The sequence below is a fragment of the Cottoperca gobio genome, chromosome 9 (genome assembly GCF_900634415.1).
Source record: "Cottoperca gobio chromosome 9, fCotGob3.1, whole genome shotgun sequence".
In the NCBI taxonomy this organism is placed as follows: Eukaryota; Metazoa; Chordata; class Actinopteri; order Perciformes; family Bovichtidae; genus Cottoperca; species Cottoperca gobio.
The window spans coordinates 26143793-26211104 of NC_041363.1; the positions used below are offsets into that span (position 1 = coordinate 26143793).

The 67312-nt window shown below is 40.5% G+C and overlaps 3 protein-coding genes and 2 pseudogenes across 3 annotated transcripts; 3 read left to right on the top strand and 2 right to left on the bottom strand.

Annotated features, from left to right (window-relative positions):
- Window positions 1–2537: 2537 nt before the first annotated feature.
- LOC115013938 (trichohyalin-like) lies at window positions 2538–6551 on the bottom strand (annotated as a pseudogene).
- A 6841-nt stretch (window positions 6552–13392) lies between these two features.
- LOC115013562 (cilia- and flagella-associated protein 157-like) lies at window positions 13393–21409 on the top strand. The gene is given in 10 exon segments (XM_029439949.1): window positions 13393–13525; window positions 14424–14686; window positions 15813–15978; window positions 16067–16307; window positions 18949–19043; window positions 19263–19413; window positions 20374–20504; window positions 20993–21113; window positions 21116–21139; window positions 21377–21409. Coding segments are annotated over 10 exon segments (1326 nt in total). The 5' UTR covers window positions 13393–13424.
- A 2640-nt stretch (window positions 21410–24049) lies between these two features.
- Window positions 24050–31036, bottom strand: LOC115013942 (E3 ubiquitin-protein ligase TRIM33). Its single transcript, XM_029440512.1, has 3 exons — window positions 30765–31036; window positions 26951–27819; window positions 24050–26160 (listed from the first exon to the last, which is right to left on the bottom strand). The coding sequence occupies exons 2-3, from the start codon at window positions 27640–27642 to the stop codon at window positions 25911–25913; spliced, it is 942 nt and encodes a 313-aa protein (XP_029296372.1). The 5' UTR covers window positions 27643–27819; window positions 30765–31036; the 3' UTR covers window positions 24050–25910.
- A 20-nt stretch (window positions 31037–31056) lies between these two features.
- On the top strand, window positions 31057–37561 carry LOC115013941 (GTPase IMAP family member 8-like). The gene is given in 11 exon segments (XM_029440511.1): window positions 31057–31132; window positions 31260–31314; window positions 32162–32242; window positions 32393–32510; window positions 32600–32712; window positions 33542–33620; window positions 34008–34067; window positions 34335–34475; window positions 34478–35163; window positions 35165–36215; window positions 36218–37561. Coding segments are annotated over 6 exon segments (2472 nt in total). The 5' UTR covers window positions 31057–31132; window positions 31260–31314; window positions 32162–32242; window positions 32393–32510; window positions 32600–32712; window positions 33542–33601; the 3' UTR covers window positions 36733–37561.
- An 11838-nt stretch (window positions 37562–49399) lies between these two features.
- Window positions 49400–53896, top strand: LOC115013129 (actin, cytoplasmic 1-like; annotated as a pseudogene).
- The last annotated feature ends 13416 nt before the right edge of the window (window positions 53897–67312 follow it).

The following is a 67312-nucleotide window of genomic DNA, read 5'->3' on the forward strand; positions in this document are numbered from 1 at the left end:
TTCACCCTCTGATATTTGCTTTCTTCTAGTTTCACGGCAGCCACGATAGGCACATCATCACCACGCCCACTCGCTGGCAGTGAAGGCTCCGGGCAATGAGCGGCTCTAGTCACACATGGGCTCAATCGGACATTACACGGCCTGAGTAGTAGGGAGCTGGCAGTGTCTTGGTCATTTCAAGGTTGCAGACAGCTATAGGGACTCAGTAATGGCAATGACTACTTAGGGTCTTAGGATCTACACTGGGTTTTGGGTAATTAAAACTAAAACCAACGTAAAACTGTCAACTTTTATTTTCAGTAGTCACTCATGCACTCCCCCACAGCAGCAGCCTCAGCTGGTCTGCTCTGAAGGATGCTGTTCACAATCTGATGCACAATGCATGCTGGTACATGTAGGCAGAATGGCACAGACATATTTAGCTGCAGAGGTTTCCTTTTATAGTCTTTGCTTCAGCAGCCGAGAATCATGTGATGAGATGATGAAGCTCTTCTCTGATCGGCCCTTAACTCTCCGTCTGTCATCACACGGTCTTCTTCTGCAGTGACGAGTTGTTTGTGTTCAATCTAATGAACAACACGGTGAGCTCAGACACACAACTTTATATAACTGAACAGACACATTACATATCCACACTGACATCATTTTGCCTGAAGGCAGATTGGATGAACCTAACATAAGTTTTCGTATAAAAGATATAAGATTCCTCTTGTTCTCTCAATTTAAATCATTGATGCAGATGTTTTGATATTTTCAAATTAAAGTATGATTTACAATCACATTTTACATAATTATAGTCTAATTTAACAAGGATGTTCATCCAAAGAATGTACATTTTTAAAGGTAAGTTAATTGTTTTTTGAGTGAACACAGCTTAGTTTTACTTCTGATACTACATGCATTAAGTTAATACCTGTTACTTAAAGAAGTATTTCCACATTATATTATGAGTTATATTCTAGTATGATATATGTTATGGTAATAAATGATTATGTATTATGACTTAATTGAAGAAATATGCAAAATATTTACATTGCTGTGTATATATATATTTATTTTATTTGTAATGTGCTACTGTATATATTATTAATTCTCAAACCTATACCAATGTATTGTACATATATTAACTACATTTTTCTACTTTAATATGTCATACTTCCATAAGGTTTTCTGAGTTGCAGTGCATTTAAATATATATATTTGCACAAAGATTTGAAGGAAGTCAGGGATATGTATTATGTTATTTATTTCATTTTAATTGTAAATAGTTATTTTTCTGTTTCCTACCTCTTAAGCTTGTTTCTTTTCTCCTATAACATACATTTCTATCATGAACATCAATAAAGTCTTAATAAAGACTTAATAAAGCCTAAATGACTAGACATGGTAAATAGAGTATCTTAAAGCAATAAAACCATATCAGTCCAGTCAGCTGGTTTTACACGTACACATGCTTGTACAGACATTAACTTTCTCACACAGTGATACCAGCCAGTCGCATATTTCCCCTGACAGGTTAGTGTGTGTTTGCTTTCTCAGCCTGGACTGAATGAGGATTACATATTCCCTCTGAGTCACTGCCTCACTTCAAAGACTGCCACACACACACATACCACACACACACACACACACACACACACACACACACACACACACACACACACACACACACACACACACACACACACACACACACACACACACACACACACACACACACAGAGTTTCCCAGACTGCTTCATGATGAAGGTGGCGCTGTCGGCTTTTGGAGTGAAGAGCAAGGTTGAAGCAGAAACTGTCATTATCTGTTTAAACAGTGTTTGTACTGCATACCAGTGTTGAGGAAGTATTCACATCCTTTGACTAAATAAAAGTTGCAATACCACAGTGGAAAAAATATCCACTAAAAGTTAAACTCCTGGATTCAAAATCTTACTAAAGTAAAAGTACAGGATGTATGTATAATTAGGAAGATATGCTTAAAGTAATAACAGTAAAAGTAAAATCGATCCTGTATTTTATGATCCATATTGTTAATCGGATTTTGGCATTATACATATTGAATTTGAAACTTATTGTTATTGTTGTCTTAGACTTTTGTATTTTTACTGTTTTCATTTCCTATCAAAATTGCAGCAATATAATTTCCTTTTTTTAAAACTTTTTTTAAAATTATAATTATCGTTAATGATGCATTAATGTTGAAGCTGTTTTAGCTACTTCATGTAGTTATGTTAGTTAATATATAACAACAAATCATATTTCATAAACTGATATATATTGTGTTAAGTAGACGAATGAAGCAGATGGACGAATGAAGCAGATGGAAATAATCATGTAAACTATGTTTCTCAAAATTGTACTTGAAAATGTACTTTCAACCACCTCTGCACACACACACACACACACACACACACACACACACACACACACACACACACACACACACACACACACACACACACACACACACACACTTAAATACTGATTTATTACAATCTTTACAATTTACAAATAATATTAAACAGTTAACATCCAAAACCTTTTTTTGTTGGCAGTTTTGCAGAATTATTTTGATCAATTTATATTCAGTCTTTTACAAAGAGATAGCACATCGTCGTCAGCATATCAGCTGAACCCGTCGCTGCACTTTAAGTTTTTTGTCCTCCAGGGAGTAACTTCACTCAAACATCAGCATGGCCTCAAAGTTTTTAAGAAGAAGACCTTTGAGATTCAGATTCTTTGGGGACACAAGTAATTGAAATGACTTGCTCCTCTTTCACGCCACGACACATTCCAGCTGAGTCTCTGAAACTCCACCGACCATTTGGACCCTCCAGGGCTCCTCTCCTGCCCATCCCTGCACTGTGCCCAGGCTCCCCTCTCCCTCCTGGGGCTGAGACGCTGCCGTGTCTGGACACTGACCCTGGACCTCTGCAAGTTCACAAAAAAGTGAATTTTGGACAGAAAAAGAACAACAGCTACAACAAGTAATATCTACGATTAAAATCTGAGACTAAATTAAACTTCTACTTCAAGTAGACATGAAGTTAAAAGACGTAATTATGGAGTCGGACTACTTACTTGTTCTGACTCAGCTAAACTCAAAATGAAAAAAATATAAAGTTAAATGACTAAAGTTCGACTAAAACTAGGATAGGATAATTAACTAGGATAATTGACATTTTCAAAAGGCTACGACTAAAATAAAATCTGAATCACATGCCAAAATAAACACGTAAATATAGTGTGTAATTAGTGTTAGACTACCTAGCTAATATGGTCAAACAATAAACAGCCCTGCCAAAGCTGAATACCCCATTACAGTCACGGACATTTCTTTGTATTTTGCTATGTGTAAACCGACCTGTGCAGGTGTGTGTCTCCTCAGTGTAGATCTGCAGGAAGACAAGAGCACAGAGGAGCAGCAGCCAGCGGCAGGCCTGGTCCGGGGCCTCCCTGATGGTTGGCTTCCTGCTCTGAGAAGCTGGGTACAGGACCCGGCGGGGGCGACGGACCCGAGGAGGAGGGAGACGCAGGGAGGAAGATGAGAAACAAGAGGAGGATATGAAGCTGCTGGTTGCTTCCAAATGCCCCAAGGCCTCAGGGAGCTGTCTGCAGGAGGAGGAGGAGGAGGAGGAGGAGGAGGAGGAGGAGGAGGAGGAAGGCATGGTCGATGTTTGATGGTCTTCTTTACTGTTAGGAGTCTTCTGCAGCTTCTCTTTTTATCTCACTCTGCCTTCACTGTTTCACCCCCTCAGTCTTTCTATCAGTCCTGTCTTGACCTGAAAATCTCTTTTGGGTGCAGCTGTAATCATGTAGCATCTTCTGCTCCTCTTTGTCTTTCAGTCTTCTCCAGGTTGTTATCAGATTCTCTCCATCACAAGCCTGTACTCATCTTTCTCAGACTTTAAATTTGTGTCTTGCCTTCTATTATTCACTCTTTTACTTCATGTTCTCTTTGTCAATTTCTCTCTTTCTTGCTCTGAAATTCTATCTTAATCACTAATCTAGTTCTACATTCAGCACACACTCTATATATAGTAGATATGCAGAGTAGGTGTAGTCAGATTGCCTGTAGCCAGGTAAACCCCGCCCACCTCTGGAATTAATATTGTTGGGAAATTATTTTTAGATGCACGCAAACTCCCTCCCCCCTCCCCGTCCTCCTCCTCCTCCTCCTCCTCCTCCCCTTCTGTCTGCATCACATTTCACAGCTGCGGGGGAATCTCTTCTGCAGCTGCACAACAGGCTCGACTCCAAGATTTCTGTCTCTGTGCAACATTTCACATCATCATTTCACTTACAATATGTGATGGTGTGGCTCTCACCTTCTCTTTCACACCTTTCATTTCTGCCCTACCTCAGTTTAACAGTTTGATCTGTGTGACTTCTGACCACATAGGGACCCAGGATCTTATTTTTGCCCTGGGCCTCCCTCTCTTCTCTTCTCCTCTCCTCTCCTCTCCTCTCCTTTCATCTCCTCTCCTCTCTTCTCCTCTCCTCTCCTCTCCTTTCCTCTCCTCTCTTCTCTTCTCTTCTCCTCTCTTCTCCTCCCTCTCCTCTCTCTCCTCTCCTCTCCTCTCCTCTCCTCCCCTCTCCACTACTCTCTTTTCTCTTCTCCTCTCTTTTCCTCTCCTCTCTTCTCCTCTCATCTCCTCTCTTCTCTTCTCCTCTCCTCTCCTCTCCTCTCCTCTCCTCTCCTCTCTCTCCTCTCCTCTCTTCTCCTCTCTTCTCCTCTCCTCTCTTCTCCTCTCCTCTCCTCTCTTTTCCTCTCCTCCTCTCTTCTCCTCTCTTCTCCTCTCCTCTCCTTTCCTCTCTTCTCCTCTCTTCTCCTCTCCTCTCCTCTCCTCTCTTTTCCTCTCCTCTCTTCTCCTCTCCTCTCTTCTCCTCTCCTCTCATCTCCTCTCTTTTCCTCTCTTCTCCTCCCCTCTCCTCTCTGCTCCTCTATTCTCCTCTCCTCTCCTCTCCTCTCCTGTCCTCTCCTTTCCTCCCCTCTCCAATGCTCTCCACTACTCTCTTCTCTCTTCTCCTCTCTTTTCTCTTCTCTCTCCTTTCTTCTCCTCTCTTCTCTTCTCCTCTCTTCTCCTCTCTTCTCCTCTCCTCTCCTTTCCTCTCTTCTCCTCTCTTCTCCTCTCTTCTCCTCTCTTCTCCTCTCTTCTCCTCTCCTCTACTTTCCTCTCCTCTCCTCTCCTCTCCTCTCCTCTCCTCTCCTCTCCTCTCCTCTACTCTCCTCTCCTCTCCTCTTCTCCTATCCTTCCCTCTCCACTGCTCTCCTCTCCTCGCCACTGCTCTCCTTGTTTCCTCCTCTCCTCTCCCTCCTTGCTTCCTCTCCTTCACCCCCCTCCTTTGTTTCCTGTCCTCCTCTCCTTTGTTTCCTGTCCTCCTCTCCTTGTTTGCTCTTCTCCTTTCCTCTCCTCTCATATTTTCTCTCCTTACCTTGTTTCCTCTCCTCTCTCTTTTTTTTCCACTCCTCCTCTCCCCTCCTTTTTACTCTATTCCTCTCTCATATTTTTCCTTTCCTTTCCTTTTCTTTACTCCTCTCCTTTGATTCCTTTTATCTCCTCTCCTCGCTCTCCCTTTTTCCTCTCCTCACATCCTCTTGTTTCATCTTCTCTTTCTCCTTGTTTCATCTCCAAACTCTTTTCTCCTTTCTCCTCTCTCTCTTTCTTGTTTCATCTCTCCTTGTTTCCTCTCATCTCTTCTCCTCTATTTCCTCCCTCTCCTCTCTCTCATTTGTCCTTCTTTCCTCTCCTCTCCTCTCTTGTCCTCTCCGTTCCTCCCCTCTCCACTGCTCTCCACTACTCTCTTCTCTCTTCTCCTCTCTTTTCCTCTTCTCCTCTCCTTTCTTCTCCTCTCTTCTCCTTTCTTCTCCTCACTTCTCCTCTCTTCTCCTCTCCTCTCCTTTCCCCTCTTCTCCTCTCTTCTCCTCTCCTCTCCTTTCCTCTCTTCTCCTCTCTTCTCCTCTCTTCTCCTCTCCTCTACTTTCCTCTCCTCTCTTCTCCTCTCTTCTCATCTTCTCTCCTTTCCTCTCCTCTCCTCTCTTCTCCTCTCCTCTCCTCTCCTCTCTTCTCCTATCCTTCCCTCTCCACTGCTCTCCTCTCCTCGCCACTGCTCTCCTTGTTTCCTCCTCTCCTCTCCCTCCTTGCTTCCTCTCCTTCTCCCCCCTCCTTTGTTTCCTGTCCTCCTCTCCTTTGTTTCCTGTCCTCCTCTCCTTGTTTCCTCTTCTCCTTTCCTCTCCTCTCCTCTCCTCTCATATTTTCTTACCTTGTTTCCTCTCCTCTCTCTTCTTTTTTCCACTCCTCCTCTCCCCTCCTTTTTACTCTATTCCTCTCTCATATTTTTCCTTTCCTTTCCTTTTCTTTACTCCTCTCCTTTGATTCCTTTTATCTCCTCTCCTCGCTCTCCCTTTTTCCTCTCCTCACATCCTCTTGTTTCATCTTCTCTTTCTCCTTGTTTCCTCTCCAAACTCTTTTCTCCTTTCTCCTCTCTCTCTTTCTTGTTTCATCTCTCCTTGTTTCCTCTCATCTCTTCTCCTCTCTTTCCTCCCTCTCCTCTCTCTAATTTGTCCTTCTTTCCTCTCCTCTCCTTGCGTGTGGACTTCAGTTTTGTTTTTCCTCGTCTCTCCTCAGGCTTCGACCACAGAAACTCTCACTGAAACTTCTGGAATGTTTTAGAGTTGCTTTGATAGCCTGCCTCCCTCTCTCTCTGCACGCAACACACACATCCCTGCATGCAACATGTGGAGTATTATTATTGCATTGCATGATGTGCAATACATGTCATTTAAAGCAACATGGATTGAGTCATGATACACGGGTTCCACTCGCACAAACTCACACATACCCACTGTATGTGGATGTCAACACATAAACTTCAACTTGAACTCAGTTTAACGGTTTTAACTGTGTGGCGTCAAGCAGGTTTATTTGACCAATGATAGTGTGCATGTAAATATACTGTACTGCTGATTATGTGTAAAGAGTCTAACTGCAAACAAAAGCTATTTAAAATGTGAGTTTCACTGTTAACCAGCTTGTTATTAATTGCTTTTTCGAATCAAGTGACTCAATTCCTAAAATAACCATTTTGCCACAGTGATTTATTCTGTTAACTAATTCTAAATTAAATCCAGACTGACTGGCTGATGGATCTTCTCTATGACGTACATGCTGCACTAAAGTGAGCAACAAATAGAGCTGGTTAAATGTGCTCCGACTCTGCTTCATTAAATCCTGATTATCTTGCATCTGAACTCTTTAACCCCTTAAATTAAGCCTCCATGAGATCAAATCCATCAAATCATTCCAAGTCCAGGCCCTGGCCTAAGGGAACACATACTTCCTCTGACTGTTGTCTTTGTCCTAAAACTATTAATTGTTTTAAGGTTCATGTATGCATGTTTTTCCACACCTAACAAGATATGAAACCACTCATTAATGTTGAAGATCAAAAGGGAATTTAATCATAAGAGTTGAAGAACAGAAGGAATTTTGCCTTAGTTGGAGATTACAGTTAATAGGCGTTAGCGTTTAGAATATGCAACAGTATGATACACTACGATACAGCTGATTCAATATGATCTGATTCCATTGTACTTGGGCTTATCACGGTGCTTCAAGCTACATGTTAACATTCTCACAATAACAATGCTGATGTTTGGCAGGTATAATGTTAACCATGTTCTCCATTTTAGCTGGTGGGACTGTCATTAGTTCTGCTGCTGTTTGGTCAAAAACTAAAGTAATGGGCATATTGAAATGTTGATCTGATGATGGCACTAGATGAAAAGTTAAGTTATTACAATTCTGTGTCACATGAATGAGGAACCACATTTCATCACAATCCATCACATAGTTGTTAGGATATTTCAGTTAAAACCACAAACCTAACGGACGCAGTAGAGAAAAACTTAGAGGATCATCCAAAACATCAGGATCCATCCTGAGGGGAACATGAATATCTAAAGTTTACGGCAATCTATCCAATAGTTAATGATATATTTCAGTCTGGACCAGTGGTAGACGATCTGACAGCCCTCCGTCATGGGTGGGTTTAGGAGACTAGCAGCAGATCTGAGTCTTTTAACTCCAATGGGAGTTAACGTGAACACAGATTATTTTGCACCATAGTCACTCAAATAAATATTGGACCGATTTTTCACAAGCCAAATATCTTCAGAACATTCTGACAGTAAAATGGAATTTTTCAGATGAACAAATCCGAAGAGAATTACACTTGTTTGATTTGTCAGTTACAACAAACTCTTGTGAGATCTGTCAACACAGTTGTTAATGTTAGTCAAACTGTGGCAACATTTTAAGGTGACAACAACGAACGTTTGTGAACGCCCTAGCTAACTAATAAATAGATCGATAGATAGCTAGAACTTTATTTATCTCAAGGGAAGTTGTTGTGCAACAGTTGCAATACACAGTAGGAAACAGTATAAGATTTACAAAACAAAAATGTACAAATAGTGCTAAATGTTTTATACAAATATATATTTATAGAACAATGTAAGAATAAGATGAGATGGGGTAATGTGCAATATTCAACAAGATGAGGTAAGGTGCAGTATTTGGCAAAATATATTTTATACATTTGTTAGCTGTGTAAATATCTAATGTTAGCTAAATATAAATACATTAGAACACGGCCACTGAGGAGACAGGAAACCATTTCATACCATTGGCGCTGCTTGTACTGCGCCATCTTTAGCTATAGAGCATCTTTGGTTATAACACTAGTGCTGATTATTTTAGGAGAGTGTCCTTTTTTGGTTCACAATTGTATCATATGAATGTATACTGTATGTTCCTAGAGGAGTTAAGAAACGTACAAAGACTTTAGTTTAATTGTAGATTTGCATATTAGTTCAATCTGTTCTACCAACAACAGCATGCTATGTTGCTAGCTTGTTTAGCCAACTACCAAGCGTTGTGTTTGTATGGTAACATGAGTGTTTGTATATTTCTACTATCATCACTGAAGATACATGTTGCAGAACAGTTCAGTGACTGTTTGTCTATTACCAGAATAAACCAACTTAAGTGGGAACCCTGTCCTGTAGTGTCTTTATATCACAGGTGTGTTTATCTGACATACAGAAGGTACGCTTACGTCATAGAAATAAGAGGATAGCTTTAACACACTCAGCTGATCCCAGAAACCAAAATCTAAGATATTTGAAGTGAAGTGTTGAAGTATCAATAAACTCTTTCACACCTATTACATTTCTATCATAGATGTTTTCATTGAGGCAGCCGCTTCTGTTGTTCTAGTGTCAACTTTATTTTTAACACAGTGTGTTGTTCACACAGTGAAATCCTCAGCTGACATGGGTCAAAGCTGTTTTACGTCAGTGTATCATGTTTTCACAGCAGAGAGAGGACACTCTTTTGTTCACACAACAAGCCACGTGAAACTTTATACAAAGAAAGAAGTTTTCCATAGGCATGTTTCTATGTACCAAGAAAACACTTATACGCTGGATAGCAGGCGCCTACACCAAAAATAGCCCTTTGTTATGGTCTGCGTAGCTTTAGAAAACGTGAAGAGATGAAATAGAATCCAAAAATCCAGTTTGAGTAACAAAGCCAATCCCTCAGCATGACGTCTTCTCAGATGCTATTGCTCTATAATACCATGATGCTGATACTTTCCCATCTCAAGTCTTTGTCATGCACCTGCATACCTGTTAAAATCTATTTAAAGACCCAATTGACTGGACATATGGCCAAGAAATCAGCGTTCTCTAGGAGAAATATACCTGAGCTTTCTCATTTAAGAAATCAGCTTACTGGAGAAAGCCGGCTGTAACTCTATTGCTTAAATGCATACAACCCCACTTTTTGTTTCACGTACATATGAACAGTAGATACATGTACCAAACTCCTGCAGGTAGACCTCTAAAGGAAAGATTGGGAAGAACTGTTGCAAGATGAGAATTCCCTGTATTGATCCATAGAAGCAACCAGGGGATCAGTGTGTCAGAGCGGGTGGGGCACACATCCCTGTTGCAACACAGTGAGAAAGTGATGACTTTGAGTGAAGCCGATACAGAAGAATTCCTGAGAAGACGCAAAGCAGAGTCCGAGCGAGGGTCAAAGACTTGATTCGAGGACAGTGTTGTTACAAACTGTAACAGCTAACAATTATGTCAATTTAATAAAGATGTGAAGCTTTGTTCACATCCATCTCAGTCCTGGGAACAGTTCACTTCCTTGCTGCTCTTGATGTTGTGTGATGCTGCAGTAGCTGCTTTCTGTTGTTGGCACTGGCATGGTAACAGAATACCGATGTGCTGAGAGCAAAGGCACGTCGGAGCTTGAATGTCATATTATTACATGTTGACAATACATGAGTGCTTCCCAGAGCGATGATCACAGCAGCTAACACCCTGCAGGAATCCAGTCTCATTATTAAACGTTTATTTCAAAGGAAATTACAGTTTGATTCAACCTGCTTTGTGGTTTTGTTCCTGTTGGTTAAACCAATTATTCAAATTCAGAAATTTAAATTAAGGGTGACCTTCATAACAATTTAATCCATAAAATATTTAACACCCACAAGGTTTTAAAGAGGCACTCCCTTCCTTAACTCTATAATAAAAAGTTCTAAAATGAAATACATGTTGTGTTCACCTGTGAGACCATTTGTATTTTCTCTTTGTCCTGATGATTCTAATGTTAAACGTCTAATCTGGAGCCTAATAATAATAATTACAGCTGCAGGTGGAATGTATTAAAGCCTGATATATCTTCGTCCTCTGTGCCAAAGAGCTCCATTGGGTGACATGCTCCTTCATTACCATAAACACACACACACACACACACACACACACTGCAGTTTACTTTGATTCAATCCCACATAGACCGCCCTGATGCCACATATACTCACTAGAGCAACAAATGCAGAGTAATGTGCCGCCAAAATATGAACTACTGAGCTTTAGTCTTAAAAATTAAACTATATATTTCTGTTTTTAAGGATTTACGTCTCCAGTAGGAACCAATGGGCTTGGAGCTGAGAGAGCAGAATTAAGAGCCGAACTAACTAAAATGTTGTTGGTCTGAGTCTAAACAGGAGATGTGTCGACAATATACAGGGCGCTTACGGTAGATGAAAAGTGGAATTTCTTTATTCATGCATCTTTAAAAGGAGTCTGGGACAGCGGCAGCAGCTCAGTCAGTAAGGACTTGACATGAGAACCAGAGGGTTGCTGGTTCAAGTCCCCAAACTGTCCAAGAACAGAGTGCATCCTGGTACTTACACCCACCATCTCTATGAATGAAAATGTAACAATACCTTAAAGAACTGTCCTGTTTGAGTAATGTTAATGATAACTACAGCGACCAGCTGTTTTAGGAAATTACTTTTTTAAGTTATTTTTAAAGATTGACAACTTCAGTAGGAACCAATGAGTTTGGAGCTTAGAGCAACAGAGAGACAGTCAAAGTATTGAGAGATTGACTAACACATTGTTGGTTTTTCATGGGATTTGTTGACAGTAAAAAAAATAACAGCAGCCTCATAAAGCCATCTGTAGTGTTTGATTGCACTGTCCCTGCGCTTTAATGAAATGTTTACCGGCTGGTTAACAGAGCCGCACCATCTGAGGAGGAGGAGCTCATGTTGGAAGCTTGATGTGTTGAGAAATATCAAATGAATGCTCATGGCAGTCTGCAAGTTTAAATACAGACTGCCATGACAACTGGGGAAACAAACAGCTGACTTACCTGCAACTGATTGTTAATAGCATAATTTAGGGAGCTATTTTGAAGCGTGCCTCTCCCCTCTGCTCTGCAGCCCGAGGCCTGCAGCAGGTCGTGTTCTGTTGATCTGTTGCAGCCACAACACAAACCCCTGCTGCTTATTGAGATTTCATAAAAGTAAATGTTTTGTGAGGACACCAGAAAGCCAATGACAAAATAGTTTTTGCAGATAAATTAGGTTCCCTGCTAAAATGCACCACAAACTAACATAAGTACCTACTTTTAAATGACATTTATCAAGTTCAGAACTTTTCCTAAGCGAGTCAGGATTAGGTTCCTGCTGCCATTAAGAAGAGTGAAATGAACGTCAGCTGAGCCGCAGAGGCAGCAGTGTCATCATAGTGACGTAAACATCCTGAGTGGTTTTATTGCCTTACTTGTTCATTGTGCAATACGTGTATTTTACATTTTCTCCCCATGTTCTGAGGTCAGGATGAGTACAGACGTCATGAATAAGGAGGTCAAGATGTATCCCATCTAGAGACCAAAACCCAAGTCTAACACATTTTATTTATACAGTTCATTATTATATTCCTGCATGAAGTCTTCTCCATACTGCTGGACATAAACTGACTCCTCTTTTTATCTGATTTTTTTCCATCGTTGTTTGTCTGGATTCTGAGTGCATTTTGCTGTAGATGTGTATTTGTATTTCCACATTTAAAAAGTATAAATGTCATGATGTTGTTGAAGTAATATATATATATATATATATATATATATATATATATATATATATATATATATATATATATATATATATAAAAGCTTCAATAATGTGAAGAATAAATGATGACGTGGCAACAGCAGGAACATTGTAAACGCAGTTTTAAAAATATGTGATTCTTCTCTACATTAAAGTTTTGGTTGTGGTTAAATTAATACTTATTTTTGGGGAGTTGAATTCCTGTCGGGAGAGTTGAACGTCTCCGCTCATCTGTCTCCTCGACCTCCACACCCTCACCACAAACTGCTTTGTCTCTGTGCTCATGTCTCCCTCTGTCTAATGCTTTCCTGCTGAGGACACATATTCCTCATACTTTCCGTGCAAAGAGCACATTATTTGTATTTTAAAGTCATCTTCCTCCCGGGCTAAACTCTGGTGGGTGGATGCAGAGGATGTAAATTGAGCCAAGAAAAACAGACAGTAACACAGAGAAAGCTGAGGTACGGAACGTGCCGGCCTCAGGCTGAATACTTGTGGGAGGTGCAGGTAGCGTGCAGGACATCACACAGGTTATGACAATGAGCAGAGGAGAAACCGCAGCTATGAAAATGACTTACTGAATTTGAAGGTGTCCTCACACACGTATGCTGGATTCAGCGAACTCAGGTAAAAAATGTCGATGAATATTGATGATGGTTAGTTATTTTAGAAAATAATATTCCGAGCAGTCCCTGAAGGCAGAATTCCCTATCAACAACGCGAATAATTCCTTATATTATTATATCATATTATGTCTGAATAGTTTTGATGATGATTACAGTTTATTTGTTGAAAAGAGTAGAACTCTCCGAGCAATTCCTGAAGGCAGCATTCCCTAGCAACAATATATTCACAATATTTTTCTGTGAATTTTCTTTTGCCCTAAAGAAGGATAAGAAAAAGCGGAGATAAACTATAAACACAAAGCAGCAAATATATACATGACAAAGACTCTAACTATGGCGGATATAATTGGTTCTGAGGACAGGGAGAAGTCCTTATATTGCATACAAATAAGATATCTGGATGAGCAGTTGGAGAGGTAAGACTGAGCTAGCTTAATGTGACCGTTAGATATATGCACCAGCGTGTAGCTCTTGAGATGTTTGTGTCACATGCAATGCTACTGTGACTGACCACGTTTGACATCATTGCCACGATGTTAATTATGTTAAAAAAATATTTAATGTGAAAAATATTTAGTTAACTGACTAGAAGCTACAGCCTAAACTGAGTGTTTGTATTAGCCTTAATGTTAGATCACAACAAATACAGAATTAAGGTGTGAAAGTAGGTTCAATAAGAATATGCTATAATAAATATACTATACCCCAGAATGAGCTAATATAAAGTGACATTTAACGTTACGTGCTCTTAATATGCAGATTCATTTCTTTATGAATTGTTTTATCTATAGAATGTAATGAAATATGCTGAGTATTATAACTCCCCAGAGCCTGAGGTGATGTTTTCAAGTTGAATGTTTTATTAAACCACCATGTTAAAGTGCAAAACCCAAAGATATCAAATACAGGAAAAAGAAAACAAGCAAATCTTCACCTCTGAGAAGTTGGAAGCAGTGAATATGTTGCAGGACTGCATGTAAAATGACTGAATACATTTTGAGCCTCCTCCGTCTACTGGTTCCATACTATTATTGTATATATAAATACATACATACATACATATACACACACACACACACACATATATATGTTTGATCGATATGAGAGGATATCATGCCCAGTTATATTTACATTTATATCAACTCACAAAAAGTAACTGAAATATGATTTGAAAAGGTTATGACTTGGCTCTGAAGGAAGATGAATGGTGACAAACCTGCCATGGGAATGTCAAACTAAAGGGTATCTTTGAGATGATGATATGTTTCCATGTTTACGTTAGTCCCATAATACGAATACATCTTCATACTGCAGACGTCAGCTTGAGTGTGACGAGCTAACGAAACAGAACAAGAACCTGGCCTCTCTGTACATCGCGCTGGAGATCGACCACAAAGACATCAACGTGTATCTGAAAAGCTGCGTGGTTGCAAAAGAGAAGGAGGTGGACGAGCTGGCTGAGCGGCTGCAGAGTCAGCAGCAGGCTGCAGAACAGGACAGAGAGACCCTGCAGCTGCAGCACAGCCAGCAGCTGCAGGAGAAGATCCATGAATTGAGCTCAGAGAACAGCATGCTGGGTGAGGAAAATGCGTCACTGGAAAAATGTTTGCTACACAGAATTTAGTTGGTTCCCATTTTTATCAAGAGGTAGGAGTGGGGGACAGGCGGTGTTCAGGGGGAGATAAAAAGTCAACAGTATGTCACATAGAAGTGATGTACATCCTCTGAAAGCTGGGAACATTTAAGATGCAGCTCAGCACTGTGTGCCAAGTTGTTCTAGTCATAAATCAGAAATAAATATCAATGAATTAAAATGAATTGTGAAGGTGTGTAAGGGCTTAGGACATTCTGATGATTATACGTATATCATAAGTTGCAGACATTTTTGGATTGATACCATTTGTTACACACACAAAATAAAAATTTATTTTATCACAATTGCTAAAAATGGTAAAAGAAAATTCCTCCAAAATACCACATTAAGACAACAAGACCCCGAGAAACACCATAGAAATAATCATGCTGTGATGTTATGTGTGTAAGAATTGCATTGCTCAGAAACCCTCTTATTGTCAATAAGCAATACATCCTCTGGATGTCCCTGGTCTGTAGTTTGTGGTTGTAAAGTTTCATGAGGCTGTGATTATCTTAGAGGTCAAAACAGCACTATAGTGAGATCATGTGTACTACGGGGACTCACATCATCACACATGAATATAACTGGGCTCATTGATTCCACAAGAGTCTCAGCTTTACAGTCAAACCAGGTTTATGCAATTCCAACACTGTTTAAGGACTCAGGCATGCAGACATTTTCAAATACACCATTTTAGAACAGGCTAAAATACCACACTTGCACTACATGCAAAACACTGCATGGTTTTCGCCACAAACTGCTTGGGATTAGAACCCATTTTCATTCTGATATCTACAGATGAGAGGTCCCCTTTGAAAATGGCCATGCTAGTTTTTCCCTTGCCAATATGTTGCTAACTTTGGAGCGTTATTGAAAACTGAGCCCCACTACAGCCTCTGAAAGACAGAATGTTGGCCGGGCCTGCACCGCGGCGATTTGAGGTCAACAGTGCAATCTAAGTGGGTCGGAGAAGTTTATGTTCATGTGTGACTAGAAAGTGTGTGTGATCAGATTGTTTTGTGTGAAGCTTCCTGCTCTCCTTCTTTACTCTCCTCTCCTTCCTTCAGCGATTGAGGAAACAAAACAGCATCAGGAGCCGGAGGAGCAGCTGGTGCAGTTGATGCAGCAGCAGTCAGAAATGGAGTCTCTGAAGAAGCAGCTGGTCAGTCAGAGAGAAGAGCATAAAGCTGCCATCGACAGCCTGAAGACTGAAGCGGAGTCCAGGAGGCAAAAGTACACAGGAATCTCTCTGGCTGCTCTCCTTTACTTTTGCTTCAAATTAAGCGCCAACAAACACTAAATGTTTGTTCTACAACAACAGGATGTCCGAGGAGATGCAGAGCAGAGCGGACAATTACATTGAGGCGGAGACCTCGAATATTATCCAGGAGAGGGCTGAGCACAGCGAGGTTCGGGAGAAGGTGCAGGTCCTTCTGAACAAGAACATGGTTCTGCGGAATGAGAAGAGAGACCTGCGAGACCAAAATGAAGTTCTTTGCCTTATGGACAACAGGAAGAAGAAAATCAACATGGTCACGCAGAAGATACTCAAAAGCAAGAAGGTAAGAGGACAGCTATCAACAATAACTAAGCACGCTGACTTCAGTACTTGTATTTCTGTTTCATGCACCTTTATACTTGTACTCCACTACATCTCAGAGGTAAATATGGGACTCTTTACTGGTGCTTTGTCTTGAAGGTTAAAGCCTATATTTTATGTAGCTTGTGAAACATTGTATTTATTGTCAACCTGTACTATGAAATGTAGATGTTTGTGATTTTTATTATGATTTTACTTCTGGAGTAGAATTTAGAAGTTTTGTTTTTACTTCCTGTCTCTATTTATAACACTATATTTTAGGACAAATAAGCTGTATTATCTTGTTGTGACCTTTGACCTCTTGCACTGTGCACAATGATGTGACCTAACAATAGAAAATAATGGATGGGATAGAGGTGAAGAAAGCCACAAGGATCCTTAAAACAAAATGACTGAAACTCATCCTACCTTCACCCTTTTATCACAGGATGTACGAGTGTTGAAGGTTAGAACCTATATTCCGGTGTAGGAGAGTATTTAATTGCTTTCCATCCAGGATCTCGAAGACATACAATAGACAAGGATTGAGCTTTGTAGGAACTGTAGCATAAATCAAGTTCAGGGGACATCCAGATTAGATCTGCTTACAGCATCTCTGTCTCAAACTGAAGGAAAGAGCATCTGACACATAACCCTCAGATTCTGCAGTCAGTGAAGAAATGTTGACCAACAGACAGCAAGTGTAAAATAACTTGGCAATCTTACTTCATGGTAGTGCTGCGCGCGCCCACCCCCCTGTTAGTAAACTGGGCACATTTGCCGTCATGTGACCATATATTCAGGAAGAACCCATCATTTCTATCTGGCCATGACAGAGAAGTGAGAAGTGCTAAATATTTATTTACACAAAAAAAACACTTTTTTGCTTGTCAAAGTAAATGTTGAGCATGTCAGGTATAATGACTGTAAAGCAAATGTATCCAGGTCTAACAATGTGTATTATAAATGTTGGGGATTTGCCATGTGAATGATTTAGCTAAAGATTAGCCTGTATGGCTAAATGGGGCAAAGTGAGCCTAATGCTGTGGCATGAATTTGAACTTACCCCCTACCATAATGCACCACAGTTAGGTTAAGTATCTGAAACATGAAATGGTATTTTAATGTAGTATTACACTGGTTCTGGTTATCATATGTTACATATTCTAGAAAAGCTATTGTGCCAAGAACCTACAAGAGAAGAACCAACTGAGGCTCAACACCAGTGGTGGAAGAAGTATTTACACATTTTACTTTAGTAAAAGTAGCAATACTGCAATGTAAAAATGTAAAAGTAAAAGTACTACATTTAAATTGTTATTCAAGTAAAAGTAAAAAAGTGTTAGCATCAAAATATAGTTAAAGTAAAACTACTTCGGGCCCATTTTAGAATAATATATAATATATAATAATAATATATCATTAGTAATGTGTTCATGTGTTTAATGTTGCAGCTGGTAAAGGAGGAGCTCATTTAATTTAATTGATATAACTTTACTGCTGGGTTGTTTAATATACAACAATACATCATGATTTATTATTTGGTTTTATTTTGTATTGATAATCTGAATCTGTAAAGTAACTAAAGGTGTTAAATAAATGTAGTGCAGTAAAAATGACAATATTTCCCTCTGAGATGTAGTGGGGGAGAAGTATAAAGTAGCATCAAATGGAAATACTCAAGTAAAGTAAATTGTACAGTACTTGAGTAAATGTAGACAAAAGACAGAAACATTGACAAGTCAACATAAGGAAGTAAAACAACAGGATGCAGTGGAGCAGCGACGTCGTCACAGGACGTACAGAAGCAGCTGTGAGCTGGCCATTCTCAGACTCATCTCACTGAAATGTTTTTTAATGATTTACACAATGGAAAACATTAAAAGATTCTGAATATGGACTTAATTTGGTTGAATGTGAAGTTAATTTAACTTTAAGAAAATAAAAAAGATTTGGAAAAGGAAGAAAATAAAAAAATAAGTTTTAAATTGTGCTCAGGTTTAAACTTCCCCCTCACCTGCGGCAGGTTGAGCCACAGGAACACTTTGCTTTCAAAGTCATATTCTCAGGGCCCTTTGTCATAGATGCTTTCTAAAAAACATGAGTACAAAAAAGATTTGAGATTTTTTTTGTAAAATGTCATTTTGCTGTCTAAATACGATAATCCTCTGATGGCAAATCTGAGCAAGAGACCACCTCCTAGGGTAACAGCAGTTGGGACGTTTAATCAGGCTAGTGGCATAAAATGGTGGTCAGATGGCCTCCTACACACTTCCTACTCCCTTATTTCCGGCCCCTTTTGCTCTAACCACACCCATCTCCAACCTTCGCTTTGATCTCAACGACGACCTGTTCAGTGCAGTGACTGTATCTTGCACGGTTGAGACTCTATTGCGGTCACAAAATGTGTCCGGAGACAGACATACAAACACCTGGCAAAGCACTCAAGTCCTCCTCTGTGGTGGTTCCTGCTACAGTAGGTGTCTCAAGAGCACAAACACAGACTCACAAGGTGACATTTAGATCGAGAAAAAGTCAGTGCTAACAAACACACTAGGTTAACAACAGAACCTCGTCCTTCTTTTTCAAGTTTAAAAAACAAATCAACATCCTCTCTACTGCAGGAGGTGGAGCAGCTGACGAAGAAGTGCCAGCAGGTGAAGGTAAAGCACGGTAGCACCACCTACAAGAGCTTGCTGGCTGAGAAAGAGGCTCTCAGGTAAGAGTTTACTCTTTTCCTACGGTCCATACCTATGCTTAAGATTCACATGTATTGTCATGTAAGGTTAAATCTTCAAAAAGTCCCATTTTAAGCCGACTTCCCTGCTTCCATTCATAGAAGTGATCAAAGCCAATGAAACACTAGTGATGGCAGCAGTGAAACAGCATAAATCTGATACACTAATACACTACCATGGAGTCTCTGTTGTGTTTCCAGACAGCGCCTGGTCTCAGCATCCGAAGAGTGTCATCAGAAAACAGCCGAGGCAGATTCACTGAGGGTGGAGCTCCAGAGGGAGAGCAGCAGGAGGAGGCAGCTGGAGGGCATCATGCAGGAAGCAGTCAGCATCCTCAGCCACATCCTGACGGTAGAAACACAGTCCAGACCCGGAGCGCCGGGACGGCTGCAAAATAATTCAGATCTTTTACTAACCATCTTTACGTCAAATATTCCTTACAAGCAAAAGCCTTCCGGAAGAACTAAATGTTCTTAGGTATCAAAAGTATAAATACAGTCACATACATTACTATATCTATACGGAGCCGAGGTCTAGAGAGAAATAATATATTATATATATATATATATATATATATATATATATATATATATATACTGAGAACAAGATTTATTCATTTGTGCGCACAAGTTAGAATTTGTGGCCTCAATTGTATTAAATTGTTCCCATGTTTTAATTCATTCCTAAGCAGAAATTAAATAATTAAAGGTAATATGGCCGCTCCCAGGCTCCATACTGAAGAAGCTAAAGTGTCCTAGTTTTTAACTAATGAACTGAGAAGACGCCAGAGATATCTGTGGTCAGAGATGTACTAAAAAGAACCGCTTCACTTACAATAACTTAATTATTGTGACGGAGACATCTGTTCAAATGTGCTTTATTGATCCAGCTCCATTTAGAGGACACCTTGTGAAACGCAGCTGGTGTGTTTAGGAATGAACACTCATGTGTTTTTATTGTCTGAACAAATAGAACTAGAATATTACTTTATTGTTCTCCAAAAGGAAAAAGCTCAGCTCAAGGATGTGTAATATATATATGACAACAGTACAAACCTAAATAAGTGTCGTTTATCATCTACTACTTTTCATTTGAATAGCTTGAAGTAATGTTGATGTAAACCGATTGACCTTATTGACATTTGAAATATAACTAAATACACTATTAGTAAAGTTTACAACCTTAAATGTGTAAGCAATTTATAGAGTGAATTAAACATTATTAGCTTTCTGCCTCTTACATCTCAACAACAAGTGTATCACCCGATGAGATCATTTGTGAGGATCGAATGTTGTCGTGTGTCCTCTGAAGGTCCCGGAGAAGACTGAGCGTCAGAGGCTGCTGGAGCTCCTGCAGAGCGCCGCTCCCCGAGGAGCAGGCTCCACTCCTGAGGAGAGCAGCCCCGGACCGAGACCACAGACCTCCGCCCTCGAACCAGTCAGGTACTGGAGTCACTCTGCACTGTGACGTGAACACAGCTGATTTCCTGTTTATAAAAACAGAACACACTGCAGCTGTTTCCTCACAGCAGCACCGTCCTGCTGAGGAAAATAAAAATACACTCCTCTCTAAATAAGCTTTAAATCATTTCAATCAAAAAGTTGTTTGTTTTGAGTTATATATCAACATATTTATCTGTAAATAAAGAAGTAAAGAAGTATTTCTTTAGATAAAAACATGTTGTGAATCTTTCTTTTTTTAATTAATGTTACTTTTGGACTTTACAACAGTCTGGAAATGTTTATAGCACACAAGTCTGAAACAAGCCTACGCAGCCACCACTTGTATTCTATTAAAAGTATAATACTTATAGTGTATAGAAATATGATGGAAGCGAAGTAGACTCTGAAAAAGGAAATACTCAATTAAGAAAACCTCTAAAGTGTGGAGTTAATGGAGTTGATGTTCCCATCATGTGTGTCCTCCACAGAGCTCAGACCCTGAAGCTCTCCACAGATCCTTTGTTCCTGATGGCCCGCTACCGCCGGGGCGACCTGGGCCTCGTACCCCGACCCATGTGGAAACACCAACCAGTCAGTTCCAGGACCAGAGAGTCCACCCAGAGGCCTCTCAGCAGGTCTGTTATCAAGTAGTTTGTCTTCAGGGGGCGGTGTTGAGTCCAATCAGTTTTTCCTGTGTAAGAATGTGTTCAAATCATCCAAACTCTTCATTCGTGCTCCGCCTGATCTGCTCTCATAGGAGTTCATTATCGTCCTCACACACAAGCCACGCTGACAGTATCAATGTCACGTTTCCATAGTTTAGACTTTGAACAGGACTTTGTAGAAATGCTGTTGCTCTGTCCGTCAGTCAGGAAACTCTGCAGTCAGAAGACATTGCGCTCTGATCCCGAGGCCTCCACCTCTGCAGAACCACATCCACCCAAACAGTAAGAAGGATGTCATCGCCACTTTTTAAATTAAAAGATTTTAATCCTGCTTCTGTTTTAACCATTGAGATTTGTAGTTGATTTCTCTTCTAAACATTAACAGATTTTTAATGTCATTTCATGTTCCCAAATTATTTTTATTTCATGAATAGAAAATAGAAGAAATATTCATAAAACATTTAAAGAGATAAAAAACATTGTCACATTCCCTCTCTCTGAAACCTGAGAATGTTCTGCATTTTTACCTGATAAATAACAAACGACTACTTGATTGTCAGAATAGTTTTTTGGTTTCCTTCCTACTTAATATTGTTAATTACATTATCATATTTATAGTTAATATTAGATTATATAAAATCAGTGTTTGTAATTAGTGGAGTATAAATTGGTCCAAATCATCTAAGGACAGGTTCCTCACAAGAGGGGAGACTAATGCATTTAAAAACATCTTTATCATCATGTGATCATCACAGAGCCTGGGAGTGGTCACAGAGAAAATAAATAAATTGCCTCAATTAAAATAAATCTTTCTCCCATTTTGCTAACTTTGCACGCACAAGATAAGTGTATGTTCAGAGATCCAGCCCATGAAGAGAACACTGGAACACAGACTAGAGGAACGCCAAGCAGATAAAAATGTGATAATCTCCACAGTGTTTACAAAACATTGAGCCAAGCCGAGGTCAAAGGTCAGACTGCTCAACCACGACGGCTTGCTTACTTTGAACTGTCGCCACCATTTATACATCAATGAGCCTCACAGCGAGGAGAGGCGGAGTTCTGGGCAGACGGAGGATAACAGGCGCGGCAGGAGAGGACTGAGCACTCAGCAGCCTTTAGACTGACATGATGGAGCTCTATCTCCACCTGCACTCCCAGCCCTGCTGCTCCCTCTTCCTGTTTGACAAAGCGGTCGGGATTCCCTTAGAGTTTAAACCTCGCCACAGGTGATCCCATCTGAGCAGACAGACAGACACAGGGAGGAGACTCTTTCAATACTTAGAAACCAAACAGCAGACAGAAGAATCCAAATTGGATGAAATCACACCCTCAGTCCTGATGAGGCAGATTCTTTTGATTGATAATCTCTTAATGCCTAAAGATTGTTCTTAACTTTGATTGTTGCTTATTAAATCATGGTTATGTTATGAGAGGATTTCACTAGAAAGACTTGAATTCAGGTTTTCAGGTGCTTAAAGAAAACTTTATCTAATTACACAGCATGTATTGGAAAATAATTAGAGAATACAGACTTGACAAAAACAGAATTCTGAATTTGTAGCAAGAGGAGTTCTCTGCTGTGGATGTCTGTTCACTTTCAGACTCACAGCCTACATGGCCACGCAGAGTGGGGAATCCTGGGAAACTGGCACCATGAAACAATGTGGATGTTCTCTCCGGCTTCAACAACAAGCTCGATCGCACAAACAAAATGTGTGTGTGCGGAAATTAAATAATTGTTTTTGCTGAATAAAAGGTCAATGAACTACAGAAACCCTCCTCTGTCCTCCCTCACAGAACATAATCATCTCCACTCAGGTTGTTCCAGCAAGCAGAACAAGTTTTCAGCAGGATGAAACCGGTGCCTCTTTATTCACCAGTAACTAAACATGTTTTTACATTTAACAAAAATGTAATGGCTCAATGTAATGTGAGATCAGAAACAGAATCCAGGGAGGAGAAAGTGTTAAAAAAAAAAAACATTGTACAGACATTCATGTCTTTTTCTCTCCTCTCCTTAATGAGGAGAAGAGAAATCACCATCTTTTGAGGCTTTTATGGTTTTTTATGAAAAGCACTTGTCTTGTGCTGATGCTCCATGAGGGAAAGAAAGCCCAGCGTTTGTTTGGCCTTTGAAACTGAAACTTGCAGTGTTTTTGGTTTAAAGGTTATTTAAGAGTTTACTTTATTTAACACACGTTTATTTTCCTCATTTTCATTCAGAAATTCAAGCTCATTTGCAGGATTATCCCCCGTTCATCCACGAGCACCGACTGTTAAAAGAACTAGAAAAAGAAATTAACTCCGACTGGTCACTCTGGACATACGAGTGCATTTGCAACACAGGAAGAACTAAGTTGCTTCGGTTCTAATGCTACAGCTCCACCTGCTGGGTGCCTGCAGGTGCAACACAGAGGAATATGGAAAACTTCTCAATAAAGCAAAGACAAAATAGTCTCCTACAGTAACATTAATACCCCTAATTACACAAGTATGACGAGCCACGCTTTAATAAGGGTCCAGGTCCTACCGGTGCATCGCAGCATCTAGAAGTAGCTCGGCATCTTTTCTGCACGTTTCCTCTTTCACTTCGGTCAAATTATTATGTAGACTGTTGATGTATGAAGGACATATTATTGTTGGCATACAGACAGTTGTTACTGCCGTCAGCATCAGGTTGCAAAAAGTTATTATATAGTTTGAAACTCTCTCCTGACGATACTTTATCACTCTGCTAGTCCCATTAGCAGAGTTTACAGCTCTACACTTTAAATCCTACATAAAGAATATACAGTTTGAGATACCGTGGCAGTAAGGACACATCTTTCAAAATGAAAAACTAAACTCTAGATTTCATATATTTCAAGAGATCAGTTCTTCTGTAATTTAAAAAGTTATTTATTTAAGTTCAACACGGAGCTTTGTTAAAACAGTTCTATAAATATACACACACAGTAAAACAGGCCAGAGCCTAAAAACAATGTAGAAGAAACAGATCAAACTCAGGAAGATAAACATGGGATTAAAAACATATTTTCCCTCTGGATTTCACATTATAATCTCTTATGATACATAGCTTAATGGAAGAAGTTTTGGGACGGCACGTTTGAGTTGCAAGCGTTTTGGGGAAAGGTTTTGCTTGTGCAGTTCCTCATTCTCAGCTGAGCACAAGAATAAAGTCATGATTCTTTTTAATGTAGCATTTGTCACAGTGATCTGATTGGTCACTTAAAATATGATTAAGTGCTCTTTAAGTGTCACCAGAACTACAACAAACTTACTTTCTCTTCATGCAGATAGTTTTGATTTTATTCGTACCGGTTTTTAGATATGCATTTCAGTTATAGGAGGACAATGGAATGTATTTTGTGGGCGCTCGCAGCACGGAAAGAAAAAATAAACTGCAACACGTCTTTGCAGACAGAAGGTCCCCGCTACCGACAGTAAGCAAAACTACCAAGTCTCCCTTAACTGAATCATGGGAAGACATTCTGATTTTAACACCGCAAACTAAATTCCAAACAAATAAAACCAAAACTATGCACGGAGAGACACCTCCAGTGGTTAAGCTGATACACATCTCCAGTTTGGGTGAACTAATCCTCTACAGTCTGCAGCTGTACAGCTGTAATCCTCTGCACCAGACTAACTGTGGCTCAGGTTCATTTGCATGCATTTGGTTAAGAGCGAGGGCAGAGCTGCAGCTCCAACATGAGGAAATAGAGTTAAAGATAGAATAAATACACAAAGAACAAACGTCACATTCAGCCGCAGGGTTTCTTTTTAAAGTGCTAAAAGCTGCCAGAACAAGTATAAACTAAGAATAAGAAGAAGAAGGCGCCACCTGGTGACAATATATTATTACTATTCATTTCAGGTCAGTAACAATATGTTTTAATGGAGTCTTATGTCCCAAAGTAACAAAGTGAAACTACATTCATGTTTATGTGGACTTTTATGTGCAGCTGGATGGGAACCACCAGAGACTTTGACCTTGTGATATAAAACTGCAATCAATCAAATGTTTTAGAGTCTTAAAACCGAACACTCTTATCTTCACTGCCACCAAATGACCTTCAGATCGGCCATCTTGTATTACATGTAACATGAAATTCAAATTATTAAAAAAAAAAAAAAAGTGCAGATTGTGTGGTGACAATTTGAAGCTTTTGGCAAAGCTTTAAGTGCAGTGAGGAAGATGAAAGTCCACTGCTCTTCAGTAGACTGACATGTTGTGACTTCAGGCAGAACGTTCTCATGTCCAGCTACAGCTCGTTAATCATTTAAAGCTTTTGGCTCAAGTTACGTACTGCAAAACAGATTCAAATCACTGCTTCTCAGTTTCCTAGATACATTTTCACCTCCGCTGTTGACTTATGGAGTAGGAAGTATTATCTGTGTGTCGTTTTTAAAAGCTTTTGGCCCGAGTAATAAAAAAAGCAGATTAGAGGCCATTGTCTCTGACCTTCTCAGCTCAGCTGCGAGTGTTGATGTACAGCAGCTCTTCTCTCTTCGGATGTCAGAGTAAAGAGCTGCTTGTTGCCCAACAGCCTGAAACTATTGGTTTTTATTGCACATCTGGTTCCGTTTTCTTTTTTAACCACAGCAGTGACACAGATGTTGCTCATTAACAGACATTAAATTCCCTCGCGTATGTGGAATTTTACTGTTCGATGATTTCGGGGGTTTTTTCCACCACAGAAAGCAAAGCAGAAAGAAGACGGGATGTGATGCGACATCACTGACCGTGGCTCTTATAGGTGAGGAGGAAGATGATGATGCTGGTCAGCAGCACCATCATCATCACCACGGACGTGAGGAGGAAGGCTCGGCACGCCGGCCGGCCCGTCAGTCGCAACAAAGCTCCGCTCACGCCAGCTGTTTCGCGCCCGACAGGCGGGCTGGGAAGCCCCACGTCCAGAGAGCGGTTTACCAAACTTAGAGATGCTAGTGACCTCTGACCCCACCCACGGTCACCTTCAGATGCCCTTAATGAGAAATACAGAACGTTATTGATCGAATGAAGCTGTTCATTTTGTGTAATATAGTCAAATGTTCCAAGATTTACAACAATCCAAGTCTGTGAGAAATATTCTGCAAATAGAAAGTTCTGCCTGTTTTAATTCCCCAAAAAATAATCTTTCAGGCAGCTGTGTGTGTCTGAGGAGTTGACTGAATCACTTAAAATTCTAGTTTCTAAAAACAGCACTTATCTCAGGGCTGCTCACCTCCTTAACATCAGCTGTGTTTAATGGTGCACATATCAGCCCTTCACTGTGCTAAGTCTTGGATTTGAGCAGCAAAAGCCCAAATGACAGAGGAGAAAAATTGACGAACAGAACTGAATGAATTCATGTGGCACAAAACGGAGCTCTAGCATCGTCGTTAATATTTAGGTTATCAAAGATTATTTACACAGTAAAATATGACAACACTTTGCCAGGTAATACTATTACCAAACTATCTGTTAAAAATTAAGATGTGAAAATGTGCCAAAGGTTCACTGGCAGTCTGGGCAAATGTACATTGTGTTAATTATTGATAATATTGCAATACAACATTTAGTTGTTGCTGGGGGCATGACCACTGCCATAAAAGACAATTCATTCAATTTTAAATTAAGTTTCAAAATAACGTAAACGAGACTAGGAACCCCAAGACTCGCTCATAAATATGAAGACTTTAATATGCATAAAAACTGAGAAACATAAGAAGCATGTCGTTAAATTGTTAAAAATCGTATTTCTTTTAAAAGCTAAGAATTGTGATTCCTGATACCTTTTGACCTGCAGCTTCCCTTTGTTGCGCACAAAGCGGATGCTGTAGACTCTCTGCATGGCGGACGGCAGGTAAGTCAGCATGTCTGAGTTAGTGGCCAGTCTGGGCAGGCCGAGGGTGGGCAGAGGGGTGAGGCTGCGGCACAGCGGGCACTGGATGGTGTTGGGCTCGGCTGACTTGACGTTCATGCGCGCAAGGCACTCCAGGCAAAACGTGTGCTTACACTGAAGCATCTTTGGACAGCGGAAGACATTGTTGAACTGACTGAAGCAAATGGAGCACTCCAGGTCCGGGCAGGTGTCCTCGGAGCACTGAGACTGGAGAGGAGACGGGCGGAGGTCAGGGGACGGGATGATGACGGAGACCTGGCCGGAGGGGGGGCGGGCAGGGTAAGGGTCGGGTGTGGGAGTAGATACTGGAGATGGTGTTTGAGCTGAAGGCGAGACTGAAACCAGGCTGGATTTGAAGACGAAGCCTGTATCCGAGATTGGAAGCGGCGAGGCGGAGTGGTCCGAGTACGGTGATGGGACAAGGTTTTGACCTCCGTCTTGGTCTGATGAGGCCTGATAAACTGCCACAGAGCTCAAACCTGTCTGGATGGCAGGAGGAGACGCTAATGTGGCCGACAGAGATGCATGACGGGAATCATCATAGGAGTCAGGAGGTGAACTTGTGTTTCTGTAGGGATTCATGACTAGACGGAGGATTGCTTTAGTGAAAGAAGGCGTGAAGCTCTGAGGAGATCAACAGATGGAGGTGTTGAGCCTTTAGCGGTCAGCAGTGACGGGAGCAACCAGTCACATGGAAGATGATGAAGAAATGATGAAGAGGCTCCTGGTACAGCCTCAGTCTTCAAATCTAAAGTCAATCTATAGACGACAACACAACATCAATACACTGCAAACCAACAGGATTACATCTTGCAAACAACGGAAACTAAATTAGAATTTGTAGAATAATATCTGGCCAAAAGTATGTGGACAAGGCTGTCCTGACCGCTTAGTTTCATTGAACTGAAATGTTACTGCTGCAGCATACACTGATATTTTAGACATTTGGCAGTCAGTCAACACTGTCAGTCATATTAAAACACAAGGCGGCTCCATAAAGACATGGTTCTCAGTTTGGTGTGTTAGAACTCATCTGATCCTGACCTCAACCCCATTCTCAGTAAGAATAACACTGCTCATCTGGTCAAGCCTAAACCCCTGACGGCACAGAGGAAACTGTTTTAGTGAAAACCGCCTCAACACCACATAATAATAACAACAACAACAACAATATTGTGTTCTCTACAACATTGTGAAATTGTAACATTATTTAGTTGGAGGCTTCAAATGCCTCTTCCTACACTGTATATTATTTGTTTGTGCATTTAAAAGAAATTGAGCAAATAAACTTAAACTAAACAAATTTCACTTCTTACACAATTCAATTATTTCTGTTACTCTTTTTCATTCTCTCACAGCATTAGAAGTCAATCAAACTCTTAACGGCCCTTTATAAAAAAGTGAAATGAGTCAGCATTTCTGGTCAAATATAGCAATTTTAATCTGGATTGGAAAACTGGTCATCATCTATACAGCGTCTTTGACCATCACAGTACTGTACGTGATATCTTTATCAAACATGTGCATCTGACTGAAGGTATAGTCTAATAACTGACATGTTGTGAGATGTTTTAAACGACTGGGGGCCTTTCAAAAGAATTTTGAACACAAAGATGTATTTATGTAAAAAATAAGTAGTAAAATAGAATATCTTTGATGTTTCACAAATTAAGTGGATCTTAAAAAAGGTCAATTTGTGAAATGTAAAAGGTACACACTGGTTCCTTCCTGGCTTCTGCCCATCATGGTGCATCACGCAAGAATATAACGGGCAGTTTCACCAAATTAAGTGTTGCTTGGTGCAGCATATTAAAAGACATGTTCCACATAAACCTTTAAACCTGCCAGACACACCGTGGGCTCTTAACTTTACAACCTCATGTAGTGGTCCATAAAGTCATTTTAAAATTGGAGTAAAGATCCCAAAGACAAGTCATTTATCATGCACAAGACATCTGGAATCTTTTTTTCCCTTTCCAAAACTTAACCTGATGAATCTATTGAAAGAAAGTACTTACCTCCACAGCTATGTAGAGCTGCAGTCATTTTTCACATTAGCGCTCTGTATAAAACTGCAGTTTGTGTGAATTCAGGTAAAACTGGATGCTGGTCTGTTTCCAAACAACACGGTAACACTGTACCACACGACTGGATTCATGTTCCAGTCTAACTGGTCAACAGGAACAATTTGCATTTTCTTTAAAATAAAGGGAAATAACATGCAAAACAAGGCGGCCTTCATGTCCTGGAGCTGAGGAACTCTCAGCAGGGATCACCTAAAGCTCTCAACACAACCAGAAATATACAAAGATCATCTATACTACAATGGTCATCATCTGTCACACTGCGCGTCTGTCCTCTTATCAGATTGACGGACGTTTCCTGTTACGAGGTGTAGCTTTGCTGTTAAAAACTGGCACTACAGTTGAATCACCCCTCTCCTAACATCTTAATCTTCACTGCAGATACATTTATGCAAGGTTGTTTAATTAGATTATAACGATGATCACAATTCATCTACTCTGTGCGTCAAACATCATCTGTTGAAATTATTTAAATTCATTAAATCTGATTCAGAAAATCTTATTGGGCATCAGTTAGTAACTTATGACTACAAGATGCCAATGTGAAGGTGCATCCTCACCTGAAACCCTGGCGACTGCCATTATAAATAGCCCAATTGAAGTCACATGTAATTCTGTTTAGAATAAGGACTTCACATGGACGACTATCTGATAGAAAATGTATGACAACATGAAAAAAGTCCATTATATCACAGTGGACAAAAAGGAACAGATCAGAACTATTTTATGAAATGCCAGATATCACACAAGATATAAGAAGTGGTCTTAGTATAGTGTTTTATAGTGTCAGAATGTATACTAATGGTCCTGTGTGATATAACCAGCTGAAAAACACAGACAGGTCAGTTGATATACTGTTTCCTACTTACCTCATCATGTTGGATCTATTAACCATAACAAGTTCAAAACATGCCAATCATTTGCGTTTGTATTTAATGACCAGATATAAACACTAACAAATAAAGTGCCACTTATCCTTCCACAAATTGACAAGTTGTGACACTTTATTGTAGGGGGATTGATCATTTAGTTTCAGGAGAAACACTAATGGTTCAAAGCAAAAAGAAACTTGATAAAGATCAGAAACAAAAAAGTACCCACGCTCAAACGTGCTGATTGGGGTACATTTAACGGATTAAACTTAATTGAAAAGTCATTACAGTTGTACAGTAAGTCTTGACTAGTCCTACTCCATACAGGAGCAGTTGTAAACGGAAACTTTAATTGTGTGCAATTACAAAAAGGAAGGAAAATCATTCCTCACCAAACTCCATGCAAACAATCTAGCAATTTAGGCTACAATGTATAATGTTATCGGGAAAATATTAAAAACGGATAAAAAAATCCTTCCGAAGAGCCTCTAAATTATTTTGGTCAAATTGCCTGTTATTCTTCCTTGATGGGCAGAAGTAATAGAGACAGTTGGTGTGTTCCTTTACAACACAGATAGCCTTTCCGTCGACGTTAATGCTTTGTTGGCAATCATCCAAGCCGAATTTACCTTAGGAGCCTCTTGATTTGTAATACATCTAAAATAGGTGATTTTGCTCCGTGTGTTGCTTTTTACATAATCAGGAAACAAAACTGTAAGATTTATGACTGAAGGTTGGCTGCTCTTACCGTTTATAATCACCGGTGATTGGTGTCTCCTCTCATCCCACAGTGCATCATCACGAGACCGGTTTCTCACACATATCCTCATTAATTTTAAGTGTAACTAACTCCACGGTTTTTGCGGTTGTCTCCTGGCCTCAACGTTTCTCTTTCTCTGCCTTGTGATACTTCGACTCGTCATTTGAATGGCTGAATAAAAACGAGGAAACGGATTCGTCGACGCACCTGTGAGCCAGGTACGTTCCTGTCTGTATTTGAGGATTAACACACCTGAAGAAAGTGATGCTAATTAACGGAGAGCGGATGCTGAAAGAGCAACTCTCCATTTTCTTGAGACACTCTGGACATTGAAGCCTCACAGTAATGAACTTAAGGTAACACTATTGTTGAAGTTTTTTCTTAATTTACCTTTAACGTGTTTGTAAAAATATTACTTTTGTTTTAACTGTTTCCTAACAAAACGCCAACTGCTGCACCAAACATGTATATTTATGTCCACAGCAAGCTAGCTACCTTAGCTATTAAAGCTAACTGCCCCACAAAACAACCACAAAAGGTAAGGGGAGGTCTCCAAAAAACTAACGTTAGCCACCTGAGAAATTCAGTCCCTTCATCTTTTCTAATCATATATGTTTTTATTGGGAAACAGCAGAGAAATCTTATAAAAATGTATAATACAACTATAGGCAGTTAGGTTATCTAACATTATCAAGAGGGTAATCCTTTGATTGAGCCCCAAACAAAGAAAGTTATTCAATAACATCAAATAATAAAGGGGTTGGGGGTTGAGAAAAAGTATTATCCTGAAAAATGATGTTAGGCTATTTTATGTCAAATAAATGTAGCAGAGTAAAAAGTGCATATTTTCCCTCTGCCATGTTGTGGAGTAAAAGCATAAAGTGGCATAACATGGAAATAGTTAAGAGTCATTTAATTTAGTTACAATGCTAACAGTGTACAGTATGTCTTTATGTTTGCTGAATTGATAGTATTAGATTACATGTAGGCCTAATTGCAATTGATGGTGGATTTGTAGCCGTTTTGCTATTTTATTGACACTTATGAGGCTCTCAAATGGGTAATTGGGTATGAAAGTTTTAATTGGATTTTAAAATGTGTAACAAACTAAAGACTATCCACAAATGTCTACCCAGTTACAAGTATTTCAATATCCAAAAATGTGTTGGCCTATTTTATTATTTTTTTGTATAAAGTCATAGCCACAAAAATAGCAATATGCATAACTTATTTAATTTATTTACTTTCACTTACACATGTTATAGGTTTACATGTAAAGTGACATTTACACATTTGTGGATCCATTTGTACACGTGAAATGACTTTTGCACATTAGTGTATTGTGGGATTCGTGACATTTGTGACTTCCCTCCAATTTGTTGCAGATTTTAATCCAATAAGAACCGCTACCTGGTCCGAACAAGCCTGTGGTCCGAGCACCAAAGCAGAGAAACAGACCAACAATGGTACATTTTTCATATGCTATTTCATCATTATTTTCACTTCTTATCATTTTTGATGGGATAAACCAACTGTGTAGATTTTCTGTTTTATAATGGACGTTTGTGTTGAGATATTTAAACAATCCATCCCTCGACAAAATCCTCTTGTTTAAGGGACAGGACGATCCAACGAGCTCCCAGCAGGATCTGTGAGCTCACTGGCCAACTCTTTGAGCTCTGCTCTATGATGGATGTTTGCAACATGTAGACAAAGGAAAGTACTGTATGTTAAGTAAGTACTGAGTTGTAAATGTATCAAGCGTCCCAGTTCTTGGTGTATAACTTCTGTGATTGTTAAACATTAACTTCGCTGCTGAACAGATGTCATGTGTGCAGAGTCCTGCCCACTCTGAGAGCAAAGGTTGTCTCAGGTGAGTTCGGCTTCATTGTGGAGTTTGAAATGTCACGGATGGAAGCAAAGACACTTTCACCTGGTGAGTAGATGCCACTCAAATATAAATTCAAACAAACAAATGTGTTGTATTAGAAAGACATTCTTGTATTGTAGAGTAAGAACTGATCGTAGCTAATCCTCAGGTGTCGATTCAGGACTGGTGATCAGCTGCACGGGAATCACTGTTTGTAAAGTAAACTAGGCTGAAAAGAATATATTGTTTCTTGCAATATACTTTTAAAAATCCGTGATGGAAGACTGACGAGCAAAGATAACAGCAACCTCCACCTCAGGATGAATAATGACATGGAGAGACTGCTGCGGTGTCTAATGTGTACTCATACTGAGAAATGTAGTGATCCCTTTTTTATTATTCTGTAAATGAATAGATGAGACTGAAGGTGAACAAGGAAGTAAAACAAATTATTTGGATCAACATTACAATAGCTGTAAAAACCAGATCACAATCCAAAGTTCTACCACCGCTGGTAGCACATTAACTTTTTTTTACCACTATCCTCAACACATTTTTATTCATTTAGAAATATTAAAGTCTGGCAAATAAATCATGTGGTTACATGTATTCAGATTATTGCTACAGCGTTTGAACATTATCTATCTATCCATCCATCCATTTACTGCAACATATCCGGCTCACGTAGGTGGGCCACATAGCAAGCTTAAAAACAGTTTCATTAAATCGACATGGATTGTAGACTGTTGAAATTCAGATATTAAGTGGAACATAAAGTTTACTCGCTCGCACAAGTTTTCCCGGTAATTAAAAAGCATTGATCGTAGAATTGTGTGAGAGAGTGAGAGACTAGTCAACACACAAGACTTAACACTTTATGCTCTCCTCTCCCCAGGTTCTCAAACCCAGCAGTTGGTTTCCAGTTGGTCTCTGATGTTTCCAGCAGAGTGACATTATGGCGACTGCAGCAACAGGTGAGTTCATTCAGACTTTATTAGTGTGGATAACACACTGTCTGCTCTCACCATCTGGTTAAAAGAACTGTAGACTTGTTCCTGAACTAAAAGTCATTTGAGAGATCCATGTGCACTTCTACTGATAAATGTTGTTTTGTATTATTATTATAACCATCATTACTATAGTATAACTAACTAACTGAGTCATCCTTTAAAGTAAGGAAAGGAAATATCCAGTGTTTACTTTGAAAAAGATTCATGTTCCTTCAGTTGAGCTTTGTCCATCCTCGCTGGTGTAGTTTATTTGTCTTTTTCGCAATATGATATCAGGAAATCGTTCATAAAACACTGGCATACACCTTTTTATTAAAAGTGCATGTGAATGAATTATGTTCTGTGTTGTAGTGTCAGATGATCTGCAGCCTGTGAAGCGGAGCAGGAGCTATGAATGGCTGCCACCGAACAGTGAGTTTGACTCAACTGAGTCACAAATTCCCTTCTGCATATTAACATGTGAAATTACAGTTTGTAGGTGGTGGGTACAAACATCTTTATTTTATAAAGAGCTCACTGGGGAACTTGAAGTTTCAAGATAACAGATGACACATTTACTCACCTTTTTAAAAAAGAAAAGCTGTGACTTCCTCATTGGTTAAAACTCTATTTTATTGTATTCATTCAGTCTTTGATTGAAGAGTTTTAGTTTTTCTAATTCAGTGTTTTTTATTTCAGTGTCTGAGCTGAGAGTGGTTCTGCTGGGGAACAGCTGGTCTGAGAGGAGTTCAGTGGGTAACTGGATCCTGGGAGAGACTGTGTTCAACACTGAGGAAGAACCAGACCGCTGTGTGAGAGTCAGAGGACAGGTGAAAGAAAAGAAATAGTTCTGATCAACACCCCAGATCTGATGCACGCCAACATCTCTGAAGACAAACTGACAGAACATGTGAACAGCTGTGTGAGACTCTCTGCTCCTGGACCTCATGTGTTCCTGCTGCTTCTACAGTCTGAAGACTTCACTGAAGAAAAGAACACAAAGCTTTGCAGAACCCTTGAAAAGTTCAGTGATCGATGGTTTGATCATTCACTGATTCTGATATCAGCACCCAGAGAGGAGAGCTCAGGTGTCATGGAAGAATACATGGAACACCCTCCTTTACAAGAAGTGATCAGAAGATGTAGCTTTAGATACCTGAAGAGGAAGAACCTTCAACGTCCAGAGCTGTTAACACGCTTGGGTCAAACTGCAAAGGAGCACAACAGAGAGCCTGTGAGCTGTGATGCATTTGAGGATCCAGGTTTGATCATGATGTCAAAGTGTGAACCCATCAAACCAGCTTTAAACCTGGTTCTGTGTGGGAGAAGAGGAGCAAGGAAGACTTCAGCAGCCAAGGCCATTTTAGGTGAGACAGAGTTTCATTCAGCCTCCAACTCATCAGAGTGTGTTAAACATCAGGGAGAGGTGTGTGGACGCTGGCTCTCCCTGGTGGAGCTGCCTGCCCTGTTTGAAAAACCTCAGGAGGAAGTGATGGAGGAATCATTCAGGTGCATCTCCCTCTGTGATCCCTGAGGGTGTCCATGCCTTCATCCTGGTCCTACCTGTGGGTCCCCTCACTGATGAAGACAAGGGAGAGTTAGAGACCATCCAGAACACATTCAGCTCTCGAGTCAATGACTTCACCATGATTCTGTTCACTGTGGAGTCAGACCCTACAGCTCCAGATGTTGATAACTTTGTAAAAGAAAACAAGGACATCCAGGAGCTCCATCAGAGCTGTGGAGGAAGATATGTTGTTCTCAACATCAAGGACCAGCAGCAGATCCCACAACTGCTGGATGCTGTGGAAGAGATGAGAGTTGAAGAAAGCTTCACACTAAAGATGTTCACCAAGGCTCAGATGAAGAAGGTTGTAGAGCAGGATAACACTAACACAAGACTTAAAGCTGAACTTCAGGATGTTAAAAAGAAAAGTGAGAATGGAGAAGATCATGAAAGTCAGAACAGAGAGTGTCTCAGGATGGTGCTGATTGGGAAGACTCGCAGTGGGAAGAGTGCAACTGGAAACACCATTCTGGGCCAAGAACGTTTTAAATCCAGCAAGAAGTCTGTGACCACGACTTGCCAGAAGGCAACAGGAGAGATTGATGGACGGCCTGTTATCGTCGTCGACACCCCCGACTTGAGTGACGATGAATTCCAACAAGAGATTAAAAAATGCATCAGCATGTTGTCTCCTGGACCTCATGTGATCTTACTGGTGCTGCAGATCGGCCGCTTTACACAAGAGGAAAGAAACTCTGTGGAACTGATCAAGAAATATTTTGGCAAGAAGTCTGGAGATTTCATCATCATTATATTCACCAGAGGAGAAGAACTGGACGATGAGTCATTCGAGAGTCAAGTGGAAGCTTGTGGTGGCTTTGTTAAACAACTGATAAATGACTGTGGAGGGAGATTCCAGGTCTTCAATAACAAAGACGACACAAAACACACACAAGTCAGAGAGCTGCTGACCAAGATTGAGACCATGGTGAATGAAAATGGCGGCTGCTGCGACACTGAGGTGTTTGACAACACAGAGGGATACACAAAAACACAAGTGGAGAAGCTTTTGAGAGCGAAGAAGAAGAGACGAAGGACCTCCGGAGAAAACATGACAAAGATTTAAAAACACTGACAAGCAAAATCCAAGAAGAGAGAAAACTGAGAGAAAAACTGCTGAAGGACAAAGACCAAAGCATTAACAAGGAGCGTGAGGAGAGAAAGAAAGAACGGGAGGAAGTTGAAAGGAAACGGAAAAAACACGAAGAAACTCTGCGACAGGACTGCAAAAGAAAACTGGAAGCTTCAGAGAAAATAGTTCATTCAGAAAGAGAGCAAAATGAAAGTTCTGCAAAGAAACATGAGCTGCTAAGAAAAGAGATGAAGAGAGATCGAGACGCCTGGGATAAAGAGAGGAAGGACATCTGGGAACGAAGACATCAGGAGGACAAAGACAGTCTGGAGGAAGAGAAAACAAAGTTTAAAAAGCTCCAAGAGGAGTACCATTGGAAGAGAAGAAAATATTCATATTCTGTAGTGCTGCTGTTGTTGTTTGTATTGTTTCTATTATGTTATATATTTCTCAGATAGGCACACACATAATCAAAGCCTCCACACAGAACAGGAGGACTGGTCATCTGAAAACTGATGACTTTGTAAAACAACTGATAAATGACTGTGGAGGGAGACACCAGGTCTTAATAACAAAAGGTTACATTATTTGATATTCCAAAAGGAAGAGGAAGCCATAAGAAGTGCATCCAGAAACATTTTGGCAAAAAGTCTGGAGATTTCATCGTTGTATAGGATAATGGTGGCTGCTGTAACACTGAGGTGTTCCAATGTTCAAAGGAAGCAATTCAAACATGTCCTGATAAAGGAACATGTATACAGTCACATAATATCAACAAAAGATGAAGAAGCTCAGCAGATGAAGGTTAAACTAGAAGCTGAAGATGGAACTGAGGGCTAAAACACAATATTGTTTGTATATTATTACAGTAAAGACTTTTGCAAGTTACAGAAGTCGTCTGTATCGAGTTCTCTGCTTTCTACTCAGTGTAGAAATCACTCAGTGGCTTCATGTAGTCATCACAGGAAGTGTGTTCATGTTTCACACAAGTTCATGGACTTTGTGCTAATAATTAATTAATTAATTACTTAATGGCTAATTAGAAACTTTGAAATGTCAGTAATCAGCCAGTCACTGCCACTACTTCACATGTACTTGTATGTGTCATACTTTGTTTGTTTTAAATATATATCTTACAATATTTAGAGCATGTGCTGCCACAGCAGACTCCCTGTCTATGAGCTGCAGCCTGAAAGTACATCATATATGATTCTTATTCCTCGTATAATCATATCATTCCTTTTAATATCATAATGTGTAGAGTGTATTATTGGTTCAATACATAAATAAGTGTTCTTTCATGGTGTGCATGTTACTGCAATGTGTATATATATATATATATATATATATATATATATGTATTTTTTTGTGGGGGGAGAATATTTTGTTTACTTGCAATGTAACTTACACATTTATACATCTACACACACATACACACACACACACACACACTCGTTCACACTCGTTGTTCCCCGTCGTGGGACAAATAAAGGTTTTCTGATTCTGATTCTGACTGACACACACACACACACACACACACACACACACACACACACTGTAAATACTACATTGCTTGACTGTCAAGCTGCAGCACACGTGTCCCACATACCTGATTAAACGCATTGAGAGGAATACCTGGCTCCTGAGTCCTGACTGACACAGAAACACTCACAGAACTCACACTGAATTCATTCTTGACTTTAACGGCAGCAGCTGATAAAATAATCTCACTACAAAGTGTTGAGTTTGTCCTCTGGAGCTTTGGATCGGAGCACATTATCTTCCTCAGCAGATGTTTCCCAGCTGTCATGGAGTTGTAGATGTAAAGCTCTGAATGTGTTCATCACTTATCAATAATAATATATAATATATATTTGTCTACATACTTTTCCTTTTAGTATTTTTATTATGTTTTGATGCAAATACTTTTGTACTTTTACTAAGTAGGGTTTTGAATGCAGAACCTTTAGTATTTCTACACTATGATTTTACTTTGAATTATCAGTGACTAATAAAACATTAAGTTAACAGTGGTGATGGTAAACAGAATCTTTTAATCTGCTACATATTTAATATTGTTTTATTGTGATCTGAATAAGAAAAAGTATTCAAATCTAAATCCAGTTTATCGTCACGGTTTCACAGGAAGTTGCTTTGGTTATAATAATATAATATAATAATAAATAAACATAAAGTCAAGAAACAAAGAGGGAGTAGTTTTAAAGTGAAAGAGCTGAACAGTTTACAAGTAGTAGTTTTGTGTAAACATGTAACATATTGTGCAGAGGATGTGCAACAGTTCACATGAATATTATTATGTCCAGAGATAAAAGTCCAAAAGGTGTGTGTTAATGTAACGCATAGAGATATCATATCACATGAATTCAAATGATGCTCTCAAAGCCAACGCACTGAAGTCTTCTTCAGGGCTTTTCTTTGTCTTCACTTTCACTCTCGATCGTCTTGCTCTGGTGGCAAGCGACAGAAGTCAACGTCGCACCAGTTTCATCTCCACTTCAGAGCTTCAGCTCTGCCCCATGAGGACAAAGAGGACAGACCACCTTCTCAGGGCTTCCTTCATAGAATATATCACATATTGTGAATTTAGTTTAAAGTCATGATCACCATTTAAAACAGTAGTAACATCCCTGTGCCTGCAGAGTGTGCATGCTGCAGGCTCTGAGACAAACAGTACCAGGGACAAGGGGCAGCCTCGTCTGGTGGTGAAGATGAAAAGGGTTGAGATTAAGCTCTCGCTCTTAACTGATTAAAAAGGTTCATGATACCGTGCTCTAATCCACTGCAAGCACCTCGGATCAAAACCTCCGTAAAGAATATAAAACAGGTATGACCACTCGATCCGGTCAAATACTTTCTCCAACACCCAGTGATACTGCTCCCACTGGAGAGAGCAGCCTTATGCAGCGTTTGCAGAATCCTCCTCTGTTATTGGATGAAAGCCGTCCTGGGATGAAGCTTACTCCAGATGAATTACAGTGGACACACATTTTTATAAATGATTTTCTAACATGTTTGCACAGAGTTTGTCATCATTATGAGCACATTTAAAGGCCTGTAGCTGTTCACATACAAATGTTCTTTCCCAGGTTTGAGCAGCAATGATTTGATGGCTGTGGGCATTGTTGGTGTCTTACATTGCTTCTGTAGCATCATTATATATAAACTAAGTAACAGCAGCAAACACATTTATGAACTCCTGCTGATTTTGATAAGGATTAAATATTGCTGTGATGATCACACTCTTGCACAGCGATGAGAGAAACATTGTAAAAGGTATCACTGATAATATCCTGATCACTTATGATGTTTGATGCTTTTAGACATACTTACATAATAATAATAATAATAATAATAATAATAATAATAATAATAATAATACACTATTTTGATCATCTATTACAAGTATAAGTATGTTTTTAATCATAAATGTCAAACATTTCCTGCTCGTAGAACTGACTGTTTCCTTGTCTTGCTTTATTCTTTGTATTAAACAGAATCTCTTTAGATTTCAGTTTGTTGGTCGAACAACACGACATTTGAAGACGTCGCTAAGGACTTTTTTGTGTGATTTTTAAAAATCTATTGTGTAACATTTAACAAACCTAACAATGATAAAATAATCTGCAGATTAGTTGATCATGTGAATGATCAGTAGCTGCAGACCTACATGATTTGATCTTAAATGTGCTTTATAAAGAAAGTTACTCTCTTATTTTGTGTTAAAATAAAACCCAGGGCCTCAGTTTATTGAGCTGAAAACAAGGCTGCGAGTTAAGCAGCTGTCATTGTGGAAACACTGAGACTAATGCCAAACATTTCACAAACACGTTTTACATTTCTGAATGAGTCGACCTTTCTTTCTGTGCAGACATTAGTTTCAGCCCATTGCCATGTAAATAGGCTTGTGGAGACTTGAAACCTGCATTTAATCTCTGTCAGTTAACAAGTTCTCATTCACTCTCAGACGGATTCTCCTCAGCATTAAAACAAAACTGTACCTCTGACAAAGATACAGCAGACTGTGAAGGAGTATTATCACTGATACAGGTTACAGGTTGTAACAGGTACGTTGATTTTTGCTTAAAAAAAGGATGTTTGATTTTCCCAGACAGAGGATTCCCATCCAGCTAGGAAGTTTCTCCTGTGTTCACACCTTCTTTGGTCTTTGTTGTGTTGTTGCATGTTAATCCGTATCAGAGTCAGTGTGTGGTTTTGCAGACTGACATTCCCCCAGCTCTCCGAACAGGCCTGAACCAGCCGGAGAATGTGGACAATGTCGGCTCTGCCTGACTCCAGGGCGTGATAGTTCCCCCCCTAGGATGGTGAAGGCATGACCCGCCCTACTCTGCCTCTGATTGGAGGTTTTCTTTGAAAAGTTAAGGTTTATACTGAGTTTATCTCCGATTCTCAGAAACTGTCATATCTATGTGGCGAGAAAGTTCAGAGTGCAGAGTCAGCTACAAAACATGTGGACATTTGTCCTACATTAAGAGAAACAAGCTCTGTAATAAATGTTTCTAAGTAATTATAAAAAATACTATAGCTACTTGTGTTGTGAATAGTTATTTAATGCTTTTATTATATTGTATTTCATATATTTTCATACTTTTGAAGTTGTATTTGATTTATAATAATAATTATAATCATACTATAATGACATACATCTGTTTATGTGTGTGTGTGTGTGTGTGTGTGTGTGTGTGTGTGTGTGTGTGTGTGTGTGTGTGTGTGTGTGTGTGTGGAACACGTTAAACATTTATTCTTACAGTTAGTTCTATATGCTGCTCAGAATAATCTGTCAGCGGCTCTTCTGGCAACAGAATCTTTTCTGTCTCTCCACTCTCCAGTGGCACAGTCCCACTCTGAACTGGTGTCTATCAGCAAAACTCTGTTAAAGAAAACTAAGGAAAATAACAATGCTGCTCTAATTACTGACCGTGCAGATACAATTACGTTCACCATCATTTTCTGAATCTGTCCAAACACCCCCTGTAATCCGACAGATACATAATCCACCAAAGAGCATGTGTTAAATTATTATTTTAATTATATCCAGGTATTCACCCCTCTTCATGACAGTGAAAAGTCATTATTTTCACTTCGACACAACACTTTCTACAGTTACTGTGGTGTATTTCTGATTTTAGCAGCTTTCCCTCATCAACTTCTCACAGAACTTCATCTGAATTTATTATCATTTTGATTTGAAAGCCTCTCGCCGTCTCCCTTGCTGCAGTAACACTCTCTGCCTGAGCGGTTAGTGGTGCACTGGCGGGGGCGCTGTTTTATAGAAACACAAATATCACTGTGGCTGTTTCAAGAGGTTAGTTGGTGTAGAAATGCAGGAAATTAGTTTTAAATAAAAAGAAATTGGGGGGAGAACAAGCCCCAGACACCCCTGTCATTATGTATTTTTCCAAGTTCTCTCCCTCATTTTGTAACTTCATGGTGAGGACCACAGATCTTTCTTATCCTGTATTTTGAGGAAAAAGATGTGTTATATCTGGAGTGCATATCAAAATTGCTACTCAAGAAAGACACATTAGCAAAAGAGAAGGTGGTCATAATACTAGAGAAACCAACGAAGCACATCCTGAAGGGGCACTGCACTCATTTTAATAATTGTATGCACTGCTTTGGCAACATAGGTTTCTAATCAAGCATGGATTAAATAGATAGATAGCTACTTATACTTACTTTACAACATTTGCCACATATCTTCTACTCTTAATGTATGACAAGAATCCACATATCCTGCAGCTAATACTGCACACTGACTTTTCTCCCCACATACATATGTATATGGATGAACTCAGGATATATAAGCCTACCATTTACTATTATACTATAGGCCTGCTATTGTTTTTTTTGTATAGTTCTTCCATGTCCATTGCAGTGGTCTAAGGACAGAGGGTGTCATGTTTGTAATTTGTGATATTTGGCTATATACTGTAAATTAAATTAAATTGAAAATAAAAATCAATCAAAGAACTGTCTCAAATTGTTATATTTCTCTCAGTGTAGAAAAACCTTATTTTTTTATGACAAAGTGAACACAACCTGGCCTCTCTGGGTAGTTAGTTCTGCCCTCAGCCAATCAGAGGCAGAGTAGGGTGAGTCATGCCTTCGCCATCCTGGGAAGAAAGGTATTGCCTCCAGGGCAATGATCACAGGTCAGAGCTCTAAACCAGCATGCTGAGGCAAACCGGTGCTGTGACTTCACTGTAGTCAAAGATCAGATTTTCCCATTGGTTAGAAAAACAAGAACATTTTCATCATAAAGAAGGACTTTCCTCAAAAGCGTTGAGCAATATTCTCATTTTCATTTACTTATAGGTACTTTAAACATACTGTTCACTCCATTTAAGTGCCTTCAAATCCCCAAATCTCCTCCCACCTCTTAACATTTGGGTGTTGTATGTCTTCAGCAGAAGAAGTACTCAGATACTCAAATAAAACATTTACTCAAAGTATCAAAAGTAGAATGACTTATTATGAGGAAGGTGTTATGTTAATAGACACATTGAGTCACATACGGAATCATTTGAATTTTGTAGGAGCTCAAGATGAGGAAATTTCTAAGAATGTAACATAAACAATAAGTTCTACATATTTATTTTTGTGTAAGAACTTTAAAATGCAAAGTAACTTCAGCTTTCAGATTAATGTAGTGGCCTAAAAAGTACCAAATTAACCAAGTAGCAAAAAACCCTCCAGAATATGCATGTAAAAACTTTCCTTAAGTACAGTACTTGAGTAAATGCACTGTGAATCTTTGATGCATCATTTTATTATCAATTTTGCAATTAAAATCAGAACCTGGAAAGTATCTTGTAGCTGTGTAGCTTCAGGTAAATGTTGTGGAAGTCTTAAACTGTCACAATCTGTAAAGTTCAGCAGGTCTTTAGTGAATCCAACCCCCCTCCGCAGCAGCAGGTGTGTCGTTTGGTGGATTTTCAGCTGCAGTTAAGTCCTTACAAGGACAAGATGGGAAGAAGCTTCATTTTAAAACGCAGTAGGCGTAGTCACACCTGGTGAGGACACTTCCTCCATATCTGAAAAGCAGACTCAGGTAACACCCTGAAAACCTGTGTTATGTTTGACAATGTTAGAAGTTAAAAAAGGAAAAAGATTTTAAGCTTCTTGTCTGCAAAAAGATGAAATTGCTTTACAAGAAAATAATACAATGAAAAAGGAGCATTTGAGTGTTACTAAGGTACTGACATGTCTGTGCAGGTTCAGGGTGTGGACACAATAACTGGAACACCTCTGCAATGTAAAGCCATGCAGAACTACTGTGAAGCGGTAATGTTCAGTCTTTGTTGAGGGTGCAGTCGACAGTGTGACATTATAAAGCATCAGAGCATATGTAGAAAGTGACTCTATCTTACTGCACTGTAAAAAAAATTATCATTCAACTAAACAATAGATGTAAGTCATTACATAAGTGAAAAAAAGGACGAGTTTAAAAAAAAAGAACAGCAGAGAAGAAATAGAAGAATTATGAGGAGATAAGAGGAAGAAGAGGGAGGAGAGAGAAGAAGAAGGACGAGGAGGAGGAGAAGAGAGGAGAAGAGAAGAAGAAGAGAAGAAGAAGAAGAAGAAGAAGAAGAAGAAGAAGAAGAAGAAGAAGGAGGAGGAGAGGAGAAGAAGAGAAGAAGAAGAAGGAGGAGAGAGAGAGAAGAAGGAGGAGGAGGAATGAGGAGGAGAAGAAGAAGGAGAAGGAGGAGAAGGAGGAGAAGAAGGAGGAGAAGAAAGAGAAGAAGGAGAAGAAGAAGGGACCGCCATATTGGATTTCTTCTCTACGTGTTTACATTGTATTTAGCTTATTCTTCAAGCGTGTTGTAAACAAACCTACTACTCTACAGTGAGTTCTGAACTCCTTTCTTATGATGAGGTTCAGATGTGGAAAGTCGAAGCTTTGAAAGTATTTTGCCGCAAGCGGAATTTAAAGGTTTCAGGAACAAAACTCGAGCTTATTGCCAGGGTGTTTGCTGCATCAGAGATGGACATTGAGGAGCAACCAACAGCTAACGAAAGAATTTCAATCACAGAAAAAGAAAAGACTAAGCTTTTGGTTATGCCGAGTGGCGTTTCAGTGCCTGATCCCTTGACATTGCAGGATGGCTGGGTCAATGAAAACAACAGCATGACTTCTTGGCCGCAGATATACCTCAGCGATATAACATTATTTTTAATGTCTGACCACCCAGGGAACCATGTCGAGTTTCATAAACCAACTTTGAACGAATACAAAGAAGGCAAAGCATTTAGACTGTTTGACTCTGGCTGGTTGAAACAAATATCTTTCAATCCTCTCGTAGATTCTGAGTATTGCTTTTTGAAAGCAAAATGTACTCATTCAATGAAAGTTTCCCATACGCCACGTTCGGCATGGATCTGCGCAGTCAAGAAAACTGGCTATATCAGTGCCCCTCCGTTTTCACACCCATTTTTGAACTCGGCCTTCATTTTGATCTCAACTACATATTTGTAAAGTTTCTTGGCTGCATCTTGCACGTTTGTGACACTATCACGGTCACAAAATCTGTCTACATCCGGACAGTATTCTGTGGTAGTTTCATAACTTCTCCAGGCCTCTAAATAACCAAAACAAACAAATCAAATACTTTGAAAATACGACATCACACTTTATGACGACAAATGGTAATGATTCAGAGGATGAAGAAAAGGAGGAGGATGATAAAGGACTGAACTGAGCAGTTAGCCGATGTGTCTCAGGGGATGTGGATAAAGTAGAGGCTTCCAGTACACAGGCGACAATTACACAGCTGCTCTGCATTCCACAGCACACAACAGTCTCCTTTCTGCAAAAAACAAACAAATAAAGCAGCATTTCTGAAAAAGTTCTTATATTGGAGCTGGCTTTTTTATCGACTCTCCTTACTTTAAGAAATCAAAGCACACCAAAGCACTTTATCTCATTGGGAAAAAAGAAGCCAAGGTACTAACTAAAGTAAATACAGTTGTATTAAAACAGATAAAACAGTAGAGAGATGACAGGGAACGACATGCAACAATGGTCCCGAGCTGGACTCAAACGTTTTCAAAATAAAATCAGCGTTGGCATCAAAAGTAAGTTTATCATCAAGGACCGCTCACTTCACATTCAATATGATCAAGAAAGACACTTCTCAGGGATGAATGAATAATCACTCTGCAGTCCAGTGTGGGTGCATGATAACAAGCAGGTGCATCCACACATTCTTCAAACACACACAACTTTATTTCAAAACATCCTCTCAGTTCCCAAAGATCTCAAATAAGCCAGAATTTGGGGAAATACTTGTCAAACGATGAACAAGACAGCATTGTTTCAATCAAGGAGAGACGTCAACAGAGGAGAAAACATATTGTAATGAGTTTAACTCACATCGTTGGTCCTGATTTACAGGATTTATTGGAATCTTGAAACCAAAACCAAAACTGCTCTAAAGCTTTTGTTATTAATCAGATAACATTTGTGGCAGAACGAAGAACCTGAAAAACTAAACTCTGATTCACATGAATAAATATACACTAAAGCTGAGAGTGAAATCTATTCATCACATTACATTACAGTTCACTTTTGTCCAAAGTTCACCTTTTTCCTCACTGTGTCCGACATAAACACTCTTCATAGTGAGCAATAAATTGGGATTTCACTCACTTACATAACCGATGGCATGTTTGAAACAAATGTTGTCCCGTCCTGCAGCTCTCACACAAGATCAAAGAGTCACTCACACAGACTCGGGGGTCCTGGTGGGCTTGTTGTTTACCACGCTGACTGTGTAATTACAATGTGCCTGGCTTGAGTCTGACTGCATCAGGCGCTTTGTTGCTCATTTCATGTCACCTCTCAACTGTCACCATCAAAAATAAAGGCTGAAATGCCAGAAAATACATTCATCAAAAACAATAATAATAAAGTATAAAAGTAGAGTGCAGATCTCCCCCAGGTGTGTCTGCAACGACCACTGCTGTAATGTTTGAATGAATGAATACAACCACAATTGTACAAGCCTCCCTCTAGATCGCAAGAGTATCAGGCGCGTTTTTAACTTGCACGTGTCACACAGCAGATTTAGGGTTGTGCGATAGTTTCTATCTCAATATCGTCAAATCGTGCTTACTCTAGATCGGCGACGATCCGATGACCAGGCGGCGGCATGGCTCAGCAGAGGTTTGAAATAATATAACCTTAAAGCTTTCTGCAAGCAATAAATAAAAGTTGTGTGAATAAACATTTATAAAAGAGTTTGAACATTTCTTTTAAATTATTTAAACATTAATGGCTCCCTTTTAAAAGTGTGTCTGTCTGTGATTGGTGCTACAATACCACAGCATCATGTTTTGTTTAACATTATTATCTTATCTGTAATATCACAATCAACATCATATCCATAACTAGGGCTGAGGGCTAATTAAAAAAAATCATTCATAACATTGATTGAAATTCTAATTATTATTACCCGGCTCTCAGTCAACATGTTTTTATCTAACGAAATATTCCGCTTTAATACATATTTGTTGGTGTATAAAAAACAACTTTGTCACTGCGATCAAAAAACATTTTGCTCTCCAGCTTTCTCACACGCTGTATCAAAGGGGCGATCTAGCAGCAATCGAACAGCATTCGTATAACCACAATAACACAAAATCATATACATCCTTATCCATTATGTTAACTACTCTTATGGAGCGCAGAGCAAAGTTTTGTTGAGCAGGCAGAACGGAGATGCGTGGTGTCAGATCCACGGAAGCTGAGGTCACAGGGCATTCATAAAGGTCATTCAGGTCATAAATGAGCACAAAATATATTATGCAGCGGTATGCGATATTAGCCGTAAACAGATGAACACATGTTCTCCCCCCAGGCTAACTCAATAAGACCTTATTGATCCCCAGTGGAACACAGGCACACACACTCGTACATACACACACACGCACGCACACACACACACACACACACACACACACACACACACACACACACACACACACACACACACACACACACACACACACACACACACACACACACACACACACACAGAGACACACACTACATGAAGATTGCAGATTGAACCACCCAACAGAGGTACACAGTAGTTGAATCCACATCAACAGTAAAGTGCTTTAATGCACAAGTAATAATAATCTTATTCAATAGTGAAACACTGACAGGAGCAGCCTTTTGCAATATGAGTATTGTTACTTTTAACACTTTAAGTACTGATAATACTTTTGTTGCAGGACTTAAACTTGTAATTGAGTATAGTCATATTGAAGTATTGCTACTGTTACCTAAGTAAATGGTCTGAATACTTGCTAGATGAATGTGGCCTTAACAGAGGCCCGGCAGCTCATTTTGCCCCCAGGAGGTTCTTTTGGCCGTGTATTTGTTACCTGCAGAGACCTGCAGGTCAGACTGAGAGTAGCTCTGCAGAGCCACATTGTTGGGTGTCTCTGATAAACCTCCAGAGAATGATCAGCTGATTCTTTTTACTTTTTAAAAACGTTATTTAGCCAGGAAGGTCCCATTGAGAAATAAGATCTCTTCTTCCTCCGAGTCCTGACGTTAATCCACAGCTCCCCTCGGCTTTACGGAACGTTGTTGTGACTTTAAGCTCTTTGTTTCTCTGTCCGGCACTTTACTGTTCTGGTCACTCTCCCTGCTCCCATAGCGTTGTGAGAAGCCCCTGTACCTTACCTGCTCTACAGCAAACAGCAGACAGACACAGTTAAAGACTAGTTGGTGAACATATTGGAGCATTTAGCAGCTAAAGAGACTGATATTTCCTTCATGAGTTGGTAGAGACCAAACACAGAGCTAAAAGATGGGGATGCCCTATTGGTCTAGTTATACAGCTTCCAAATACAACACCAGCAGGTTGTGAGTTCAACACCAGGGCTGCCACCATTGTTCCCCTGAGCAAGGTACTTAACCCTGAGCTACTCCAGGTGGACTGTCCCTGTAATTAGTTCACTGTAAGTCTCTCTGGATAAGAGCGTCTGCTAAATGACCTGTAACGTAAAAAAAGAGAACACAAACACTACTTCTAATAAATAAGAAACTGCTTGCTAATGACAACTTAAAAGGTGACGATTATTGATGTTGTTTTGACTACTTGTTTCCACTGAAAACAAGTGACAGAGCTAACTCAAAAAAAGATTTGTGTCTTATCTGTGATGCAATAAACATATTTGTTTCTTAACTAAGTTTAAGGTGGGTATGTTTTAGATCTTTTGAACTATACCACCGAAAACCCAGCCTGTGCAATGTTGCCAACTCTTTTCCAATTAAAGTATTTAGTAGCACTAGCTCCTTGTTGCTAAATCTACCGAGAAAGTCACCAAGTTGGCAACACTGACAGCCTCCCTATGAAGCTACTCCCCAAAAGCCACAGACACCAGATGTATAACATTTGATTAATTGAATGATGTTGGGATGTAAAGAGTATTTCAAGAAATTTAACTGTTTTAAAAAATGATTACATTACCCACCATAACTTTAAGTTTTCAGAATATTTTGATGATTATTGTGATAATACCGTAAATCCCAATTATTTTGGCAAAGATAAATGTGTCAAAACATGTTCTTTTATATTGTCCCATGTCTAATTGTAATATATTCTTATCCCAACAACTTCTAATCTTCACCTACTCAAATCCAGTTTGACCTCTTCAACAAAGCAAAGCAGAAGTCCTCCGTGCAGCAGCATAATTCAGTCAAACACAGGAAATGTAAAAGAAACAACCATAAAGAAAGAGCTCTTTGCAGACCAAACACTCTTTCAAACTTATTAGTTTTTACTGAAACATTTGTGCAAGTTCTGTCTTCCACCACCAGGACATATTTGCTAAATAAAGAAATATTAATTTAATTTAGAGTGAAGTTTTTTGGTTTGTGAGAAGTCGTTTTAAATATCTGCGCACTCTTCCGGTCCGGCGGGCCAATCACAGCTCTCCTGGTTTCAGCGAAAACCCTGAGGGGGGTTTTCGGGTTTTTTTGGAAACTGGTTTGTATCCCGCGTGCCTCCAGAGGGATCCTGCTCACCTGGACCAATGAGAGTGCCAGCTGCGAGAACCTTACCTTTTATGGACAACGCGAACGGTCCCGCGAGCGTGAATAAAACCCGTGCGGTTTGGCTCGTTATGTCGCATTCACTGAACACAGCTGGGACAGACAAACATCCGTAAGACTTCACCGACAGAAACACCGAAACTCACCTGCACAGGTAAGAACCAGCACTGCTGTTTCTGACATGATTTACGTTAATGCAAGTGAATTAGCTCTAAACGAAACCGCTACAGTTGAGTTTTATCAAATATCATACATTTATTGATCGGACTCATCAACCGTGAATCACTTCAGGTGTGTGGCAGGCAGGTGAAGACAGCATGTTTTGACTTTTTTATTTTTTTGCTTCACGAATGCGTTTGATATGTTGGTCTGAACTTAAAAAAAACGATTAGTCTTCAACCCCTTCAAAATGAAGAGAAGGGGTCCAATTTAATGCATACAACATGTAATGTGCTGTAAAGTTATTTGTTTTATTCGAATATTGATTGTTGACATTTTTTTTTTTTAAAGGGTTCCGTTTCATACGTTTCCCACCAGCTAAATCGGCTGTGTAAAGACAAATTCTGATAAAATACAAAAGCTAAAAGACTGGAGACATTGCATTAATAAATCGGAGGATATTTTACCTGTGAAGTCACTTTATTAAATTAGTTAAGGGAAGGAAATGTCAAATTTTGTAATACTTTTGAGTTGTAACTGTTTCAGTGAATGAGTAGCTGTCAGTTTGGTGTGTGAATGTCCTGAGGGAAGGGCTGCTCCTTTCTGCATCTCACTTCCTGTTTCAGACCCTCAACAAAATATCACAAATCTGGATTAATTTGTTGCTCAATAACAGACTGGATGCTTTAGCTTAGTTTTTGACTCCTCTCACATGAGGAAATTCGAGAAAAGGGTGCAGTTATAAAGACTTTAATACATGTTGGTATACAGTCTGGAGTTTGGCCAACAGGCGCAGTCCATGTTCTGCCTGAACTTGTTTGAAATGTCCTGAAGGGATGGGACTTAACGTCACATGAGTTAACGTTAATCTGGTTGGATGACTTTAAGCACCACACCGTAAAAAAAAAAAACTGTCATTCCAGGCCAGGACTGTTAAAGATCTATATACAGAAAGTTAAGGTGATTTGAGTTTTGTATCAAAGGGAAATCTACATCAGGAGAAACCACAGAACAAAACCTGTAGAGTGCATCCACGTATTATATGCAGAGTTAACCTCTGTGCTAAGAAGTTTGTGCAACCTCAAGACTCCTCATGCCAGAAGGTGTTGCATCACTACGGTGCACTCCTGATTGTGTGGCTGCGTTTCAAAAGTCAGTGAGCTGGCAGGAAATGATTACATAACTTCCCCACTTCTTTCTTGAAGACACTAGGAAAATGCTTTTATTCAGTTTCCAGGTGATTAACTAGAAGCAGTTTACTTTGAGACTACAGAAACCACAACAACTTAAAATATAAAAGGACTAAGCTATTTGTTTTAATGGGAGAAAAAATGGCCTCAATGTTTCCTTTCAGAAATGGACGACGATGTTGCTGCCCTCGTTGTTGACAATGGCTCCGGTATGTGCAAGGCCGGATTCGCTGGAGACGATGCCCCCCGCGCTGTCTTCCCCTCAATCGTCGGTCGTCCCAGACACCAGGTACCATCATCAGCATGACCGTCACCTGTGTTTCATGACTTATAAATCCCACCATCAGGTAAACTCAGTGTAACAAGTGCCGCTATAAATGTAGCTTATTTTTGGTGTGTGTGTGTGTGTGTGTGTGTGTGTGTAGGGAGTGATGGTTGGAATGGGACAGAAGGACAGCTACGTGGGAGACGAGGCCCAGAGCAAGAGAGGCATCCTGACCCTGAAGTACCCCATCGAGCACGGCATCGTCACCAACTGGGATGACATGGAGAAGGTGAGGACATTTACGTCATGTTCACCTGAGGTCACACAGCTGGAGCTCAGAGCAACATGCATTTAAGTAAAAATTTTGCATGACTTTCACAAGTATTGTGTAGTACCAACAGTACTCCTAATGCTTATGGTATTAAGTTAGTGATTCATTAAAAGGTACAAGCAATTGTCTGCTGGGTAGCTTGCTCACTAATGCATCTATTTGTATTTATAAAGTAACCATTGTTGCACTGTAATGGGAGTAAAGTATATCTTTGTCAGTTTTAGTTGAGTAGAAGGATATTGTAACATTTAATGGAAATGCTAAGTAAACTACAAGAACCTCAAGTTTACTTTACAAATGTACTTTGTTACTTTCCACCACTGAACCTCTCAAAGTAAAAAGCTTGCAGAAGTTGCCACCAGCCAATTTTCACTCATCCTGCATGTTTTTATTCTCTTAAGCATTTTCCTGTAGTTGTTAAACTAACCCGCTCTCCCATCCTGCAGATCTGGCATCACACTTTCTACAACGAGCTCCGTGTCGCACCTGAGGAGCATCCAGTCCTGCTGACCGAAGCTCCACTCAACCCCAAAGCCAACAGGGAGAAGATGACACAGGTGTGTGTGTGTGTGTGTGTGTGCGCTTTTTACACAATTGGTCAGAACATATTCTGAGACTCTACTGCCCTTCAGGTATATTGTATAAAGGCCTCCACAGTGATTCCTGTTTTTCTTTGGTCCAGATCATGTTTGAGACCTTCAACTGCCCTGCCATGTATGTGGCCATCCAAGCTGTCCTGTCACTGTACGCCTCCGGTCGTACCACAGGTAAGAACTTAACACCAGCAAATCTCTCTAAACTGGAAGAGCTATAAACATTGTCAAGTGCCAGTTTGTGACAGCTTTAGACTTCTGCTTCCAGAATGACGTGTTTCTTAAGATGTGTTATTCATTCAGTAATCTGTTGGTGTAACGTGTAGTGGCCATTAAAGGAACTGCAGCAGAACACCAGTGTTGAACATGAGAATTGCTGATCAGTTGACATCAGAAAAGTGTCTTTAATCTGGCGTTTTATCCTGCAGGTATTGTGATGGACTCCGGTGACGGTGTCAGCCACACAGTGCCCATCTACGAGGGTTATGCTTTGCCTCACGCCATCCTCCGTCTGGATCTGGCTGGCAGAGATCTGACTGACTATCTGATGAAGATTCTCACTGAGAGAGGCTACAGCTTCACCACTACCGGTACGAATTTGACTTCCTAAATCCAGGCCCAATTTATAATCTGGAGCATCTGATTTAACCAGTAACTTCTGAAAGGGACAACGCTCCTGAATGTCTGCACTCTTCTAGTCAATTTTGTAACAAACCGTTTCCCTTGAACTCTAGCTGAGCGTGAGATCGTGCGTGACATTAAGGAGAAGCTGTGCTACGTGGCTCTGGACTTCGAGCAGGAGATGCAGACAGCAGCGTCCTCTTCCTCCCTGGAGAAGAGCTACGAGCTTCCTGACGGACAGGTCATCACCATCGGCAACGAGAGGTTCCGCTGCCCCGAGGCTCTCTTCCAGCCATCATTCCTTGGTGGGTAACGAGCATTGAAAGACAAGATCTTAAAGATCTTGTATGGAGCTTCTCAACAAGACACAGTTATGGCACGTTTGTTGCTCTTACAGTTGACGGGAACACTAAATAATCTCTCGTTCTGTCCGTGTGTTCAGGAATGGAGTCTGCTGGCGTCCACGAGACGACCTACAACAGCATCATGAAGTGCGACGTGGACATCCGTAAGGACCTGTACGCCAACACCGTGCTGTCCGGTGGTACCACCATGTACCCCGGCATCGCTGACCGCATCCAGAAAGAGATCACCGCCCTGGCTCCACCCACCATGAAAATCAAGGTAGTTTATTTTTTTCATGCAGATCAATGATTAACATTTTTCAGAAGTGTCTATAGATAAAACTTCTAAAGCAGCTAGAGTATGTCTTACCCCTGATTTAGAACTCTGAAGATTCAGTTTAATGCCCCACTATCTCTCTAATAAATCATCCTGCCTGTTTATTCTCCTCTCCAGATCATCGCTCCCCCAGAGAGGAAGTACTCTGTCTGGATCGGCGGCTCCATCCTGGCGTCCCTCTCCACCTTCCAGCAGATGTGGATCAGCAAGCAGGAGTACGACGAAAGCGGTCCCGCCATTGTCCACCGCAAGTGCTTCTAGAAAGCTCCACTTCCTCCCACTGCCCCAGCAAAGAAGTTTCAATGCTTTTCAACTGTTCCATCCAACTAGAACCATCTCTGGTTTATCTTGTGAACAGACTAAAAGATATGAAATGCCACACCAAGATGAATTGCACGACTGTTTACATTTAATGTCCCAGCTCAGCAGATCCTCAGCAACATTTCTGAACATGTCTGTGTGCGCAGCTTTCACTCACTCTGGTGAACTACTGATTTGTCAAAGTAAACAGTATTATCGCTGAACCTTTTTCAACCAGTGTCTTTCTAACTTTTATGAAAATGCAAAAAAAGGACATCAATATTTGGCTTTTCTCCTCATCATTCCAGGTGTATCAATATTCCAGTGTTCACTGATTTAATAAATGCCAACATTTGCTGTTTACATCTTCACTAATGTCGTCATTTGCTGCTTAAGTTTCACATTTTAAATTTAGTGTTTTGTGCATTTAGTTTAACATTAGTTAGTGGGCGACTGTGGCTCAGGAGGTAGTCGATCCCCAGCCCCTGTAGTCAGCATGTAGAAATCCTTGCAAAAGATGCTGAACCCCCAAATTGCTCGTGATGGACAGCGGTGTGTGTAGTTACCTGCTGATGTGCACCTTGTATGGTAGCCACTGAGTGAATGCTGACTTGTAAAGAGCTTTGACAAGATTGGGAAAGCGCTTTATAAATGCAGACCATTCATCAAAGCACATAATCATGGCCTTTACACGCAGTTTGTACAAGATGCTTCTTTAGCTGCTTATCAGACTGAAGGGTTATTTTAAAAATGTTTGTTCATCACTTAATTACTTCTGCGTTCAGATTGTAAATTTGGCAGCATCAGTCAGTACTCAAACAACTTCTTTGCCCAGCGTTTCACCTCTCAGACTGTGGTGCTGCACTCATTAGTGGCTATTTGCTCAGATGAGTTTTAAAAACTTAACTAGGATGAGTGGGTGGAGGACAACTCCTTGTAAAGATGCCTACACAATTTCTCGAACCAAGTAAATGTACATGGCCTCATTTGTCTTTAACATTACTTTGGAAAGCCTGAATCCGTACATAAAATAACAAATGCAGGAAATTCATACTAGCTTAGTTTTTGTGTAAAATTATCATTACCCAACTTGTGTCTTTTACATAAAAGGATAACCTTTTGAAAAATGATTCCTAGCTGTATGTTTTGGGGATGATGGCTATTTATAAATAACATTACCATAAATCTTGATCCAGTATAACAGCAATTTTATAAATTGTGCCTCAATGATCCAGATGCATCTCTTGATTAGAGTTAAACAGAGGGCAGGGCATCCACCTTTAAAACATTTCGACTTTATATACTAACATATTTTAATTCAAACATCTATACCACAAAACTGATCCAAATTGCTCTTTGAAGAAAATACATTTAAATGGGCAACACGTTGCTTAAACAGTTTAAAGTGTCTTCAGCTAACTGGTCTGGTCAGGCCTTCGTCTTCCTCTTCATCACCTGGTTTGCATTTGTCTGAGTGAAACTCACTTCTCATGTAAAGCTGCACAATGTGGTCCCAGTATGCAGACACATCGTGATACCTGCTGCCTTCATTAATGTTCATCACAACCCTGAAGTCCGCTGAACCTGACGGCCCACATTCTGCAGCTGCTTCAGAGACGCTCACACGGCAGTGACGGGAAATAACTAAGATAAGGAAAAACATTCCATTAGTTATTTTCACAGGACAACTTCCTACTTAAGATTTAAATGTGAACATGTTCAGTCAAGATTTATAATGGATTATATTCACATGTCACCTCCAATAACAAATGTTATAAAATGCATTTAAGGTGTCAAATAGAGCTCCTTACAGAACACATCTGAGGGTCTTTGGTGAAGCTGACAGGAAATATGAGCTCATATCAGCCTCAGAACTAATAACACACAAAAGATTTACTCAAATCAAACATGTCACTATTGTTCTGACTTCGCATGGGTCAAAGGTCAACACATAGGATGTGAATAGTTCAATAAAACATAACCAATAACTAAGCACATTTACTCAAGTACTGTACAAGTACACATTTGGGGTACTTTTTTCATTTCATGCCACTTTATACTTCTACTTTGTTACAACACAGGGAAATATTGGTAGTTCAAGAATCTTTACTGGAATTATCTTAAAAACTGTTGTTAATAATGTTGATAAATGACTGGTGAGTATTTATGCTGCTTAGCTCTGTGATTTAAATGTTGTGATACATGAGAGGAACAAACTGGAGCTATGGTGAAATATGATAAAGGATCTATATACACTTTATTTTACATCTCAAACTAAAGAGAAAATGAACATGGTCATCAATTAGCCTCTATGACATAAAGATAAATTATACATGTTATTGTATGAGCTCCAAATTACATCATTTTGTCTCAATCATCATGGGTTTCATTTACTCGCTGGACGGTTACATAGAATAGAAAGTAATGTTATGAAGACACAAAGTGAGCAACTTACATGTTATATTACATATTCATTTTAATGTCTCAGTTCTTAAATCCTTTAATACAAATCCTATTAATTTAGTTTGACTTATATACATATATATTAGTTTGGCCACGTGCACTTTGATACTATAGATCGTGTGCATGTGACATCACGCTTATTTCCCAACCCGGAAGTCAACCATGTTGGTTGGTATACACAACAAAGACGGCGGCCGTTCACGTGTGAGTTTCTGCATCGCTGCGTAATTTTCTTTGTATTTAAACGTCTAAGATTGAAAGAAAATGCCAATCGTGTGTGCAGTGTATAATTGTGGTAATAACGCTACTCGTGACCCAGAGAAACGGTTCTTTAGATTTCCTACAATCATCACAAACACCGATCCACAAAAGAGGGATGAATTGCTGTCTACCGAACGCCGTAAACTGTGGTTTAGCAACATAAATCGTAAGGATTTAACAGAAGAAAAAGCACAATTCACCCGTGTGTATGTGGCGTCCACTTTATATCTGGTAAGAGCTCATGCTAAAGCTATGTTTTCAATGTTTACGTTAAACATTTGTGCTTATGATATACCCGAACACTGTAAGACATTACTTCTCATCACTAGGAGAAGCGGCAAAGCTTTATGATAGCAGCCATTTGCTCTTTCCTTCTGTGCATGTTTTTGTTTTGCTTATTTGCTTATTATTATAGCACTGACTTCCTGCTTTCTCGCTGTGCGGATGCTTCTCTGCTTGCTCTTTCCCCTCTTACCCCAAAGGTGAAGCTACAGCTTGCCCCGGAGAACAGTCACGTCTGGAATAAGCATGGAGCAGGACTTAAAGCCACCCCTAACAAACTAGAAGAACCCGACTTGACAGAAAGAGACTGGCAACCGCTGCCATCATACCGGCAACGGCTCACATCAACCCCCGCTGCGCAACCGTGGATTGTAGCAGTGAGCACGGCAAGGAATGCCACGCCGCCACTGATGTCTCTACAGCTGGAAAACAGATTCCTACCGCTACAAACCGAGTCTGGATCGCCGCTGGAGGACCCAGCTCGCCTGTCAGCCCCGCACCGTTCGGGCAGAACGAGACGCAGAGGACCGCAGAAGCCGACGGATGACGATCAGCGGATCACTGAGCAAACAGCGGATCGAGGATGTGCGCCGAACAGAGGACCACAGATCACTGAGCCAGCAATGCTAATTATCGGCGACTCTACTGTATCAGGCATTAACATTAATGGTAAGAAAGATACCAAAACATACTGCTTCCCTGATGAAATGATCTGTGACCAAACTGGTCATGCCATTCCTGTCTTGACTACTAACAGACTAAATAATCAGCGCTCAGCACGCACTGGTTATCTTAGATATATCAGTGCACAGCCAGGACCGGCTTTGACTCCTGTCACAGACTCCCTGCAGCTGAAAGTGGCTCTTCTGAATGTCAGATCACTGGCTAACAAATCTTTTTTGATTAATGATATGATAGTTCAAAATAACTTGCACTGTATGCTTCTAGGTGAGACCTGGTTAAACAACATTACTGGTGTGGCAACACTGACTGAGACATGTCCTCCAAACTATAAATACTATCAGGAAGTCAGGCAAAATAGGAAAGGTGGAGGGATTTCCGCTATCTTATCAGCGTCGCTTGTATGCAATGACATTGACCTGGGTACATTTACATCATTTGAATATCTTGCTATTGAGCTCAAAGCAGAATTATCTTTGCTCATCATCACATTGTACAGGCCACCAAAATATTCAGCACTATTTCTAGAGGAATTCTCAGAGCTGATTTCACTCAGCATCACCAGATGTGAAAGAATAATCCTGCATGGAGACCTAAATATTCACGTAAATAAGAAGAATGATCCCAAGACTATTGAACTTGAAAAGTTACTAGACAGCTACGATCTAAAACAAAATATCAGTGAACCCACTCATCAACATGGTAACACACTAGACTTAGTGATAACGACAAGGCTGGACATAGATAAGGTCTCAGTAATCGAATTACCAATATCTGACCATCACTGTGTGTTTTTTGATGCTAACCTACTCTTAACCAAGACCAAAAGAGAGACAGTGGTTAAAAAAGAATACTAGATGACACAGCAGAGGAAACATTCTCTAACATCATCAGATCATGTGAGCCATGCTCAGACTGCTCCTTAAATCTCATGGTTGAAAATCTAAACAACACCTTGTCATCTACCCTGGATATTGTTGCTCCATTATAGGTCAAAAAGAAATCCACTGACAGAATCTCCCCATGGTTAAACAACAGCAATATTACTCAGACTAAGAGGACTTGTAGAGCAGCTAAACGAAGATGGAGAAAAACTAAGCTCACAGTTAACTATGATATCTACAAAGAATCAATGGCTGCCTATGGTAAAGCAATGCAGCTGGCAAGAAAGGATTACTTTTCTAAGATTATCACAGAGAATGTTGGAAATTCTAGAATACTATTCTCGACTATTAACCAACTACTGAACACTGCCCCCACCCCTCCGCAGTCCACTGCATCAAAGTGTGAAGAACTCGCATTATTCCTCAATAATAAAATAACAAATCAGAGCCAGCATCACTTATGATGCAGACACAGAGAACATCTGCAAACATTGTGATGTAACCATGGGAACATTCACCTGCATCACATTAACTGAGCTTCATAAAACTGTGATGGAATGTAACTCCTCCACCTCTTGTGTTGACCCGATACCTACAGCATTCTTTAAGCGGATATTCAACAGCATTTCAAGTCACGTCCTACATATTATAAACACGTCTCTTCTAACGGGCATCTTCCCAGACATCTTCAAAACAGCCGTTATAAAACCCTTGCTAAAGAAACCTAACCTAGATAGTAATACGCTGACCAACTATAGGCCAGTATCTAACCTTCCATTCATCAGCAAAATACTAGAAAAAATGGTCTCGGTCCAAATAAACTAATTTCTTAAAGAAAACAACATCCTGGAGGAATTTCAATCAGGCTTCAGAGCATGCCACAGCACCGAAACTGCTCTGACTAAAATAATCAGTGACCTCAGACTAAACTCTGATACAAACAAGGTCTCAATTCTTATCCTGCTAGACCTGAGCGCAGCATTTGACACGATCGACCATGACATCCTAATTAATCGTCTAGAAAAACTGGTTGGTCTTTCTGACTGTGTATTAAACTGGTTCAGAACATATATCAAAGGGAGAAAGTATTTTGTGAGGCTTGGAGATCATGTGTCAGAGAAGCATGATGCCCACTTTGGAGTTCCACAAGGGAGCTGCCTCGGTCCATTACTGTTCTCCCTATACATGCTACCACTGGGGGACATCATTAGAGAACACAATGTGTGCTTCCATAGCTACGCGCATGACACACAACTGTACATCTTTGCTGAACCAAATGATACTACAGCTATTAACTCCATCACCACCTGTCTGTCAGCATAAATAAATGGATGAGCAATAATTTCTTAAAATTAAATGTGAACAAAACTGAAATCCTACTAGTAGGTCCTGTAACAAAAAGAGAGATGATGCTGAATAACATGGGGAAACTTACGCCTTTGATTAAACCTGAAGTTACAAGTCTTGGTGTTATCATAGACTCAGATCTAAGATTTAAATCCCACATAAACAAGGTGACAAAAACATAATTCTTCCACCTTAGAAATATAGCTAAAATCAGACAATTTATAAATCAAAAGGATGCTGAAAAACGAATCCATGATTTTATCCATGCTCCAAGCCGACTCGATTACTGTAATGCACTCTTTACCGGCCTCCCAAAAAAAACAACGGAGAGACTTCAGCTCTTCCAAAACGCTGCAGCGAGTCTGCTGACTAGAACCAAGAGGAGAGACCACATCAGTCCAGTGTTAGCCACTCTACACTGACTTCCAGTAACTTTTAGAATTGATTTTAAGGTACTCCTTCTTGTATACAAAGCCCTAAACGGAACCGCACCAAGTTACACTGCCAACTCTCTAATAAACTATGTGCCCCCAAAAACATTACGATCATCCATTTATAAAATATCACCATTAAAAGGCTAAAGTAAAAATATATGTTTTTAGCTTACTTTTGAAGATATTGAGCGAGCTTTCTTTTGGATGTTTCTGGGAACATTTAATAAACCAGTAGTGACTGGTTTATTAAATGTTCCCAGAAACATCCAAAAGAAAATTGGGGATGCAGCCTTTATCAATTATGCACCAAAGCTATGTAATACTTTACCTGCAGACATTAGGGAGGCAAGCTCGCTCAATATCTTCAAGCTAAAAACATATATTTTTACTTTAGCCTTTTAATGGTGATATTTTATAAATTTTTATCTTAGCCTTTTAATGGTGCCACTTTAAACTAATTTAAATGATTTCATAAATTTTTAAGCTTGGTTTTCCTGAAGGAGGATTATTTAGTGTTGAGGAAGTAAGAAAGTTAAAAGTAAGGTTGCGAGAGCAAGAGGAAAAAGTAATGTCAAAGAGAAAGATTAAATCTGAAGCGTTGAAAACAATGGAAGAACATAAAAGACAATTTATGTTATGGGAGAAGGAAGCAGAGAACAGGGATAGGAAGAAAGTATGTGGATTATTTGCAAAGACAAATATAGATGAAAGTACAGACAAAAGGATCATGAAAATGTCAAAGAATGTGTAAAGGCTGCTATTTTATCTGCTATTTTAATTCAGCTATTTTTATACAATTTTATCTGCTATTTTATACTATTTTATCTGCTATTTTATACTATTTTAATTTGGCTATTTTTATAATGGTACTTCAGACTCATTTACATCAACACTGTGATTATTGTACTGTAAATGCTCTTATTCTGTCCTTGTACTAATTGTTATGTGTTTGCTGTGAAGCACTTTGGCCTGCAATTCTTGTATGAAAGGGGCTATACAAATAAAGCTTATTATTATTATTATTATTATTATTATTATTATTATTATTATTATTATTATTATTATTATTATTATTATTATTATTATTCTTGAGCCTACTTCACTTGCGAAAAGCAAAACACCAATGTGAGAACATGCTTCGCTTAATCCAGCCATACAATCACAGTGTGCGAGGATAACATCGCCGCTCTTCTCACTCACATACCACGGCTTGAGCGGTGTATCTCGAGCTCTTTGAGAGTGATTTACACGGGCATGGACGAGCACCCTGTCATCTTTCACTGGTTTGGTAAGAAGACTACCAACCCAGCCAGAAACAAAGAAATTATAAGCACCTAAGCTCTTGTATGCCTTCATTTGTGCGTTGGTTGCCCACGACGTTTGTAGCACAAGGTAGTTCACAATATCCGGATATTCAATCGGCGGTAATGAATCTAAATCCTCAATATAATCAGACGGCTTTAGCGTGTATGGGTCACGGCCACACATTTGGACTTTTTCCTCTGAATCTTGCCTTTGCAGAGGACTCCAGAGAGTCACAATACTTTGAAGAAGTCGGGGTTGTATTGTTGTTGTTGTTGTTTGCTTTAGACGCCATAGTTGATTTGTATATCAACCAACATGGCGTTGCACGCATGTCACACAGTTTTGTCACGTGTTTGCACACGAAGAATATATACTATATTCTATACTTACAGCTGCAGTTGGTAACGTTTATAAAAATAACATTTTGTCTTATTTCCTGAAACTGTCACAATATCCTGACAGAAGTATTATCTGTGAACATGATCTTGTTCCTCTTCCTCTTCGTACTGCTCCTGATGGCATTTGCAGGCTTCGCAAATGAAAACAACCAATCAGAGCCGAGCAGCCTCTGACGCGGTGTCAATCACTGCTCGTGAACTCAGATCAAACTGTCAAACGGGGCAGCGCTGATCGAATAAGAATCAAATGTTTTCTGAAACATATTTTAGTTCATACTGTTCAGCTGTAAAAGGAGAAAGTTTTCTCCGGGTGGTGGGCGGTGCTTGGTTTTGTCTCGACTGTTTTCAACATGGCGACCAGTTCACAAACTTTCTAATTTTACAGCTAAACAGGTTAAACTTATAGAGGAAGAAAAATGAATAAATAAGTCAAATGAATCGATGAATACAGGAAATGAATATATAACAGAATAAATAAATGCTTAAGTAACTATATAAAGTAATAAATGCAGATCATTCTGTGATCTGTTATTTCTGTATAACAGACCGTGGCTAAGGACGCTCTGATCATAGGACCACGTCCAATCATATCAATCCAGTAAATTTAACGTCAGCTGCGGCCAAAAACATTAGTTTGCCATCAGTCCATCAGAAAACACCATGATGGATATTTTATGAATATTTATTTTTTTCTCTCAATATTTTGTGCCAAAAGAAAGGGAAAGGAAAGGAGAGACCCTGCCCGGAGGAAGCCCGGGGCCCCCGTCTGGAGCCAGGCCCAGAGGGAGGGCCCGACAGCGAGCGCCTGGTGGCCGGGTTTGCCACGGAGCCCGGTCGGGCACAGCCCGAAGAAGCTCCGTGGTGCCTCCCATCCATCCATCCTGTGGGCCCACCACTTATGGGAAAAACCGCTGGGGTCGGGTGCGCTGTCACACGGGTGGCAGTGATGGTCAGGGACCTCGACGGACCAGACCCGGGCAGCAGAGGCTGGCTTTGGGGACATGGAACGTCACCTCTCTGTGGGGGAAGGAGCCGGAACTAGTGCGGGAGGTGGATCGCTACCAGTTGGATCTGGTGGGGCTTACCTCCACGCACAGTCTCGGCTCTGGAACCGTACTCCTGGATAGGGGTTGGACTTTATTCTTCTCCGGAGTTGCCCAAGGTGTGAGGCGTCGGGCCGGGGTGGGGATACTCACTAGCCCCCGGCTGAGCGCCGCTACGTTGGAGTTTATCCCGGTGGACGAGAGGGTCGCCTCCCTACGCCTTCGGGTTATGGGGGGGAAAACTCTGACTGTTGTTTGTGCCTATGCCCTAAACCGCAGTTCTGAGTATTCGGCCTTCTTGGAGACCCTGAATGGAGCCCTGCAGGGGGCTCCAGTAGGGGACTCCGTAGTCTTGCTGGGAGACTTCAACGCACACGTGGGAAACGATGGAGACACCTGGAGAGGCGTGATTGGGAGGAAGGGCCTCCCTGATCTAAACCCGAACGGTCGTTTGTTGTTGGACTTCTGTGCTAGTCATGGAATGGCCATAACAAACACCATGTTCGAACATAAGGATGCTCATAAGTGCACGTGGTACCAGAGCACCCTAGGCCAAAGGTCAATGATCGATTTCGTAATCGTATCATCTGATCTGAGGCCGCATGTTTTGGATACTCGGGTGAAGAGAGGGGCGGAGCTGTCGACTGATCACCATCTGGTGGTGAGTTGGATCAAGGGGTGGGGGAAGACTCTGGACAGACCTGGTAAAACTGAACTGGGAACGTCTGGAGGAAGCCCCTGTCCTGGGGATCTTTAACTCACACCTCCGGCGGAGCTTTTCAGCTATCCCTGTGGAGGTTGGGGGCATTGAACCTGAGTGGGCGATGTTCAAAACCTCTATTGCTGAAGCTGCGGTGATGAGCTGTGGTCTCAAGGTCTTAGGTGCCTCAAGGGGCGGTAACCCCCGAACACCGTGGTGGACCCCGGTGGTCAGGGAAGCCGTCCGACTGAAGAAGTCCTTCCGGGTTATGTTATCCGGGAGGACTCCGGAAACAGTTGCAGGGTATCGAACGACTAGAAAGGCGGCAGCTTCTGCCGTGTCAGAGGCAAAGCAGCGGGTGTGGGAGAAGTTCGGAGAAGCTATGGAGAAGGATTTTCGGTCGGCACCAAGGTGCTTCTGGAAAACCATCCGGCACCTCAGGAGGGGGAAGCGAGGAACCATCCAAGGGATCCGTCCAGAAATGCTGAAGGCTTTGGGTGTTGAGGGGCTGTCTTGGTTGACACGCCTCGTCAACATTGCGTGGAAGTCTGGGACAGTGCCTAGGGGTTGGCAGACCGGGGTGGTGGTTCCCCTATTTAAAAAGGGGGACCAGAGAGTGTGTGCCAACTACAGGGGTATCACACTTCTCAGCCTCCCTGGTAAAGTCTACTCCAAGGTACTGGAAAGGAGGGTTCGGCCGGTAGTCGAACCTCTGATTGAAGAGGAACAATGCGGATTCCGTCCTGGTCGTGGAACAACAGACCAACTCTTTACTCTTGCAAGGATCCTGGAGGGGGCCTGGGAGTACGCCCATCCGGTCTATGTGTTTTGTGGATCTGGAGAAGGCGTATGACCGGGTCCCCCGGGTGATACTGTGGGAGGTGCTGCGGGAGTATGGGGTGAGGGGGTCACTTTTGAGGGCCATCCAATCCCTGTACGCCCAAAGCGAGAGTTGTGTCCGGATACTCGGCAGTAAGTCGGACTCGTTTCCTGTGAATGTTGGCCTCCGCCAGGGCTGCGCTTTATCACCAATCCTGTTCGTGATTTTCATGGATAGGATATCGAGGCGTAGTCGTGGAGGAGAGGGGTTGCAGTTCGGTGACCTGAGGATCTCATCGCTGCTCTTTGCAGATGATGTGGTCCTTATGGCATTATCGGTCTGTGACCTTCAACAGTCACTGGATCGGTTCGCAGCTGAGTGTGCAGCGGTTGGGATGAGGATCAGCACCTCCAAATCTGAGGCCATGGCTCTCAGCAGGAAACCGGTGGATTGCCTACTCCGGGTAGGGAATGAGCCATTACCCCAAGTGAAGGAGTTCAAGTACCTCGGGGTCTTGTTCGCGAGTGAGGGGACAATGGAGCGAGAGATTGGCCGGAGAATCGGAGCAGCGAGGGGCGGTATTACAGTCACTTTACCGCACCGTTGTGACGAAAAGAGAGCTGAGCCAGAAGGCAAAGCTCTCAATATACCGGTCGATCTTCGTTCCTACCCTCACCTATGGTCATGAAGGCTGGGTCATGACCGAAAGAACGAGATCACGCGTACAAGCGGCCAAAATGGGTTTTCTCAGACGGGTGGCTGGCGTCTCCCTTAGAGATAGGGTGAGAAGCTCAGCCATCCGTGAGAGACTCGGAGTAGAGCCGCTGCTCCTTTACGTTGAAAGGAGCCAGTTGAGGTGGTTCGGGCATCTAGTAAGGATGCCACCTGGGCGCCTCCCTAGGGAGGTGTTCCAGGCACGTCCAGCTGGGAGGAGACCCCGGGGAAGACCAGGACTCGGTGGAGAGATTATATCTCCTCACTGGCCTGGGAACGCCTCAGGATCCCCCAGTCGGAGCTGGAGGATGTGGCCCGGAGAAGGGAAGATTGGGGTTCCTTACTGGAGCTGCTGCCCCCCCGACCCGATCCCAGATAAGCGGTAGACGATGGATGGATGGATGGATGGATGGATGGATTACGTTACGTTATGTTACTCGCCCGCAAACTTACTAAATTCTTTGTCGACGTGGCTTTAGCGTCCATTTTGCCATTGCAGATGAGCGGTGTTCTCACGACTTATAACCTCTTGAACACCAAGCATCATGTACACGACTTCCCATGTCGTAACCTCAAGCTCACAAGTTCCATTTGAGCCCTGCAGTACACACTCTCACTGCAGGTTGGACGAAGGGAAATGTACTTTAGGCAACAGGAAGGTCCGAACAGTCAAACAAATCCAACAGGGGCACCACAGGTCAGCAGGTCAGGAACAGCTGACAGCCGGAAATACAACAAGGATGCAGGAACAGATCAGGTTCAGAAGGCTGGAACTGTTACATACTAATAGCTAACTGACAGAGCTAACGTTAGCATGCTAACATATGGACATTTAGACTGAAAAGTAATGTCTGACCTCACACTTGCTGACAGAATATTGTCTAAAACTGGTGTAAACTTTAAATGACATTAACAAAAAACACAATACACCTCAAATTACAAAACATGATTGTAATAATGAAGACTAAATGAGTAAAACAAAGGAACATTAGGCTACAGATGTGTTTAAAGTCTCTGTAGACATTCAGCATTAACAACAACACAGCGAACTACAGGGAAAATACTTTAATAACTTTTATATTGATACACAAAGAAAACAAACACCAGATGCAGAACCAACTCTTGAAGTTTAATCTTAATTATGACTTAAATTGATGTAATAGTTATAAAATATCAATTCTTATTTGACATTTAACAAAACAAGGAAACATCAAACCATCCATTGCATATTAATGATGTTCATATTTGTTTAATGTTTCATTCTAGCTACACAGCAAACATCATGCTGTTTCTCCTTTTGAAAAGTAAAACAAAGATCACCTCCAATGACCACGCAGAGCTTCCAGCTGTTGAAGTCTTTCCTTACTAATATGTGTTCTGTAAATAATTACACATACAATTAGGAAAAAACAAAAGACAGAAAAAATGCAAATTATGCTAAAAAGAAGAAAACAATAGAACATAACAAATACTTTCTACAAATTGAAAAGGTGTAGGCTGAAACTGCAGCTTAGTGTGCAGACACCTTTTTACAAAACTCAACTTATTTGAGGGGAAAAAATAAAATGTGGATTACAGGGTTATATAAATTACAGGTAGACACGCCTTAAAATAACATGTTGTGACTGGATGTCTCTGAGCTTTAATCATGCAGCACATTGGTAGGGGTTGGGAGCGTGGACTGCACATCATCAACATGTGTCCTGCTCCTATTTTGAACATCATTATTTAATAATAAAAATGATTTAAATTGGAGTGTTCATTTTTCTTTCATATTGCCACTTTTGGTAACCGTTTTATAAAAGCAATAGCTCACTTCAGACTGTGATATATGCTTAAAGGCTTTGCGTCGGGCCGAACCACGCCCCTTAACTGTGATATAATGAGCATATACATATATACATATACTGTCGTGAGCTATTGCTTAATTATACCATAGACCACTGACTAAAGGAGAAATTAGACTGTGATCTTAAACCAAGATATTGGACGAATGAAAAGTTGCACAAAAAAAGAATATATTATTATAATTCATCCTGAAGGGAACATGAAGGATGAACCACATTTCATCACAATCCCTCCAAGAGATGTTGAGATGTTTCAGTCTGGACCAAAGTGGTGGGCAGACTGACATTGCCCTCACTAGAGCCAAGCCAGATCATGAGATGGGACGCCAGTCAGTTGTTTCTCACGCTCTTTCAACTCCTTCAAGCATTTCTCTCCGAATGTATTGAATTATTCTGCTCTCTTCCTGGCTTCTTCTTCAAATGTCTCCTTTATTTGCATCTGGCTTTTCTCATGGTTTTCCTTTAACTCCTTTCTCTCTTTTTCCTCCTTTCTCTCTTTTTCCTCCTTTCTCTCTTTTTCCTCCTGTAATATTCTGTTTCTATCCTCCTCTCTTCTGTCGTTTTCATACTTTTACTTTTCCTGCTGATGGGTTTCTGTTAGCTTCTTT

What these genes read in the sequence shown, in the direction of transcription:
- LOC115013942 (XM_029440512.1), bottom strand. Translation starts at nt 27,642, where the DNA reads ATGAATCCCTACAGAAACACAAGTTCACCTCCTGACTCCTATGATGAT. An exon ending in GGGAAGCTGCAGGTCAAAAG is followed by an intron (nt 26,161 to 26,950) that starts GTATCAGGAATC and finishes TTTCTCATTAAG; the next exon opens with GGCATCTGAAGGTGACCGTG.